The sequence below is a fragment of the Excalfactoria chinensis genome, chromosome 14, assembly GCF_039878825.1.
Source record: "Excalfactoria chinensis isolate bCotChi1 chromosome 14, bCotChi1.hap2, whole genome shotgun sequence".
Classification (NCBI taxonomy): domain Eukaryota; kingdom Metazoa; phylum Chordata; class Aves; order Galliformes; family Phasianidae; genus Excalfactoria; species Excalfactoria chinensis.
Window position 1 is genome coordinate 5,097,017 of NC_092838.1, and position 72,089 is coordinate 5,169,105.

The 72,089-nt window shown below is 41.7% G+C and overlaps 1 long non-coding RNA gene across 1 annotated transcript; it reads left to right on the top strand.

Annotated features, from left to right (window-relative positions):
* Window positions 1-4,408: 4,408 nt before the first annotated feature.
* LOC140258933 (uncharacterized) lies at window positions 4,409-34,971 on the top strand. The gene is made up of 3 exons (XR_011905323.1): window positions 4,409-4,535; window positions 9,732-9,786; window positions 34,870-34,971. It is a non-coding gene; the product is annotated as an uncharacterized lncRNA (long non-coding RNA).
* The last annotated feature ends 37,118 nt before the right edge of the window (window positions 34,972-72,089 follow it).

Here is a 72,089-nt window from a genome sequence, read left to right on the forward strand (position 1 = left end):
GTGTCAAAAGCAATAGGAGCATATACGGAAAGATAAAGAACCAAGCCCAAGGGCTCCTAACGCCCTGAGCAAGGTGGGTGCTCACAGCACATTTTTTGCTGTGTTTTACCACTGTAAACCTTATCTCAACATCTTCCCAAAGCACAGGGCAGGACTTGGTTGTTGGTGTTAGCAGGGAAAATAGTACCTTCACGAGCACAGAGAGGGTTCTGGTAAACTTGCCTGCCTATCAGTATTGTATACACTCTAATTCCAAAAGATTTTATCTGCAAGAAGAATGCATTGCCTGGCATGGAAGACAATCAGCACAGATTCCCATGAGCAGCAGTGACATACATGCCATGACAGCACTGTCATAAAGCTCAGGGGGTGGGTGATGCAGTGAGCTCTGCCTCTCATCAGTGTTCTGTAGCTTCTAGTTTTAAACAGTTACTGAAAGAGGGATTATTATGTGGAATTCTGCAATTACTGTCCTGGATAGGTACAGATTAAATAACAAAGAGCTCTTTTTTAATTAAGACCTTAGGCCACAAGCCAGTTTTTCTTCTTCCGAGTGGTATTAAATCAGCAGGTAGCTCAGATGCTGGGTGTTCGCTGTTTGGGCTGCTTCATCACTTTAAGCTACTGGTGTAAGAAGATGAACAGTCAAACACTCATATTCCCACATGTGGACCAGTCTTAAAGCACCATTAAGGTATGCAGTGAGGCTGTTTATAGCATTTGCTGCCCCAATAAGTTTGGAAGTATCACTCCAAGATATTCCCTGGGATAATGGGACCCAGAATAATCAATCCCAACATGCTAAAGGTGCTAAAAGCTACATTTCTGTCTGAGGATTTATATTCTACACAGGTTTTTTGTTGGCTTTCACTAGAATAAACTCCTCATTCAGGAAACTTTACATGCCTAAATAATTCTGTTGGTTCATTTCAAAAGGGCCTGTTATCTTGATGGGAAATAATGAATTCATTCAGAATTGTGAGGTATCACGTATGTAGTGAGATGCTGAGAGAAGTGGAAAGGGAACATAAGGCTTAACTGTTTCCCCATTTTTTTTTTAAGGTAGTGATAACCTCTACCTGAATGAATGTGTTGTAGCTCAGAAAGGTAGGGCCTATGCACATATACATTACTGTCTTGAACAATTCATACTTTCATGAAACCTTAAGGCAGTAAGCAGAGATTCTGTTGTATGTTATATATGTGTTTTTTTCAGTCAAACTAGGGATTTGTCCAGTGATCTCAGTGCAGTGATATTCAGCAATCTACTTTCATGTTAATTGCTGACAAACACGTGTGTGTGTTCACTTCTGGCAAATCTGCTAGAGCATAACATTCTTAAGAGGAAAGCTCTGTCTAGAACTTACTCATTTGTATAATTAAATAGATTTATAGAGTATGAATGCTTCTTTCCAGATGGTTAGCTTTGCTGTCATTTATTACTAAGTCTGTTCTGTTCATTAATATTATAACATTGGACATTAAACCTGATCTTTTGTGAATAATATTAAAATTAAGCGTGATATTCAAAGTGTATTTTTTCCAGTTCTATTGTAATGTGTCTTTTTAACTTATATTCAAAGGTGGAAGCACATATTTGAAAAGCAATTCTGAAAAGATTTATAAATAGTTATACCGCATATTTGATCGGAAAGGTATATTCTTGTTATGGCTAAATCATTTTAATGATTGACTTATTCAGTGTTATGGATATTACTCAGAAAATTGTACCTATCAGAACTATGAGAAAAAGTACCAAATATTTAGAAAAATGCCTAATTACAGCCCTACCAGCTTTGCATTGACACCACTGCACGACAGTCTCAACTTCAATAAAAATATCTCCCTTAAAAACAGAAACTGCAACTATCAAATATTCATTATTCTTCCATTAAAAGAGCTCAAACATGTCTCTGATGAAAACTGTTAAATTGTTTTGTTCGTATGAATAGGAAGAGATTGTTTACTGGCAGCCCTATGGGCAAATTCATACAGAAACTGTTCAAACATCACATCAATATGATTTAATTATGGTTAAGCGTGCCCCAAAGAAGTAAATGAGACAGAGAAACAGCAGCACCAGCACATCTTTGTGTTCAGCTCTGTTAGTTAACACAGAAATATGTGGAAGTTTATGCAAGCTAACAGGTGCATTTTGGGACGTTTGGGCTTTGCAAGATAGGTCTGTCTCATTATAGCACTGATTTCCTTGGCACCACCCATCAGCCCCTCTGTCTTTGTAAACAAATGCACAAATGCTTATTTTTGCTTGTGAACTCCCATGAGAAAATAAACACTTTCAGTTTATTAATGTTCCTGTTGAACATCTAACTCTGTAACCATATGCCTAAGTACCGACCTTTTAGTTTGTGCTTAACCTCATTCAACTCGTGTCTGATTTAAGATCGCACTTCAGTATCTAATTGTCCTCAATTAAATTATACTGCAGCTTATTAAGACACCACCAGGCAGTTGGGCAGTTGGTAGGGGTTTCCTCTCATCAGCAGCATGCATGTGGCAGCAGGCTGTGGAGCTGTGTGTGTAGGTTGCATTTAAGTTGTTAACGGCTGTGGTGTTTGGCGGTTGGCCTGGGTGGTGGTTGCTGCCTTTCCCTGTAGCATTTTTGGAGCTGCAGTCTGGTGGCTTTAAGTTATTGCAATCTGCCCAACAGTCTACTGCATAAAGCTAAATAATAACAAATGTGACGCAAAGAACTCATTAATTATATCTGCTTAGTATTTTGGGGCCCTGTATTTTGAAATCCCCACGTGAAAAGGATTTATGCCCTAAGTGATGCAGCAGAACAGTGATGTCAGGTCTCTCATTCCTAATTTGTAGAGGGGTATTGACTGAGTATCAGCCCCTAATATTTCAACTTGGATGAGACTAGTTCCCTTAAGCCATTGTAGCTTTAGGTATTTACAAGCACATTGGGACACTTGCAGCATCGTAACGCTATTAGCAGTGCCAATATAACACGTCTTTCAATGGTATTAGGACTGGCTGCTTACAGTCAATGACATTTCCATTAAAACACATGCCAGTCCGCACACTAATGCTTGAAGAAGCCTGTGTGTACACAGCAGGCATCGATTTCACATAAAGTCCCTCAGTTCAGATACCCTGATGTTAAAATTGAAACACAAGGAATAGAGCTATAAAACAGGTTCTTTAATGTATTAGTGTACTGTAAGATAGGTGTATTTTCTTCTTAAGTTCTGTTCAGTCAAACAGCTATCTGACTGTGCCGTGACACGTACTGTGTGAGATTCTGCTATGATTCTATCACACAGAGCTGATATCTTAGCCACTGTGGAAGTTATGGCTAAACAGGTGCTTTAAAAAAAGAAGCAAAAAGCTAATTAGAAGTAAATCTGTATGTCTTAGGCATTTAATTCATTAATCAAATAAGCCTAGATGAAAATGAACTACAGCGTCTTTGGAAGAGGATGGTTTGGGAGGAATTCTCTTTGGATATTTTTCTTTCAAAGCATCTTTGGGTTTCCCACAGCATATCTTAGTAGCAACGACCTGCAGTTTTTCTTTTGCCTGAGTCATATCATGCTGTGCACTGGTTGTGTGAGGCACATATATAAGCAGAGTGGCAATAAAATATTTTAATTGGAAGAACAGCAATTAAATTATTATTAAAATAACTATGGCTTTTTTCTGTTCTTAGGTTAATTGTCTCTGCTGTTGCTGCATTCCAGCAGGTGGCCTTCAGAAACTCACCTGCAAGAGAATATTTTCTTGCTTTGCCTCCTTTTTTATGCTCATGTTAAACATGAGTTTAATTTTAGTCGTTGATGGTACATCAGATGGTATTTTCTCTTCATGCAGAATTTTAACAACTTGCTCTGGAAAATGATGCAGTATTCTTGTGCTTCTTTGTTTCTTCCTCCCCAAAATGAGATGCAGTTGTTCTAACAGCCTCTGGCAATTTTGGAGAGGAACATGCAGGTGTAGTTTGCTTTGCACATGTTCCTGCTGCGTGTAGGCGTTGTTTACTGCTTAGCTGAACAAACCTCCTGTGTCCTTCTGGATGTCTTGAGCTGTTTAGCAGTGAAATCAGACATTATGTTGCTAGGACTTCTGTTTCTCACTACCTCTGAACTCAAACAGTTTTTGAAGCATCAGTGCCGGCTATTGCCACCAAAGACTAGAGGAAAATATCTCCTGGTATGATTTCTGCAGTTTTGTTTCCTGCACTGATCAGGATAAGGGACTTTCCTAAATGCTCACATATCTGCTAACAATCACACTCTGTAAGAGAAGGCTGCAGACTCTTTCTGTATGGGAACTGTTGAGTCATGGCCTGAAGCACTGATTGAGCACCTGGGGAAAGGACTGGTCAGCCCTGGGATCACTGGTGGAGGCAGTTCAGTTGTGTGACCGGGAGGGGTGGAGCCTGGCTGCACCTCTCTTAGACCCCATTAAACCCCTTTAACAGGGGAAGTTTCCTGAGGAAGGACCTTTGGTTAGAGATCCCTCTCTTATGGAGTTTTTCCTCTGGGAGCCGAGGTTCTTGGTGACTGGTGAGCATTCATTTCCTGTTTGTCCTTCTTGCCATTCTGCTCCTGCATTGCCTTTCCACCATTCTGATCTTTCTGACTGTAGCATTTTCTTATTTACATCTGACTCAGTTGAGCTGCTTACTTTGCCTTACTGTTTCTTCTTAATTTTTGTATTAACTAATGCCAGTCTTTGAGAAGTTAGAGATGGGTAAACAGTGCCACATTTTAGAGTCAGAGCAATATCCAGCAGTGCAGGTTTGCACATAAATTGAGTACTTTTCCTTCTGTGTTTATTTTATTCACATCAAATGACCAGATCAGGTGCCTACTCTGCTAATTATCTGGAATTTCTCCTCGCTGACCCAGACCTCCACCAGTACCACAGCTTTGATGGGCAATGCAGCTGTTAGGTGTGCTGCCCAAAGCCGGGCTCCTGCAGGACTCACCCTGTGCACCTGGTGCAGCAGCTGTGGCTGTTACTCATATGTGAACTGATTTATTTATTTTAAAGAAAAATAAGTTGTGTCTTTAACAGACACACAGTGCTAAACTAATGGTTGTCTGTCAGTGTCAGTCAGGGAACTGCACTTGTGGAAGGTGGAAGTGAGGAAAAACAAGTAAGCTCCTGCTAGTGCAGTCACAGTGTGTTTGGAGGGATCCCCCCTTGGCCTAGGAGGTTCTGTTGGTGCTGTCTGGAAGGCCTGTTCATTTGTTCTGGGGTGGGGAAGTGCAGTAACACAAGGTAGGATGCAGATAGAGAAAGACTGTGCAGCCCTATTAGTGAGGGAATGGCTTGGTGCCGTGGGACTTTGCAGTTAGATTCTCACTGTGGGCGCACTTAAAGGGACCCACATCTCTGAAAACAGAGTGCAGAGGATACAGGGGATCACATTTGTTAGAATGCTTAGAGAATAAGATCAAGTGCTATTTTCTTTCATCTTTCTGAAGAAGTAGTAGAATTCTGCCCTGAGGTGCTTCTGCCAGAGCTGAGAATGGCGTGAAAGAAATGTCAATGGTGTGGTTTTACTTCTAATTTCCAAGCAGGTCTGCTGTTCTCAGAGGGATCCCAGCCTGCTGGGATGAGGAGCCATTTGGGCTGTATGACCAAGGCCATTTAATTGAGAGCTGGGAAAAAGCCCTCTGTAGTCCTGGAATATTACCCAGAGTAAGAAGTGGCACTTGTTCAGGTCCCTCATTTCCATTAGTGTGTTTATTAGAGCTCATAGCCCGGCTTTTCTGTTCAGCATTTCTCATTGTCACTCTCTGTCACCACTGCTGTTGTTCCTCTACTGCAACATGGCAGCACTGGTTTTCCTGCTTTGGGGCCCATTCTGACCTTTTCAGCCTGCTATACAAAACTCTAGAGGCTTTAATTGAGTCTGAATGGAACTTTAAATCTGGTCCTGCAATGTTTTAAGCAGTCCTATGTATTAAAATTTAGATCAGGAAATGAATATATTTTGCTACTTTGTTTCACCTGTCACTAAGCTTCAGTTTTACTTTCTGCTGTCTTGTTATGGTTGGTTTACCCTTCCAAACAGTTTTTTCAGCTCTTAAAGCTCATTTAAAGTCTGATTGTCCCCTTAAAAGTGTGGTGTTTATGTATGAATGTCATGTTTATACCAGTAATATGAAAATATATTGGTAGGCAAAAGGTTTATGCTTAACCCAAGGGCTACAACTTTATTTCCTTTTTTTGCTTGGTTTTCCAAGCGGGAGCACAGAGACCAGTGGCCAGCTCAGTATCAAGTACTTGCACATGTTAGACCCTATGAGTGGGTGAATTGCCTATGGTAAAAGACTTACTACTTTTGCCCTAGGGAATCTAAGAATCAGGAGAAAGGTACAAGATAGTGAAATCTCTAATAATAATACAAAGGTGCCGCTTTTGAGCATGTGTATCTGGTTGAGGAATAAATTCAATCTCTACTATAATACACTTTATCTATGGGGCTCTATTTGAAAATAAAAGGCAGACAGAGGTTGGCAGATGGGAACTGTAGGTGCAGCAACTTCAGTAGAGAAGGAAAATTTGCAGCCTTTACTGGTTTGTGTAAATGAATATGAGGAGAGCAGTTGTGTGGATGAGGTAACTGCCAAAAAGATATTCCTTATTGAATGTTAATAATCCCTTCCTGAATCTAATAGGAATTTGAGAAATTTGCAATTATAAAGTTGGCTATAAGACATAAAAATTGGATGAGATTTGGGAATGGAAGTGTTTGATATAGAAATATCTATCTGGAAAGCAGAACAAAAGATGTTTTTTCACGAGTCCTTTTTGTCCTTAAAACAGCGAGAAGTCTGCTACTTGTGTGCACAAAGGAAGCTGAGAGGTTCACAGACACTTGAGCTTGAATTCATATTTAGAAATAGCTTTCTGCTTTTTCTTCGTGTGCTTGTCTGTCCAGCTATAATTATCCATCCTCCTTTTTCTCCATTTACATGCTTTATAATGTTTAGCAGCTATTTCAAGTAGCAGCTTATTCCTGTGTGACAAGATTTAATTAAACTTCCAGTGAAATAATTAGTGAGGGTATTTCAAAAGGCTGTTTAAAATCAATGCAGCACTGAGGTCCAAATAGAGTTAACACTGTCATCAGAGATCAAAGCCACCAAAGAACGTGACTGAAAATTAAACCCCCAGCAGCAGTCAAATAAAGAAGCACACTGAAGCGGTTGTGATTTTCTGCCTCTTGGGTCCTATCTACAAATTGATTTGACGTGGAAAATTTCCCTCAGGAAGCTTAAAAAATGGTAAATTTCCATTAGTTACATAGCAAAGAATGTTCTTTCTATAATTTATAACCCATTAGGAAATGCTTTGGGAGGTGTTTGCCTCCCGTTATCTGCGTTTTCTGCTTTGCCAGCAGACCAGCTGGAGGTTGGTTTGGGGGCTGTTTGCTGCCTTCTGGAGCTTCAGGCCCAGAAAGGGGTGGGTGTGGAGGTAGGTCTTCAGAGGAGCGGGGAAGAGCGAAGTGCTAAAAGCAAGGAGTTTCACATTTTCTCCCCTGCCTCCAGCCTGGAGGGCATGTTCTTAGTTATCTCAGATCTCAACATTAATCTTTTTACCCATTGTGGATGAGTTATTTGCATTGAGAACAAAATCCTAGTGCTGTCCAGGGACCACACTTAGCTAAGTGCAATCAGTGGTTGGATCTAGCAGGAGTTAGATCAAGGTGCCTTGTTCAGCGATGCAGGCTGCAGTGCAGTTATTTCTCCAGCACTCTTTAGGCATCATGGTGTGCAGGTGCCTTTTGCTTTATGACAGTGCCTAAGCCACAAGCTTAGCAAGACTTCAGAGTGGCATTTTGTATGTGCACTGGGACTTCTTAGAGATGCAGTTTTGACTGGAAAGCAGGAATTTGGTGAAGGATGAGAGCAGCTCAGCCTCGGTGAATGAGGGGTGGTGGAGCTGTGGTGTGTGAGGGAGTGCTTCCCTGCAGGTGAGGAAACTCAGCTGCCTGTGGGCTGCTGCCCTGTGCAGCCTGTGGCTGTGTGTTCTGCTCATATGCAGGGGGCAGGCTGGGACATTTGTTGGTTTCTGTTGTATTTATAGCTGGGCTCTGTTGATTTAAATTGCCTGAAGCTAAGGACTGCATATCTGGGTAGAACTCTGGTGAAAATATCAAGAGCTACTTTGCAGGGAGCAGATTTAATGGGTATGTGCTATGGGTTGCATGTTTGTCATCTCTTTTGAGCTGTGCTGTGCTTAGTTCGAACTGTGAAGATGTGAATAATTTATTCAGAAAGTTATGCTAACTGTGTATGGCACAGGATCCCTGGAGATGAGTAAATAATTAATATATACATTTCTTTTGCAGCTCTGTCCTTGTTTGAGTCACTCAAGTCTTGCTGAATATGCTGAGCAGTCAAATGTACTTTTCTATGCCCTGTATCAGGGTCCCTTCAGTGTTTCTATGCCAAGGACTAGTAAATCCTTTAAAGCCTCTTTAAGAATTTCACCTAAATAATTAAAATCAAGAACAACGGAGTCTGTTTGTAGGTAGGTTTGAATGAAGTAAATTGAAACCAAGCTTTTAGGAGTAGCAGAAAGAGCTTGTACTAAGCAGGGTCAAGTCCAGTCTGGGTAGGTGAGGTAGGAAGTTGCAGACTAATAACCTGCGTGTCCCCAGGGGCTGAGCAACTCCAGGGCCAGTCAGTGCTGAAAAGCAGATAACAATCTGTTGTTGTTTGAAGCACGGATTCAACAGCCAGATCTTATGATTGAGAATGAAGCTATAATATGGACCAATATTACCACTCCCTGTGGAGTTGATTGCATTTGCCTGCTGCCTGAAAGAATCCAGTGTGGTCTTGTACTCTCTTCAGTGTGTTTGTATTGAGCATGAGATTTCTGGGCGTCATTCTCTGGGTTTCTTCTATTTCCCTTTTTTTTTTTTTTTTTTTTATAAGGTTTGTTTAAAAAGCCAAGAAAATGTTATGTTTACAGTCTCAAATACCACAGTGCCTTTTTGCATCCTTTGAAATACTTCTGAGAAAGAGAAAAGCCATTTTGTAATGAAGGAAAGTAGGTAGGAAGCTTGAACCTCTTAAATTACCATTTGCTGTGCAGTCCATTGATTACTCTTTAAGGTTTCTTTAATATATCTATGAGGATAAGCATTGAATGCAGTAAGAAGCATAGATATTTAAGTAAGATAGAAACAGTGATTGCTTGCTTTTGAAGGTGAAAACTATAAGACTTAGTAGCTTTAAATACTTGGACTCACTCAAATTCATAAATGTTGCCTTCAGATAGGAGAGACAGAGAGACCGGTGTGTGTGTGTGTGAACTTATGTCTCACAAAAGTGAGACATGTATTAAAAATAAGGATTCTGAGTATCGGAACTATTCCCACTTAAAATGATGTGTGGCTGCAATAAGCTGTTATTTCAAATATGTGGTTGATCTTTAACGTTGGTTTTCTTATAATCTTACACTAAGAATTAATTATTTTATGGTCTGATTTATCTGCAGTCCCATCACTGGGATGGAATGTAGCTAATGGAAATTTTGTGGCATAGTTCACTATTTTCAAAGTGAATATTCAAGAAATTATGATAGTTTGATTTCCAAATAGTCAAGAATTACTCACAGACAACAAGGATGTGGTCTTCTTACTTAATGCCCTATAATGTGTGGTGGCTACTGTACAGTTGAAGGTTTTTTTCCCCACTATTTTGTAATTCTTATTCTTATTTTTCTTCTTCTAGGACTGCTGCTGAATTATTTAGATGTGGAATGGGTCTTCTGGCAGCAAGAATTATGGTAAGGACTTGAGATTTACATGGTAGTGAGGGTGACATCTGCTTACGTGATGGAGGGAAGGGATTTAAAGAAATTGTTTTGTCTCTTACCTGTAATTTGGTAAACATTGTGGGAGAACATTGCATTCACCTCAGCAATCATGCTGAACTGGTATAAAGATACCCACAGTGTAGCAGCTCTTTCATTAAGATTTATGCGTATAACAAGAGCATTTTTGTAAATGCCCTTTGGGTAATTAAATGAGTGTCTTTGTTGTACAGCAGGCTTTGAATAATAATGACATCCTGGGAGGTAATCATCACCCCCAGCAATCACAGTCATAATCTTCAGAGAATGGAAATACAGTAAACCAGCAACCAGTGCTGCTGTTTGTGAATGAGCGAGGTGCTCGGCATTTTGCTGGATGAATACCCAAATATTTACAGTGAACACGGCTCCTTAGTGATGCAGGTTGAGGAGTCAAGGAGCTGTGAGGTTGGTGGACAGTGATTGCATGCAGTGCCTGGAGCACACTCAGGTGTCCTTGGCAGTGCTCATCTGCAGTTGCTCTATGTAGTGCTCCCTTGTAATGAGTACTTTTAGTTAAGGAGTATTCTTAGGGAAGTTACAGCTGTATGTGGAAGGGCTTGTGGTGAAGTGCACGCAGTGGTCTGAACTGAGTTAACTGCAGAATGCAGTACTGGAACACCATAGTTGTGCCTGCAAATTTCTGAGTTAGGTGGCTCTTTTATATAGACAGGGTCCAAAAGGTGTTGTGTACATTTAAATATAGCTGATGCATGTAGTGAAGGAATGGGAAGTTTAGGAACAATACTAATGTGCAGGACAAAAATACAGTTTTCTGGAGCTTCTTATATCCACTGAAATGCTTTTTCCCAGATGCTTTCTTCTCTAACAGTTGTTCTTAGTCATATCTGTCATCGGGGGGTTTGGAACATTTAAGCTAGGTTTCTGGTTGATTTCTTTATGCTGTTAGAAGTATACCTGTCTGGAACCGCAAGCCTGATTATTGTTATTATTTGCTGAAGTAGAGTCTCTGTGACATGAAACAGAGGCAGCAGAAGATGCAAGAGCTTGGTAGTAGTGCTCCAGGGTGTGTGCAGTAGATGAGAGGAAAATCTGACCAGGAGCACACAGACAGATCAGGTCACTGAAGTCAGAATAAGAACTCGTTGGTGCAGTTCAGCTTGAAGAGCTTTTGACTGAACAGGCTTGTTGTTACGTTTGCAATTCACATCCACTTTGCAAACCATTAAGGTATGGGACTGACTGTAGGATGCCTGAAGGGAATGGGATGCAAAACAGAATGGCCTCTGACCATAACATGTCAATATCTGAGATGTTTGCACAAATTGCCTGGGTTGAATATGCTATACAGCTTTGTTTAAGTAGTCTGTGGCTGGTGAAAAGAGTCTGTGCATGTTAGAGGTGAGTGGGTTAAGTTCTAAAAGAAGGAAGGCTGAGATAAAGATGCTTCTGCATGTTTTCTTCTCCTTTCAAGAAGTTAGCCATAGGGAAAATGTACATCTTGGTGGATAAGTTAAAGATGACTTGAGGCGGCTGTCAGTCACTTGATGCTCCTAGAACAGCTGCTACTAAATAACTTGCTTGCTTCTTTTACCTCTTTACTTGCTCTTGATAGCTGCTCTTCAAAGATTTCTACTAAGCCTGTTTTGCCATTGAGAGCGATGACTGCGGAAGTGAAGGTCAAAGCTGATGGCAAGTGCTGTTTCAGAAAGGGAAATTTAGTGGGTTTTTTTTTTTTGTTTTTGTTTTTGTTTTTAATTAGTAAAATGTGCACTGATATGACTAATGGTCCAAAGAGATGCAATGAGGTGATTGTTAGCACTCCTTGCCTATCTTTCAGCAAATATAAACATTCCTTTTTTTTCCCCATCTCCAGCAGACCTTGCAGTATTTCAAGAGGGGAACTATGTGTGTGGGTGAAAAGCAAAGCTATTCAATATTTGGTAGCCTAGACAGTGAATATCTGTAGGCAAAGGAAACCTCACAACTTCTCCCCTGCAAAAAAAAAACAACAACAAAAAACAAAAAACAACACGAAACAAACAAAGGCCAAGCCATTTTAAAAATGACAGATATTAGTGAATCAAAAGTACAATGTGAGTCTTTGATTTGTTTGAAAGGGCTTTGGTTAGGTTCATAATTCTGGGGTATCATTGCCAATCTCTCTGTCAGTTAGTCTTCTGCCCTGTTAGAACATAAAGTCCATCCCAATGGAAAATTCTGTGAGGAGGTTTTACTTTTGTACCACATGAAGATGGGAACAAGCACAAGGAAGCCAGTATCACCCCAGGTCCAGTGGCATAGGGCATCTGGAGAAGGCTGACATCTAGAAAATATTACTTGGAGAGATGGGGTATCGAGCTAACTGTTATATTACGAGGAAATAGAGGGGTTTCTGAGGGACTGTATGGGATAGGAGTCTTTAGATAGAGCCAGAGTTGTGTAAAAGTGGGAGAGCATGTTCTGTCACAGACATGGGGAAAGAGGAGTGGGAAAGGAAAGAGAAAGCTTAATTTGTTGGATTTTGCTGAATGGTTTGGATGAAACCCACAGATTGTTCTTCATTTTCATTTCCTAGTTCACCCTTCCACTGCAACAATCCTCTTGGGAGTGTCTGGTTAGAAAGATCTGTTTTCAGGATGTGGTGGAATTAATAAAGTAACAGTTAGGGGAAGTGCCATGCTGGGCACAACCAACATTTGCTTGGTATCCCTGATAAACAAACAGAAAGCTGTGCTTATGCATGAGAAGTGACCTTATGGCTTTTGTGGCTTAAAGAAAATAAAGATAAAAAAGAAATCCTTTTTCCAGGACTCTGGGTAGGACGCAGCCTGGCACCAGTGATTCGAACCCATGGAGCATCACATGAAATAATTGAATAATGGAGCTTTGTTAGAACTTCTTTTGAAGTAAAGTGAAATTTTCTGGTTGTCTCCTTTTTGCTTCCAAGTTCTTCAATTGTTTAAATACCACCTTTAGAACAACAGCGCCATTCACTTTGTAATTTGTCTTTTTATTCCTGATAATAAGCATGTTGACTACAAAAATAGCCATTCTACTTGTGATCATCAAACTCCAGCTGAATTTCAGACAAAGCATTTGGCAGATCTCCAGCTAAAATATTAGACAGCAATTCAAGCGGTGATTAGAGTTTGTTGCTCATACACTTTGTGCTTTTAAATCTCTGTATTGCTTCTGATACTTTAAAAAACAGTAAGCTATTGTTCCCCTAAAACACAATCAGAAGTACCTCTGAACTGAATACTGCCATATATTTGCATGGGAATAAATCTGGAATGCAAGAACTAAATACTGAACAAGAAAGTTAAACAAGCTTGCAGAAACAGAAAGCTGCCCATCCCGGCTGGTTTGCATTGCTCTTGTTTAACTAGAGCTTGGTCGATACACAGCTGTACTCTTGGTTTGCTAGGGGAAAGTCTAGGTTCTTACTTAAATTTATTTAGTTATACCTATGCCTGTAGGTACATTATAAAGGATAAAGTTCCAAGAGACGTATGCATTTTTTCCCATGTCAAAACCTGGTGATTGACAGAATTGATGGAAAAATCTGAACTCATGACCTCATCCAGAGCCTCTTGTGGTCAAGGAGCTCCATTCACATCAATCATTTTTTTCTTATTAAGAAAGTATCTGTCTTGTGGCTGTGGTGGCACTAGTCCTATATTTAAGTTTTACTTCCATGTTGGATGCTTTTCAATTCTTAGAGTCATTAATGTTGGAAAAAACCTCTAAGATCACCAAGTCCAACATTCAACCCATCCCCACCCTGCCCTCCATTCCTGAATTGGAATTTTGGTCTTTTGCTTGTTGAGACAGCCTCGATTCCTATTGTTTTAAAATGCTCTATTCTCCAATCCTGACTTAACCCATCATTCTGCTCATTTTTTTTTTTTTTCCCCAGTGTATTAAGTTAAAACTATACTGTGTCATTTCAAATAAATGACATTCAGCAAAACCTCAAGACTAAAGTTCTGCAGGTTGGGTTCAGGAACCCCAGCTACAAATCCAAAGAGTAGAACTTGGGAGCCAGCACTACAGTACAGTTTTGCCTCCTTCACATTAGAAGACTCTGGGATGCAGTAATTAACTGCAAAAATGTACCTGATTTCTGATTGTAAGTCCATACTTCATTTAAGGGATATTTTAATGCTGCCCATTTGAAGGATTAGCAAGAGGAAGAAAGAAGCATTGTTCCTTTATCTTCAAGCTGCACGCAAAGTGTGGCATCCAAGGACTGCTTTTTGATAAGCTCAGTGCGACTCATCTCCCAACTGAAATATACCTCGTTCTTCCCTTTAAACGTATCTCTGCATTCAGATTACTTACAGCTGCTCCCTTTCTCCCATTCTCAGTCTCCAGCTTTTTTTTTTTTTTTTTTTTTTTTTTTTTTTTTTTTTTTTTTTAAATGCAGAGAAAGTGATTTGCTTCCAAATACGTATCTTTTCATAACATAAATTCATGGAGAGGATGGGCAAAGACGTATATGCTTGGCTGAGCTAATGAGAAAATGACTCAGTCTGTGTGCCTAACATCTCCTTGTATCACATAAAGCGTTTGACAAAGAAGAATGGGTTTTGCTTTAAATACTCAGAGCTGCCACAATAACTGATCATATTTTGTAGATTACAATAGGCTTAAAACAACAATGAACCAGGAGCTATGCAGCCTGTTCTGTGAGGCTATAAATACCAGCTGCAGCTCCGTAACGAATAAGTCCTCACTTTGAGTTTACGTAGAGCACATTTTGGAGAAATGAGAAGTCTTAATTGAAGGAAGAGAGCAGAAATGCCAAGCTGTAACCTTATCACCTCTCCTGAGAGAGCATTTGGGATACAGTTTGGGCAGTTGACTGTTACTGTTTCTTTAATTAAAAAACAAAAAACTTGTAAAGACAGTTTCTGCTGTTCCTGGCTCTTCTCTGTGCCCCCACTCCATCCCCCCACAAACAGGCAATGCATAAGGTAAATGTAAGCAAATTTCTTTTCATATTGTTTTCTCCTCCTTCAGTCTTTCCTTAAATGAAGACGTCTTCTCGTCTGCAGAGAAATGTGACACTGACCTCTGTTATTTAACATTTTAGAGTCCTATAAAATGAGCTGGGGGGAAGAGTCATACCTGGTGGTGTAATAAATAGAAAGCATTTCCTTGGTTAACTGCAACTTAATGAAAGTGGAAAATGTAAGGCTGGAAAATGAGAGGAAGCATCCATATTTTGGGTAATTTCCATGCTGTTTAGTCAGCTTAGCTTTCATTTGGTGGTCTCATTTCTTACACTGTTTACTGCATAAGAAAATTGCTACCCTATGAGCTGAATTTTTAACCTTAAGTTAGATCCTAAACCAGTGCAGTTCTACCAGGCTAAAGACAGAATGAATGTTTAGATAAGTAGAAAGTTGTCTTAGTGTTGTTTTGTTAACCTATTATTGAGTAATTTAAACTGTTTTGAAATCTGTTCTCTACAAAAATTGTAGCCTGCTTACTGTGCTATCTTTACACTGATTTATGAAACCTTCCTGTTTACTGTACTGTGCAGAAGGAATTATTGGCAAAGATTATGTATTTTATATTGGTTTAAAAAAAGGAAAGAAAATCATCTGCTTTAGCTAAGTAAATTAAAGCACTGGTTTTATGCTTTCAGTCCATCTGAACTAACTGAGATTGCATTGAGTACCTGTATGTGCACAGATGCAACAGGTAAAAAGGGTTTACTGCATTCTTTACAAAAATTAGATGTTATTGATCTCCTTTGAGTGTGACTTGTTAAAGATGCTGTTCATTGCCATAGTTTTTCTTCTGTGATGGACTTGCTTCAGCCATCTGTGGGTTCAAGCTTCGTCAACTGAGCAGAATAAATAAGATCTGCTGATGATGAAGCAAATGTTTTGGCACATACAGAACAAGGCAATAACAAACAACTCCATCAGTACTGGGCTTTGGATTTGGTGACATTTAAGATAGCTAGCCAGGTGTCTGAATAGTTATGTTTTGTAGCCTCAGAGGGGACAAGGAAGACCTTTCTGTGGTGACGTTTTCATGTAAAAAGAAAACTAGTAGCCCTATGTGGAAATGAAAGTGCTGCAAGCTTTTTGGTGTTCATTTCAATGGAGATTCTGCTTGGTATTTATATATATCATTCTTAACAAGCCTTGAACATTTTTTATAGTGTATTCAGTGTGCATTAGAAAGTATGTGCGGGTTTTGGCATAGGTAACTATTTTTATATTACTTTAATTTCTTGCACAGGAAAGCTGGTGATGCAGTTAGGGCTTGCAAGTGATTGTCAGGGAAGGGTGAGGGGAGAATTGGATTTGCTGGCCTTGGCATTTGACTCAGAAGTTTACTTTGGAAGCACATAGCTTTCTGCTTGTCATTTTCTACATTCATAGGTCAGAGATGCAGCCAGTCTGACTGTATATATAGAACAGATCCTTTGCCACTAGCAAAGTGAATCCACTTAAGGAGTGGGTTCCTTGCACTGCTGGCATGCCAGGGCTTTCCTGCAGTCCCTGAGCAGTGCCACTGGTTTCAGCTTAGGTCTTCTTTATATGTGAAAGAAAAGAGAGGCTTCTTATTGCTGAATTCCCATTGGGAGATAAGAGGTGTTGCTCACAGCAGCGCTGCTTGGCTCCACACAGAACACATGGGGAGCCCAAAGGTGGCTATGAAGGTTGTGCCTTGGAATGGGAAAGCAGACTGAGGCTGTTCCAAGGATCCATGCTGTTTAGCAACACTTGGAACTGTTGTAAGGAATACCTTGAACAATTTGCAAACAGCATTTTAAGTGCTTTATTGCGGTGGTTATTTCTTGCTCATCCCCAGCTTCCCAAGCTGTGCCAGAGGAGGGAGCAAACTGCCCAATGTGTGCTGCTCAGACACAGATACAGACCTGTGCATTCTGACGTGGCTGTTGCTCCACAGCTTTGTGAACAGAACCCAGTTGTTCTCTTCTCCTGCTGGGAAGCTGGTTTGCATACAGCCGCATGTCTTTTAATAAAATTAACTGAAATTAATTAGCTAGTTCCTCCTTAGCTCTTCTGACAGTGTAATCCCATGTCACAAGAGCGCCATATTCGATTTGGCACCAGCTGCTCACAAGAGAGGCCTGGAGATAAATGAGCATGTAATCTAAATTACCTCTAAGCACTTTAAAGACCAGCCCATCTAGAGTAGTTGAAAGTCATTACTGGTGAGCTGACAATGGTTGGTCATAGAAGACAGGAATGCATAGTTTCCAGGTAACTAGGGAGGGAGCTGACATTTTGTCTGGCCATGTCTGTGTGTTTTCAGCAGGGAGAATACCAGTCCACTAACAACATCTTCTCCACCATCCTGAGGAATGGTTTCAGTTTGTATGTTTGATAACTGAACATTTTGCCATTAAAATATTCAATGATATAAGATAAATGTTACTTGGAGAGCATTTCCTACTTCCCTTGTGGTAACAGTCACGTAGTGGAGCAAGTTGTTTGTTTGCTGGTGCTGAGAAGTAAATCTCACACTTTAGGAGCAGAAGAAATTTTGCGCATCAGTGCCACATCCATCTGTGGCATTAGATGTGAGGATGGAACAAATAAACTCTTCATAAAGGAAAATGCTCCTCAGAAGAAACTGTGCTGAGGTCAGAGGGCCAACTTTTATTTGTAGTTACTATTCATATAGTTATGCTTTATGTTTTATCCTTCATAAATTTCCATTGCACACTACTTGTAAAGAGTAATGAAAGTTGTTAGTCTGGTGATAGTCAACCCTAAATATGAGGTTATTCTTTTTTTATTTTTTTGTTTACTGTGTATCTGCTGGGCTGTGAATCCTTGAGATGTCTCAGTGCAGGAGCTATTGCCACATTTTGTTATGATCAATGGGCTGCTTTGCAGAGCAAGAATTCCATGTTCCTTTCATGGCATTTTGCACTGTGCCTTTGAACATGAAAATATGGTGTATATCAGATGGATAAATATTGCCACTAGAGAAATATATGATGATGAAAAAAATCCTGATTCTGAGCCAGTCATGGAGCTTTGTGCAATTAATGGATGTAACTTTTATGTCTGTGTGTTCTAGCAAAAATCAACTTCTGTTTGGCTCAGCATTCTGCACCAGTTGTGTTATGGCAGTATGTGCCTCTGCTGTGTCGGATGTAAGAAGTGCTGTATTGGTAACTAGGAAAGTGTTCTTCGCTCGTGTGTTTTCAGATGCTCTGTGCCTTCTGAGACAGAGGACAGGTAGTGTTATTTCTTTGGTACCACTGCAGCGTCATGTAAGAGATGCTGTAATGCACATTGTGGCTGCAGTATGTTGGTGTGCATGGAATGGTTCTACTATGTTCCAGATGAATCTTCATGAAATGGACCTGTGTGCCCTGTGGGTGTTTGGCATCACTGCCATGTAGTTCATCTTGTGCTGCTCAAGGCATTGTTTGCTGCAAAGTAGGAATGCGCAGAGGATCATCTGCCAGCTGTAGCTGCTGGGAGGTATAAATCATTAGGTGTTGCACCCAAGCTGCTGGTGTATGACAGCACTAGAGACCCTCTCTGAAGCCTGAGCTTCCCTTTGCCTGGCAGTTGCAACAGCAGAAGGATCTGATTGCTGCTGAGGAGACAAGTGATAAATACAGAGGCTCAAAAAAAAGTGAGCAGAATGGTTTTTACCCTCTGGAGTTGAAGTAGCAGCCTGAGAGGAGACAGTGATGTTGGAAGCCCAGTTTGCTTCCCAGCCAGTGCCCCAAACCTATTGCAGAGCATCCAGCAAGGCTGCATTCTGCTGGTGCCATGGGGTGCAGAAATGCAGCATTGCTTAAGAACTGGCTTCTTCCAGGTGCCGCTTATTTGGTTGTCCTTGAGATCAGCACAGAAATCCATCTGCAGGCTTGCAGAGGAGAGCAGCATTACCATGGCTGTGAGGCTTCTAGTATCATTAGTGCTGCTGTAGGAATACAATTTTCTGCCTCTCTTGTGATGGTTGAAACTCTTTGCGCAGATTTTATGGATGGATGAAATATTGAACACTGTGATTCAATGTCTAGAGCATGATGGGTGAATTACACAGCAGAGCCGCTGAGTAAGGCTCCTTCCTGCTGAGGTCCTTACATCAGCTGGGTCTCTGTAAGAGAGGGAACAATGCCTGAGTAATTAAGTTTTTAAACTTAATATTTCTACGATCTCTAGATCTTTGAATGTTTTCTGTCTATAATGTTTATTAAGCCTGGCTTATTTCTTGTCATTTCAGCCTGCTTCAGTTGTTAAACTAAGTCACACCTTTATACAGATGCAGCTTCTTGCTTCCTTTGAGTTTGTAATGCCTGTACTTGGAGACCCTGATAATTTACTTGCAAAAAATGCCAGTGTTTGTGTTCATAAATCTACAGGATCTCCTTCAAATTATTTTGCCTGCCAGAAGTGCTTTCCTGTTCCATGTTATGGATGAGTAAGCAAAGGCTGAGACAGTGGAGGTGTGAGCTGAGTGCAGTATTCCAGGTTCCAGATGTGAAACCTGAGATTATGCACTTACCTCCTCTCATCCTGGACAAATGTAACTCAGGCTTTGTGTTTTACATCAGTAAAACAATTTCTGACTAAAGCTGAAGAATTTTTCTTCTGAATTAATATTAAAACGAATCTCAACTGTAACAACAGCATTGCCATCTTTAATACAAGCTTATAATTTACCTGATTTTGGAAAGATGTCATCTTTCCCATGTCCTCCAGGACTGTGCATTTCAAGGATTCTAGCTTTGTCGTTAGAAAGTAAAGAAACCTGTGTATGAGATTACAACGTCTTACCTTGCAAGACAGAGTTTGCATCTCTTCTAAAGTTAATTCATTGCTCTTTGCCTTTCTGGGCCATGGGCAGCGAGAGTCTTTGATAACTGTTTGCCATAACCATAAATTAGGAAGTAATTCAGTGAGCTTCTAGTGGAAAGTGAAGGCTTCTGCTTTACACCTGAGGCTTCTGTAATCCCCCAGTGCTACAAATCACCATGACCTTACAGTGCCACAGAAATGCCAAATGTCCAGCAAGGAGGAGAACCAGACTCACTGCTGGGTGGGAAGAGAGCTCTGGCTCTGTCGATATCTCCCTGTTTCAGTTGAGACCTAATTGTTTTGGGAACAGGGACAGCCATAAATAAAAGAGGTTCAGGTTTTCTGTGCAGATAATTGCAATGCTGGAGATTAATTCATTTTTTGGACGTTGTAAACAACCTTCAGGGATTTGAGACTGAATTATTCTCTGAATTTTGGGTGAGAACTTTGTGCTTGCAGCTCAGACTGAGTTCCAAGTAGAAACCCTGTTTTAGCTCCCATTTCTATCCCCCGGAATGGATCTCTTAGTTGCTCTTATCAAATTTTGCCCAGTAATATCAAGGCTTTTATTTTTTAAGCAGTCCCAAAATCAGTCACGTGCTGACCTATCTACCCATATCAGGTACCCACTTAATGCCATTTTTGCACTTGAATATTTTTCCATTTGATCTCTTAGCTAATCATACAAGTCCTTAAGCATGTGTTTTTCTCGTAATGTGGCTTGGTTGCACTGAATTCAGTAGAGCTTGTGATGTGCTGAGTGCTGTAAGTGCTTGTAAATCCTTGCTGGATTTGGTTCTTTAGTGTGATGTATGGAAAATGATTTCCTCAGTAGGTGTTAGAGGAAATCTTTTGGAGACCTTACAGGAAACCTTGGTTCTTCAAAATGACTGTTGTTCTGTGAGTTCATCGTTTGCTTTTTTCCACCCATTTGCCAAGAGTACTGCATCACTGACAACAGGAGGTGCTTTAAGAAGATGGGATTGTTGGATTAATTATATTATAATTAGTTTAGCAATTCCCTTTGAAGAAACAAAATTCTATTACATAGAAATTCAATCAATTCCTTCTGCCTCAGCATGTGCTCGAGAACTTAGGTGTTGTGTCCATCAGTGGTAAGAACTGAATTTATATGGGTAAGCACAGAAGCAATTTTCTGTCTGTTCTGCTCCTCAGCATGTAGCCCCAACAGCGGCTGCCCCATTCCATGATTAGAAACGTTTTTCAAGATTGCTTATTTAAAGGTAAAATTACGTAGTGCTGATTTGGGCTATTTATTATTATACAAATTATTTTTGAAGCCATTGCAGTCCTTAGTCTCTTTCTGTAGATTTTTTTTACAAGGACAAAACACATTTCTGTGTATACATGATAAAGTTTAAAAATCTTTTCTGGGCTAGCTATATTATTTTTAGCCTATCTGGGGGGGAAAAAAATCAGGCCATTTCTAGTGTGTATAGCATTGTTCTGCACTTGGACACTTCTTCATTGAGACACTTCCCAAGATTGGTAGCGATAAAAAACATTTGTCATCCAGTGCATGTTCAGTGACCCTTGTGAAATGAGTTTAGTTTTTAGATAAGGGTTTTCAAAGTTGTGTCGATAGAAAACAAACATTTCTCTCATTGTTTGTATTTTTCCCACTTCTATAAATGCAAAGATGCAATGTAACTGAATTTCGGGGCATACAGGAGATTTATAATTGGGAAAGTTACACAGGTATTTTCTTACTGGGATTTCAGTAAACTTACTGAGATTTCAGCATGGCTCAGAATTTCACTTGGCCACACACAAAGTCATGGCATTTAGTTCAGGTTGATCAAAGCTGTTGTAATTTTTTAGATAAAGTTGGTTTCATCTGGAGGCTTACAAGAAAATGTTTACTTGCGCCAGTCTCAGCTTCGCTGCTACATTTTTAGAGGCTTCTGCTGTAGCTTGCATGCTTGGGTGCTTGATTGCTCCTAGAGTGGATATTGACTTTCTGCTCAGACAGACATGGCAGGCTGATGTGTTTTGTTTAACATTTAAAAGCTACTCAGGCAGCCTGAAGTTTGCATCCACCTTGGGAGGGGAGGGGTAGAACAGAGGAGCAGGATGGGAGGAAAATGGTTTCAGAGGAAAGCAATTGTAAAAAACAGTTCTTGTTCAAAGTCAATACATTCAAATCTGCCTCTGAACAATAGAAAACAGGATTTTGAAAGACTTCTAAATAGCTCCCTGTACTGAGGTCAAAGAAGAAAAATAATCCCATTCATGGTAGAAGACCGATCAATAGGAAATCCATATAGGGCGGTGTTTTTCATCGCGGTTGTGTTTGGCAGTATTGTGCTTGGCCATGGTTAAGAGGCAGAATGTCTCAGTTAGAAGCCTGTATTTTCAGCAGAGTGGGAGATCAGCTTCCCAAAGGCTCTTGGTGTCATTTGGCAAAGCTCTTGTTTTTCCCAGTCTCAGTTGGAGCCTTAGAAGGAGGAACTGCAGTAACCAGCTCAGGTTAGCATGAGTTGCCCTCAATAATTAGCTTGAATAGTAATCAATTCAGTTCTTTAGTGGTTCATCAGAGGAAGGGGAGGGAAAAAAACAAAGTGAGGAAACAACCATTTCAAATGGATTTCAGTAAGAGAACATTCTCATTTTCATTTACAGTTTGTGTTAATTCGGTTCTGTTACTTTATATAAGGCAAGGATTCTGACAAGACCTTCTTATGCTGTGTTGAGGTGTTTCCGTTAAAGATATGTTGAAGAATGTTGCCAAGAAAGCTTTTTAGAAGTTTTCTTTGGGCCTTGTACTGCTCTGGATTCAGCTTCTCCTGGCTTTTCTCTCCCTGTTCCATCAAGTGCCAGATACCCACTTTGGAGGAAAGAAACATCTTCACTGTCATGTTATTCCATTTTGTAGAGTATGCACCGGACTGTGAAAACTGTCATGACTGTCCATGTCTGAAGGTCCTTCGTGGTGTTTAAAATTAAGACAAACTCGCAGGTCTTTGAAAGAGAAAAATGAGTAGCTTGATTTTTCACGTCTTCCTCTTCAAACTGTCCCAGCTTTAATTCTAGGTTATTAAAATTCACTCATAGTGTGAGTACATTAAGTATAGTTAATTCCATTGGAATTTTGATTAAGTGTTTTTAGCCTGCAGATGAAGTTAAATTAAATAATACTGCCATGTGCCAATAACTTTTGTCTTCCAGGATTCTGCCCACAAAGATATTACATTAGAAAGTCAAGGCAGTCACTAGGGTTTAAAACATATCAATTTGGAAGTATTTTAACTTGGAAAGAAGCAGAAAAAATGAGCCTGAAATGAAGCTGTGTCCCAGCCTCATGGAATTAATTCTATTTGAGAAGCTGCATCTGTAGAATTCCTCTAGTGTTACTTCCAAAGGCAGCTACCAGCCTGCCTTTCTGGTTCTTGGCTGCTGGGGTTACTGAATTCCTCACTGGATGAGGTTGTCAGGAGCCTTGCGGATAAAATTCTGAGTTTATTACTGTGATAGAATTTGTATGGATTGCTTACCATCACAGGATTGTTTCTGTTCTTTATATATCCCGTTATGACAATTTATATAAACAGGCAAATAAGAACAGAATAAGAGTTCCCTTATGAAGGGAATTCAAAACTCACAGTGTTAAAACTCTATATTTCAAAGTAGTCCTCTTCCCACATCACTCAATCAGTTTGACTAAGTTGACTTTAAATATGTTGTTTAGCTTTTTTACAACCCTGACAGTGGCACTGGGACTTGAATTTGATCTTTATTTCCCATAACCTTTCTCTGTTACCTTAGACTGACTTTCTGTTGCATTAGTTCTTAATCATTTATTATTTTTGTTATAGCATTAAGAGCCTACATAGCAGGTAAAGTAACTTGTGCGGAAGGTCTTAATGGCTCACTAAGCTGCCTGCTTCACTGAGTTAAGGGAACTCTATATAAAGCAATTTTGAATTCAGCTAGTTTTGGCCATGCTCAGAATTCATTAGCTGTTTAAAAATCTTAGTATTAGATAAATTGATGTGGCTTTGAATGTTGATAAGGCTGCAGGCATAAATGATGTATGTGGAAAACTGCTGGAGTGAAGATGGGCTTAACCTGTTCTGGCTTCTAAGTGTGCTTGCTTGCACAGAGTCTGGATTGACCCCTGAAAGGGAAATGACAATTTACTATCAATACAGAAACCCCAGATATTCTTGCTAATGGGAGACTACTTATGTTCTTCTCTTAGGCAGCATGTTTTGCCCTTAAAGCGCAGCCAGCTGCTTCCACTAACTGAGCACTTGCTTGGAGCAGTACTCTGCTGCTAGTTAGAAAAACACATCAGTCTTTCAGTAGAAATATAAGCTTAGCACTTTAAATGGACACACTTCTCAACTACATCACCTGGATTACATTATGTAATTCTTGTGTCCATCTAGAAGCAATGAAGCAGTTTCATAACTGAAAGTTCTCTTTTGTTTTTCTTAGCTAAACACACGCCACCCTGTCAGGCTGTGTTGCAGTGCATGAAAATAGGTCAAGCTGCCATCAAAGGCACCTGGGCTGTCCCTTGTGAGATGGTAATGGGTTAAATTTAATTGATGGGGCATACTATTCTGAGTGACTGAAGTTGGAAGCTTGTTATGAAAGATGTGCACCTTTATCTGTGCTTTCCTGAGACAGAAACTATAAAACTCTGGGCTACATCCTTTATTCAGACTTACTGTATGTTCCTAATACTATAGAGCTCTAATATCTTGCTGTATGTCACTGTCATCTCAGCTGCTAGACTCTGGATGCGAGAATTCATCTTGGCTGTGTTGCCCTCATATCCTTTGCACAAGGCAAAAATATTTACCAGAGATAGAAAGAGCAGATGCTGAGTAATATATTTGAAAAATGATCTATAAATACAGATCTCGATTGACTGGAAATGAAATACTGTGATAAAAATTCCATTTGTGAAAAGTGTGATTGTGCCAAGGAGTGCATTGCCTACTTTAGGGTTTGATGCAAGTTGTACAGTTGAAGCATTACTTCATTTTTTTCATATTACTAACTGGAACTTCAGGAAAGTATCCTAATGGGTTTTGGGAAAACAGTTATTGTAAAACTATTGCCAGGTTACACAGCTAGACATCATTGTGTGCACTTTACAGCCCTGTACTTTTGATGCCATTCTGGATTAGAAAAGCTTTTAAAAAGGAGGGGAAGGTGCCAAATATGGCAAATTCAAGGAAATAAAAACATAATAGATACGTGTTTGATTTGGGTTACTTCAAGCTCATATCGCTTGTAGTACAGGATCCACTTTTGGAAGTCTTGCTCTTTAGCTGACAGTGAAAGAGCTCATGGCAGCTTTTAGGCTGTTAGAAAATATCACTTAGCTGTTGGGTGTTCCTGTCATTATGCTGAGAAATGGGTATACCTTAGGAAGTATCGTGCTGGGTTTATTATGACTGACACCCATGCCAGCCCTTCAGACAGACTAAGTGTAGGAAAGCTCTAAACATGCCTTCTCTTAAGGACAGCTGAAATATCCAAAGAATACTATGAGTGTGAATAGAGAGATGGTATCAGTGTGATTATTGTCTGTCATTTGGACAGGTTCAGAGGTGCCTAGAAGCAACAGAAAAAATAATCAAGAGGAGACAGAGCAGGAAGGCTTCACACTGTGGTTCTGGGGTGAGCAGATTGTGGGCTCTTGTGGCAGCGTGTGGTGAGGGAGGTAAGGTGAGCTGAAACTGCGGTTGAGGAAAAAGGCTCCTGTGTGCTTGGATGACTGTTGTATTCAGCATGGTACATCAGAGGGCTTAAGCATGCCACAGCATTTTTGTGCTTGTGCTCACTTGCTGTGCAAGCTCAGAACACAATAGATATCCCCAGCTGGGGACTTCTGCTTTCTTCTCGCATTTTTCTGAAAGTCAGATATTGTTCAGTTAAGTGTTACTTGCTTGTCATTTGACACGTGTGCCACCCTGGGATCCTTCTTGAGACTGTTAAGGGTTTGGAGGAGTTAGTGGCAAAGTGTGCAGTGAATTCAGTGAGTGGGACAGGAGCCAAGAGCTCTTAGAGTTCAGACTGGTGCTGTGTATGGTGTGAAGAAGCTTTGTAATTGTACAAAGCCACCTTGAGGAAGGTTAGAGGGTACAAAAACATTGATCTCTGTGGGGGAGGAGCATTTAGGAACCTAAGAGGCGCTTGGGAGACCTCAGTGGAGGTGAGTGTGGAAGGACAGGCAGACCATTGGATTCATAACCTTCATGGTTGACTGAAAGCAGCTCAAGCCTTTGGGTTTTCTGAATTTCTGAGAGAAATTTGGTATTGCTTTAAGTATAATAAATTACAGAGGAAAGCAGAAGTATATTAGAAGAGCACTTCTGTCAAAGTGCTGGGTGTCTTCAGATCCAGACCACTGCGTTACAACCAGTGCCAGCCAGAGGAGCTGCTGCCTGAGAAAGGGGCGATTCATCCAGAGTGACCTTCCAGTCTTCAGCTGTTTCCTAAATGCGCTTTCCTGAGGTGCTGCTATTTAACTGTAGGCATCAGGGCTTGTTCTCCCGCTGGCTCTGCGGCTGTTGCTCATTGAACAGGTTGGAGCAATCGACATGGTTCCTACCGGGCTGCTGCTTCAGAAAGGTCATGTACGCCCCAGCAAAGTCTGTCACTTGCCTTTTAAGAACAGTAGGAATCAAATCTTCTCAGTAACTGTGACCAACAAAGCAACAGGAGGTGTTTTGCAGCTTAATATTCTATTACAGATCAGAACCACTGGGAAAACTTTTGAAGTAACGTAAGAAAGAAACAAAAAAACTAAATAAAAAGCTCTGCAAGGCTAACATCGTTTAGCAACACAGCCTGTCAGTGCACTCACCAAACGTATTTCTTTTTTTCCTGTGTCTGAGAATAAATGAGAAAGCGGTGAGAGCACCAGGTGGTTGTACCAAGCACCCATGAAATGCTTGTGCAAACAATGGCTACAGCCAGGAGCTGGTTGGCATTCAGAGGGGAGGGAGAGAGGGTAAGAGATAAAGGCTTAAGAAAGATGATATTTTAAAGAATTATGTGCATGCTGTGCATAGCTGGGACAAAGGCTGCGGGTCAAACTAAGCATTAATACAGTTCTGTTAAGGAACTGGTTGTTCTGTACTTGTTAGCTCTGTACGTCTTGCCTACTTCATGTCTCATGGAGCTAGGAAATGAAAACTTCATTAGCGGCCGTTATTGTACTGAATGGGGCATTTCTGTACTCTGTGATATCAAGCATTTGCTTTGTGCTTTGGAAATTACTTTTTCTTCTCCTAATGGGAGTGGATGCTTTTAAAATTGCTTGAAGTGAGAACAATACCAGAGATTAGTTTAGCCAAAAGTTGTCAGCCGTGTGCATTGTGTAAAACCACAGGTACCACATGCTGCAGGATGTTGCAGAATACCCAGAAACTGCAATAACCGCATGCTAATTTTGTATCAGTCATAAGTGGGACTCTTCCTCTGTTGAAAAACGTACCTAAAAGAGGCAAAGCGCAACTAAGTGGGGCTTACGTGTGAGTTTTCATTGCGATCTACGAGCAGCTGTGATTCAGTGTAAAAGAATTGGACACATCTAAGCAATCGTTGTGTTATTTTGATTGGCGCAGTGTGATTTTTTTTTAGAAGACAAGATGTCTGATGTTGCTGGGTAACGCAATACACGACCCTGCAGAAATCTGGAGTGGCTGCTGGTGGCTCTTGCTTAATGTGATTGCTGTATTGTAATTTTCATGCCCTAGGGAAAGCGGGGCTTTCACTTAGTTTTGGGGGAAGGATAAAAATGAGTCTCTAAGTAATTACTTTGTGCCTCGGTGTTGCTCTCTTTGAGACACAGGACATTCAGAGGTGAAATAGAAATAACTTCTATTTTCTTGTGGATTCATAAACCAATTAATTTCTTTTTAACTAGCCTTTCTTTTTTAAACACAGAAATCACAATGCCTACCATTTATTATTCACCCTTTTCCACTCATTTTAAGACTTGATCTCTAATAAATTCTTGCAGCTTTAAAAACCATCGGGGAATGTAAATGGCAGCTCGGTACTTGTGGTAAACTGTTGTGTTGGAGTCCTGTAGAGCGACTGAAACTGCATTGCAGGTTGGTCCCATCCAGAGCCCTGTGGCATCCATTAAACACTGACAGACTGTCACCTTGCTGCTACAGCAACCCCAAGCCAGAAGCAGGAGCTGTGAAAATACATGAGCCCTCTCCTGCAGCACCAAAGCCTTTCCATGTGTTTCAGGCAAATGGGAGGTTTTTCCCCTGGATATGAAATGGGCTTTAAGTGCTATAGCAACTGAAATTCAGCTTTGCATCATCCTAATAGCAGTTTTTAAACATTTCTTTACAAGATCAATTCATCTCAAAGAAAGTGACAAGGTTTTGAGCCCAGTTGCTAACAACAGGCAGGCTATGAACACGTTGCTTATTTCTACTTACTGCTCATTTGAATCTGCCTTTCATTGCCTGTTTGACTTTGGTGCTCTCATCTCCTCTGTATTAAAGAGCTTTTTAGCACCTGATATTTTCTCTCTGCAGAGGTTACCGCAGCCCTGTAGCTGCCTGGTTTTTCTTGTGACAGCCTAAATACTGAGCTCCTTAATCTCTGGGTGTCGTGCATAGCAGTGTGCAGTGGCAGTTTGTCACGGAAGGGAATCTTGCACTAAAAATGTAGGTGCCAAGAGAGGAGGGAGGAGTTAATCCCTCTGTAGCCCATTAAGGTGGGCCAGGCATCTCGTGATTTGCATTCATGCAAACAACTTGTCTTGTAAATAATCTTTAATAGAGCAGGGCTCACCGCAGTGTTCACTTGACTGGCAGGCAGCCAACTGCTGTGTTGGCTGACAAACATGAAATAGTGCAGTAAGCAATGCAAGTAGATTACCGCTGTCTGGATTTATGCACATGCATGGAGTGAGTCTTTTCTTTTATTTGTGTGACAACTGGGATGACAGAATTAAACGAGAGAGTTCAGTTCCTTAACAGTTAAGCATTAGCGGTGGATAAATATAGAAATATGCTGCTCGTGTGGGTGTGCCTGGATTGTAGAAGGGATATGCACAATGAGAAAAGAGAGAAGGCAGTGCAGGTGTATCATCTGCTGGCTTACTACTGCCTGATGCGAGGAGATACCTCGTTGCAGTTTCCTTAACAGCAATTTACAAATGTAAATTGATGAGCAGTAGAAGGCTATCTTAGGGCTGAACTGAGAGAATATAGAAAATCTTTCCCTCTTGTTCACTCTTACCTTTCTCTTTGGGTTCCACTCCCTTGTTGGCTTTCCTGTGCTTGTCCTTGTGCTCTCATGTCTTCCAGTACCTTACTGAGGGTTAGGAGGGGAGCTTGCTGCTACTGCAGTGAGGGCTGGTTACTGCATTCAGTGAGGGTTCTCTGGAAATATGCCTTTAAATAAACAGTGGCTGGGCAAGATTGCAGAGAGAGATAAAGTTAAGGCCAAATTAATAACACCAGTAGGCTTTTCATGGAATACTAAATATTTATGTTCATTGTTAGCGCGGGCGTCACATTATGCACCATTTGTCTTAATATAAATATCAAAGTGCCTGGCATGGCATTACTCATGATATATAAGCTGTCAGAGCGTGTCTCTGTAAATCACTCATACTGTTGCAATCTCAGTAATTAATGGATGTTAGGCAAGTAAATAAATAGTTAAAAAGACTTAATCCTGAGTGAGGAACAATCTTATATATTAAGCCAGTCACAGAGTGAGACCCTAACAAAGTTCCCCGGCTCTGTTTGTGTGGTCTTTCACTCGTGCAATCTGTTAATACCATCTTAAAAGCTGCTTTTTGTTTGTTTTAATGAAACATTGTTTCAGTTTAGAATGACCTATCCATCACACAGGCAATGCAGTCTATGTTTCTCCTGGAACTCATGTGACACAAAGTACCAACACAGGGAGATGGGTGCACAGCTCTGCTCTTCACTGGGCTGTGGGCATCTAGTGTGAATGCTCTCCCTTCCCCAGCTAGGATTTCTGTGTGTGTGAAGCTGAAGTCAATTTGACTATAAAAGGTCATCAAACACTGGGATAATCTATTCCATATCTATAATTAGAGCTTAGAAGAGAGGATCTCATAGAAGCACTAACAATCCTGGAGAAGCTAATTAAAACTCAAATATGAATGTAGTAACAATCTCCAGGAGAAAGGAAAAAAAAAATAATCATATTATTGAATTGACAAAAGAAGGTTTTGAACCTCAACTCAAACACTTTGTCTTTTAATTGCACGGCTTTCACTTGAGTCTGATTTGGTTGCAAGTTAAACGAACTACTAGGGGCTTCTGTTAAAAAGCTAGAGGTTTATGGCTTTTTGTGGTTTAAAGAGGAAAAAGCAAGTTATTTCCATTTGCAACACAAAAGCCAGGAAGCCCAAGTATCTGCTCCTTTCCTCAGGTGTGTATCAGGGATGTATTCACAACTTTTACAAAGTTATGTCAGTGCAAACGAGGGAAGAACAAAGCTTTGGTACAGTAAGTCTTCTCATGAACATGCAGCTTGCCCTCAGTGGAAAGTGCTGCAACTTTGTGCTCAGCCCTCCGAATTGCAGGCCAGTCAAGTCTCAGGCCAGTGAAGTATTTAAGCAGATACTTCACTTGACATCTAGAAATCGTGTGGAAGATGCAGGTATTCAGCTCAGATGTGAGCCTGCATTTAGATGGGGCCTGGGATATGTCAGGACTTAATTGTCTTCCAGGGCTTTTTTTATTTTGACAAAAGTAATGGTCAGTACACTCCTAGTTTTCCATTTCTTCATGGCCAGTATTCCCCCTGCCATCTTTCTACAGCTGATGTGTTTGACATTAGGATGTGAAAATCCACAGGAGAACCTAACTTAAAGTGCAGTTTTTTGAAGTATGAGTGGTACTGAATTTTCAGAATGCTTGAAATTCAGGCTGGGTTCTGTTTTGCAGCTATATCCTCCTCTTCAGTTCAGTGAACCAAGGTAAAATCCAGTCAGTCTGTAAACCTTCTGCTTTGAAGCCTTATAGAAGTTTAGGAGTTGCTGCTTGTATTCAGTTCAGTTTATGAGATCTGGAAGAAGCAGGCTGTGTTGGATAGAAACTGAGCAAGATGTACTTGTTGATTCCTCTTCCAGCTTATCTCCAGCTTTGTCTAAAATGAGCAGAAGGGCTACAAAACTGTAAAGAGAATGGTGTGCCTAGGAAATGGGTGAGTTAGGGCTGGGAATATTTCTAAGGCAGACAGACTTGGGGGTGGCTGAAGAGGGGGCAGAGCGTAACAGAAAAGTACTGACTTTTTAATTCACTTCCTTGAGCATCCTGCTTCAGCTTAGAACAGCTTAACATGTACATGTCCAAAAGACTCTCAACTGAATTAATATTTTCTCCAGGCCTTCCAATATACCTGCTTCTGCATTAAAATAATCAGATTTGACCTAGTGTGGCACTGAGATTGATGATTTGTCTGGGGTTAATAGCAGAACACTGTTTTGTCATCTTTTCCTTTAGTTTCCTTTATGTGTATATGAGCATCAATGTATCTCCTGTTACTTATCTATAAATTCAGACTTAATTTCTTGCCCCAGAGCCTCTAACCATTCAAATAGGGATTCTAACATTTCCAACAGTGCAGCCTCTGTTACTCCCTGTCAGGCTGGCAGACCCCATGGAGAAAGGTGGTTTATTTAGGTGAGACACTGTAATAATAAGTGTGAATTCAAGGCAGTGAGTGTCTGTGAGGATGAGGAAGCAAGCAGCAGCTCTGGAGGCAAGAGCTCAGGTGGGGCTTTGTGCTGCTGCAGATGGAAACTGCTAGATGCCAATGGGATGGTCCTGCCTGTGAGCTTCTGCTGCATCTCCATCCCGTCACCAGTGTTCATGTAATGCTAGGGTAGACTGGTGGCAAGCAAAGTGATACAGGATGGGGGCTGTTTTCAGGTGAGGGGATAAGAACTTCCTTTGCAGGAGCAGGCACAGCTGACTGTGCTAAGGCACATCTGCCCTTGCCTTTCAGCTGTTCCTTCCTCACTGTCACCTCAGATGAGAGGAGAAGAAGAAGGGATTAGTGATGGGACTTGGTAGGTCAGATTGGCAGTTGGACTTGGTGATACTGAAGGCTTTTTCCAACCCCAGGGATTCTATGGTTCCGTAATGGGCTCTGCCACAGAGGCCAGATTTGATACATATTCAGGTACAGTGCCTGTGACACTGTTAGCTCCACAGAGGTCCCTCACAGCAAACTAGATGTTGCTTTCAAATACTCCAAGGAGTCTGAAGCTAATCATTTTGCTTTGTTTCATTAGCTCAGCCGTAATGTAGCAGAGCTAATGCAGTCATATCCAAGTTAAGGTACCAAGCAGATTTAGCTGCTTATCTGCCATGGAAAGAACCACAATCACTTTTGCGATGAAAATTAAATGTGGAAATAATTCCCTTTTCCTTTTTGGAATATTACTGTGTGATTAAATAGGCTTAAGAACATTAAAGAGTAATGACATGAAGTTGCATGCATCATTATTTTAAAGCAGATTGAATGAAAATATACTATCTGTTCCAGCCTTTGCCTAATCCTCAGTTTAATAGAGATTTGTAAGGGCCATGATGCGCATACATCTTAATAAAGTAGAGTTTTCAATCTTTAAAATGGGAATTTCAGTATCTTTGCTATGAATGAAGTAAGCATAAAAGACACTGAGGATTCTGTTTTCTCAATCACAATCAGGCAAAAGTTTTTCTGTTAAATGACATAGTTAAACCTGGAGACATTAAAACCAGAGTAAAAGCAGAAGATCAAAATCTTTGCTCCCAGCAACAGTTAGTATAAGCAGCTGGTCACAAACAATTGCTTCTGTAGTTACCTCCACTCTTCGGTCTCTCACGACTGCACTGCCTTGGTTTGACCACATTATAGCTGCTTGGGATGGTTTCCCTGCTTTACAAATGGAGAGAAGAGGGAGCACAGGAAGACAAAGGAGTAGGGGTGTCATCTCCCACTCCTAAAGCATGTGTGGTAGCACAGGGAGCTGAGTGTGGATCTGTGAAGCCTGAAGCCAGCACACAGTCAAGCATTGGGCAGCCTACAGTTCCCTGAGAGCACAGGTCTGGGTGTTTGAAGGGGGAGGTTTCTCTTTCAGACATTGCATTTCACATCTATTTTGCTTGAGGAGTAGAACTAGATTATATCAGCAGGAAATTCTCATGTCTGAGTTGCCCTCTTTCAAAACAAGGATTGAAATGGAAGAGAAGGAATTGTCAAGTAGCTGGAGCACATATTTAGAATGAAATATTCATACAAGGAGGAAATGGGCTCTGTGTTTAATAAGAAAGAGAGATTGTACAGTGTGATAGCAATTATGTGCGTTCAAATATTGTGCTTTTCTTCAAATCTAGGTTATAAATCCAAAATGTATAATTAACGATCCCATAAATAATGCATTTCTAATTTTAAAACATGAAATAAACTCCCCTTGCATATTTCTTATGGGATATTCCTTTGAGAGAAATCTTTTGGTACCGAGTCTTATCATAAGAGGCGATTAAAAGGTTGAAATCTATAATAGATTCATTGGAATGCTCCTGTTTGGAAAATGCAAAGTATTCTGTTTTTGGAGATCCCAACTTTCCTTTTATTAAAAAACAAACAAAAAAACTGCAGGGCGAAAGTACTCAAGTACAAAGTTGGCTCTGAAGACCTGTGATGGGCTGCAGTTGTACTTCTTTCTGTCTCAGATCTGGACCCGTTCTGGTTTGACTGCTTCATAAAACAGATTGGTGGGCCCAGAATCGTTTGCAGTAGATCAGGTGCCCATTAATACTGATAAAAGTGATAAAATGAAACAGAGGAAAGTTGCTGAATAACTTCTCAAGAGGTGAAGATTCTCAGTGTACATGTGAAAAGGCAATAAATAGGCAAAGGAGGAAAAGTTCATTGAACTTAGTTTTCTTATATATGTAGCTCCATATTATCCCCAGTTTTATGTACTGAGGGATACATACATAATCCATACACAAAACAGAGCTACAGAACACAGAGAACAATGGCTCAGTAATTAGCACTACAAAGTGGAGGCAGGAGCAAGAAGGATGGAGGGCCAGAGGACTTGGAGGTGACCCTGGCAAAGGAAGCAGAGTCTCTTTCGGCTGTGCTCCCAGCAGGAGAGATCTGTCCATTCCCCTCCAGGATGAGAGCAGTGTGGGCCCTGGAGCTCAGTCTGTGTGTGCTGGCTCGCAGCAGCTTCCATCAGAGCTGAATGTTCCACTTCCTGTAGCCTGGGTGGCTTGGGGGTTTGATGTCTCTAACTGGATTAGCTCTTACTTTTCTTCTCGTGTAGCCCTTAAATTAAGTACTCTTCTTAGGAAGTAAATGGGTCTTCATACTGGTACATTCAGTTAGGTTAGTTTCAGGAGAAGCTGCACGAGGTTGTGCTGTATTCTGCCTTTTGAAGAAGCAGGAATTATGTTACTTTCACTGTGGTAAGAGGGAACTTCATGATGAGCCAGAGTAGCCAGCACAGGTGCTTGAGAGCCAGCCAGCCTGAGAGCACTTCCTTTAAAGCGGTGCAAAGAGGAAACAGTGCAGAGCTGTGCACTTTTCCAGACAGCACCTCATTTTAAAAGGTGAATCTTCAGAAGCTGGATCTTCCTGAGTTAGCAGTGATGTCCTCAAAGTTACAAGGTGAGGACACTGCTGTTCACACCTGAAGCACTCTTCAAGGATTTCACTTGTCTTCACCAAGCATCCGTTTTGGAGAGAAGAGGTATCCAGCTGAAATTATTTGTGGAAGAGAATGTAAACAAGAATGAAATGGCTGAGGTAAAGAGTTTCCTGCTTCTCTCTTATTCCACAAGACAATTCTTTTGTCACAGTAAGCAACTAACAGTGGATCCAATCAATGAGCCTTCTAAGAGAGCAGAAGAATAAACACAAACTATTTGTTGTGTGGTAATGAAAGGAAATGAGTGTTCAGTTTCACGTCAGGAGCCAATTGGAGAATGCTGATCATATTGCTTGGGCATCATGCAAACAGATGCTGAGACAGACAGCGCTACCTTGAGAAGTTTATCCTCTCCTAGGGAGCCAAGGGGATGGAAATATGCTTTAAGAGGTTAGCCATCAAAAAGCTAACATACATACCATGTAATCAGACACCCACTGGCTTATTCATTGATTGTTAGTCATTCACAGTTGACTCACAATGCCAGACAAACTTATTTTCATCATACTCCCTTATTTGTATTCACAGATACTAGACTGGCTTCTCAGAAAGGGAGATAAATGTGAAAGACAATACTGTGCTCCCAGCCAGCGTGCTCTTCAGAAGGCTGTAATGCAGAAATCACGAATGCCCAGTGGCATCACAGCTGCAAACAATCTCCCAGCACATTGCTGTGGAAGCAGCCCTGCCAGCTCGTTCTTTCCATTTACTCTGGAATGTCAACATGTTACAATACCTTGTAACATATGCTGGGGAAGTTAATCTTTGTTTTTGTCCTTAAAATCATTTGCCATATTGATAATGCTGTGACATTTATTTATTTATTTTTTTTTTTCCTACGGTTTCTTTACAGAGTCAAGTAGAAAGGGAATGTCAGTGTCTTTTTCCTTATTTCTCTGTATTCCTTTTTCTATTCTTTATCTGAGTCCATGAGTTACAAGGATGTAAAAGTGAATGAAAAATTGAGAAAACATCTGGTATAAGGATGGGGAGGGTAGAGGGAGGTGAAAGTGATGGTAAAAGAAGAATAACCATTGTTACCCAGGGGGAGTTTCTGTTTGTTTTTGAGGCAGGAGGGTTTTGTTACTCAGCAGATTATTTGACCTTTGTTGTTGCCTATGTCAAAAGAGAATGAAAAGGCAAAAGGCAATGAAAATGTGTAAAATAAATGAATATAGCTACTACACTCATAAGAAAGAGATATAAGCTCTCTTCATATCACTCCCACAGGGAAATGTGGATTATTTTTCAGTCTGGAGGCTTTATTCATAGAATCATAGAATAACCCAGGTAATATTGGTTATTGTTTGTTTTGTTTTCTTTTTCCTCTGGCAAGAGCAGCCATTTTCAGAAGGATATTTGCAGTGGGCTGAGCATTGTGTGCTTCAAAATAGGAGATGGAAAAGGACAACACAGTTTGAGAGGTTGATATTGTGAGAGGTGGTACATCTGCTGGTCATTACTTACATGCGCACTTTTACATTGGTTGTCTCAGAGTAAGGAATATGAAAATATTTGACCATGAATTATGTGTCCCTTTTCACATTTATTTCTGCTGATTAAAGGAACTTGATATAGCTCAGAGTTCAAGTCACCATTGAGGCCTGTAAAGGTGTTCACAGATTGCATTACAGATGAAGGGTGAATCCTCAGAGTTTCCAGGTATTGTGCACAATCATTTCCAGAATGAGGACTGAGAGCTCAGGAAGATATTAGTTGGTTTCTTCAGATATGATAGTGCATGTCATTTCTGTGTAGTCACAAATCCTACCAGCTGAGGTATTTCCCACTGCTTCGCTTCACCAGGTTTGTATGTGACTTCAGCCATTTCAGAAGGCTGTTTCTAAGTGGTGCATGGATGGGCAAGTGAATTATTATGACAACTAGGGTTTGCAAATCATGACAGAATTAATGGATTATTAGGAAAACTGGTGTCTGCTGCTGGAAATGCTGCATTTGGGTCTGCCTTCATGCATAGTTCTGCTGCTTGACTGAGGTGATGGTGTTTGAGATGGTACAGGGAAAGGAGCAGCTGATGCACTGGTAATGTCTGCTGTGTTCCCCACCTTCCTGACTTGGCTGCGTGATTTTGCAGTGAGTCAAAGTTATTCTCTTGACAGGGCTATTTATACACCAGGTGACTCAGCTGCCTTCTGAGGGATGTCAGCTTTCCTGCTTGAGAAGCAAACTTTGTAGTGCCATTCATGTGTCATTTTGTCTTTAAATTATTCATCCAGTGATGTTGTTTCAGTGTTGGAAGTGCTATAAACACCAAAACAGTATTGGGGGGTGGGGGGAAGTGGAAATTGCTTTATGTTAATCATAACTTGAAAAATGGGCTAAATTGATTTGCTGATTGTATTTTCCTTCCTTGTGCCAATAACAAAAGGCCTTCTGCTGCAGGAGAATAAAGAACAGGGAGTCTACATTTCCTGCTGAACCTGAACTTCATTTTACATCTGTTGAGTTTTTGTCTCTGTACAATAATTTCAGTGGTTTCTGTGAAATAGTTCCATATTTGTAATAACAATGAAAAATCAGGATCAACCTTTCCTTTGTTGCCATGCATTATGAAACTCATTTCTTTTGTACAAGGCACAGGTACAGCTTAATAAGATGTTCCTTGGCTTTTTGCAGGGGCTGTTTGCTCGAGTGGGCAGGATTTTTGCTCAGAATAATGCTTGCATTGTTCAGTGCGAACCTGGATCCATAAGTCTTTGTGTTGCCCCGCTTTGCTGCGGGTCTGCTTGGCTGTGTTTGTCTTTCTCACTGTCGATGTGACGTCCTTTTCCTGTGTGTTTTCATTTGTATGCAGTGAGGCTTTCCCGGCTTGTGCTTCTTTTTAATTTTTGTTGTTGGAAGAGTATTCCTCCTCATGTCCTGTGGTCTTTTTTATTCTGAAACAGTAATTGTTTTGCATTTCCTCTAGGCACCGAGCCATTCCAGTGGTGGGAGATAATCTATTTTCTATGCAGTGAGTTATGTGCATGAAAAGGCAGAGTATGTGGCTTTCATTTTAACCTTCACTGCTATTGGTTTTCACCTTCATTGCTATTGGTTTTCACCTTTTTTCAATCTTGTATTTGCACTGTCTTTTTTAAAGCTAGTTTCCACTGATTTTGTGGTGTTGGGTTTGCTTTTGCTGTGATATAGCTGAGTCTTAGCTATTGATAGAAGTTTGCATGCTTGCTCTGAAATTGTTTCCTTAATCCCACTAAATTCATCTTTATGAATTCAGAATCATCTTTATTCATACTGTTCTTTTAATTTAAGCTAGAAAGCCCTTACCAACGCAGCAGCACACTGAAATAAGCATTTAGAATGTTTAAACTAAGTTATTTGGATGGTGTGATGTGCTCATATACCAATGCTCAGAGCCTCTTGGCTGTAATATTTATTGCTAGGAGAAATAAAAGCCCTGAAAAGTCATCCTGGATGCTGAGGAAATGCTGATCTTTGACTACAGGTACTGGTGTGTTTGATCTTTAGATTGATTTTGTGGAGACAGCGCACTCTGAAGGTGGGTTCCTTGGCGAGAAGGAGTGATGGTTGGCTGAGGATGCATCTCCAACTTGCTTCAGGCTTTGGCCCACTGCTGCTCTTTTGCAGATTTCTGTGCTATGTGAATACCAATAATCACCCATTCGATGAAGGTGGAGTTTGTAAGAGAGGACACTGTGCACAGGGAGGTGACCCACAGTTTGTGTGCGTGCAGGGGGTGAGGTTACGCCCCAGACCTCAGTTCCTTTCTCATCCTTTACCTTTGAATTGGGTAAATGCTGCCCAAGTGCGATGAGATTTCCTATGCTGCATGGGACATGCTGAGAAACCTGGTTCTTTCTGTTTGGGATTTGGTGTGCTGATGGCATAGGTATCCCTCAGGGTGACAGTGCAGGTCCTGGTGCATTCAGCCCCTGTGTGTGGCTGGAAGTGACACTGAGGCCAAGAAGATGAGAAGGGATTTCTTACTTGGATCAGTTTGATGTGAGAAAGTCAATTCAGTCCTAATCTTTCACAGGTGGAAAGCCAAAAACATTTGACAAACTGAAAGCTCAGTGTGATTTCAGCTACACAGACACTCATGTCAAATAAGCAATTATACAGGAGTCAGATTTCTCCTGTAAATTTGCATCACAGTAGAGGAACATCAAGTGTAATTATGTTACATATCATTTTAAGGATGAGGCTCATATTCCAGGCTCCATTAGCTTACAGAGTCTTTGTAATGTATCTGTAGAACACAACGTAAGAAGTTAGAGGCAGGATTATCATTGATTTTTAATCACAGCAAGAGAGGTTCAACTGGTGATTCTTGCTGTTGTTTCAGTTCTGTTTCTTTAAACTGCTTGGATGAAATGTTGGTCTGTTGGCTCTGAAGATCAGCTGGTCATTGGCATGTGGTGGGGGAATCTGCAGAGCATTCGTATCAGAAGAATTTGCCAAGAGCTATTAAATGTTCTGTCCTGGGGTTGTGCATTTTGCCACCCTATCCATTAATGCTGGCTGGAGGGAGGCACAACCACGCAATGGAATTACCTGTTCTCTTGTCAATCGGGCTTCTGTTTTCAGCAAGCTTTGGTATCAGATTGCATTCAAAGTTAATATCCTTTTGCAGCAGAAGAAGCTGTTCAGATCTGTGATCTCAGCTTCCACTTGGAAAGCTTTTCATAGTGTTTGCAGGTGGAGATGGCAGCTCTGTGTGCAGACACAGGTTGATCCTGAAGGTAATGGTATTCTACGCATGGGAGATCTGACCTGAGAAGTCTTATTTCTGGAAGAATGTGAAATGCACACAGTGCTGCTCTGAGTCAATAGAATTAATCAATTCTCTCAGTCTCCTTTATTCACTAATGTCTGTTCTTCTGAATTGTTTTCTTTTGCCAACGCATGGAGTTTATCAGCTCAAGAGTGTAGTTTGGGGTTAGAAGTGGGGGTCTGTCTGTGCTCTCATCAGGTCTTCCGCTTTTCAAAACTGAAAGTCTTTGAAGCTATTCTCTTTTAAAGCCCATTTCAATAAATGAATAACACATTATTAATTGCTGAAAAAAAATCAAATGACTTCTGAAATGTGGTTAGAAAATCAGCTCTGAAAGTAGAGACACCTGAGAGGAAAATCTGTAGATTCAGAGTAGAAAGATGACCAGAGTCAGAATTGCAGTTTAATTAGAGACATTCCATGAAAGTAGAATATGGAAGAAACTTCTGCTTAGAGGACCGATATTTCTGTTTACTGTATAGGCAGCCTTGGAGCTGTGGCAGGTGTGCTGGAGAGCCAGGCTGGAGGAAGGACGATTTCACAAGGACACAGTGGGTGGCATGGGAGACAGGATTTGTTTTCCAATCAGAAGATTTGTATTTTGTGTTTGAGGAGTTATGTTGTTCTTGCTTAGGATTTTATGTTCTAATTTAATAGCTTTGAAGATAACACCCCCTGCCTGCCTCTGACATAGTCTCTCCAAGGCGACTACCCTGTACAGGTACCCAGCTGAGCAATGCCCTCTGTGCAGGATCCAAGGCTGTGTCAGTGCCTCCAACTCTATCCCCCATGTGAACACCTCCTTGATAGAAGGAAATGTGTAAAGATGAACATGGCAATTCCCCTGTCCGTATCTCAGACAGATGAGGGGAGAAGAGATTTGCAAAGAGCTGATCTGTGGAGTGCACAAGATAATTATTCAGTATGTATATTAGAGGCTTCTGTGACTCTCTCAGGCCATGTATATCTGAGCAATATATAGATCTTAATTTGGTTGTTCTTTCCTTATGTGTGCCAACTATTCTAATTCTGCACTGAGTTAAAGAAAAACTGATGTCTATATTGTCAAAGTTTCTGCATTCTAAACATGGCGTTGTATCTTGTAACAAGCCCCTGGGTGCTTTTAGTCCCTCCTGAACTGAGTCCACAGCCTTAGCAAGGCTGTGATATTTTCCTAATGCTCTCACTGGCCCTCCATAAGGTGTTGGCCACAGGAGTTCTTCCCCCAAGCACAGCAGCGCGGGGCCCCTTCCAGCACAGTCAGGACAGGCTGGTGCCGGTGTCCATGCACTTTGCCTGTGCATTCTTTGTGTGGAAGAGCAGGTGGTCTCATCAGTGTGACACACTCAGGTTATGCTCTCTGAATGCCATGTTTTGGTGTTTCCAGGTCTGCATGCTCACTGTGAAAGTTCTTGCAGTAAATATGTTGTGTATGTAGCCTGTAGCACTCTTTGTCAGACTGCTGATGGGTTGTTGGTCATACCCCTGTCTATCTGGTCACTGCCAGTAACAAGCATTGAGAAAATGCCCATTCTAAATATCCAAATATACGTATGATTTTGAGAAAATAGGCTTGTTAACTTCTTGGGAGAGATGTAATATTCACACCATCGAACTTGATAGCTCAAGCACTCAGGTGCTCATGTTGGAAGTGAGACTTACAGCCTCTCTCAGTGCAGTATTGCATATCTCTTCTATCCATCTAGGTACCAGAAAGGTGATTGCATTTCATTTCCTTTATAACTTCTCTGTGACAGACTTTGAATAAGCCAGGAAAGTCAATGACAGCTGAATTGAGAATTCAAAAGTCCATTTAAAAGGGATTATAGTAAATGAAACTGTCCTGGTTTTCCTTTACAAGTCTTTGTGGTAGTCACACTTTCATTTTCTATTACCAGTGTGTTCTATAGGGCGAAGCAAAGCCTTGCAAATGTGGTAAGAAATGAGTATGGGAGCATGGAGTGCCAATGATAATTGTGCTGATAACGTGAAACTCTTTTTCATAGTGAAAATTTTTCAGTTCTGGGAAATATACGTAGGCAATAGGACTGTATAACAATACAGCACAATATTGTAGTTTAATATGTTGTAGTTTAAGTCACATCATAAGTAATGGATTTTTTCTTAATTAGAAGATAACTGAGTTTCTTCATGTTTGAGGAATATATGTCTTAGCTTTTATCTCTGTGCTTGGCGCAAGTATGATCTAACATTTGGATGTACCAGATCTCACATCAGACCCTTATATTTTAAAGGAGAGTATCTAAACCAATTAATATTTTATGTGATAGAACTGTTGTTCCCTCCTCATGCATAATCTCTGAGGTCAGAACTACAAGAAAAAACCTTATCTTTGATAAATTTGTCTTTGGAATTTGGATTGACTGAATAAGTGGCTTTTGGTGTTTTAGGCAGTTTGCAGGAGAGGAAAAGGCTGTGCAGCAGAGCTTGTAAAATCTCAGCATTTGCAAGGTAGTGCAGGGACTGAGCTTAAGAATGAAAGAAAAAGAGAAAGGAGGCTTCTCTGTGATGGGAACCACAGACCAAGATCACTGTGACTTCTAAGTTCAGTGCTGCAAGCCTTTATCTAAATTTGCATAAGCAGCTCCTGCAAAGCGTCCGGCATCTCATTTGCTTTCTGTACCCACGCTGTTGAGTTGTTTTTATTATGCATTTAACGACCACTGTACTCCTGTGGCCTTGATTGCTAAAATTTATGTCTATTTACAGTGCCATTATTAGCATCCAAGTACATGTTATTTTGTTGTTTTTAACATCCTAGAATCATATAGCTGAAAGTTTTCAATTAACACACTTGGTTGCACAGTGTGCAGTATTGGATAGGATAATGAAACTCAATCTTTCTGACTTTATTGACCTAATTGTATCATCTGTATCAGTTTATTAGTTTGTTAAAATAATCCTTCCCTCCCAGCCTATTGAAACGATACCCCCTAATGCACAGGATGATTTACCTTTACTTTAGTGTCACCACAGGTGAAATAGTTTTGGGCCTTTTTAACAAACTGTTGGCATTATGGAAATTGTTCTCCTTATTAAGTTCTATTCTTTACAACCCATTAACTTCCAATGACAGCATGTTCAAGGGGACCCTTCCCTGTTATGTGGTACCTCCATAGTCACTTCAAAGCCACACCTGAGGCAATTTTTTCTTCTTCATTTTATAACTCCAGTTCCCTAATCACAGACTACTTTTAATTCAAACCTGTAGCAACTGGACTCTCTCTCCAGCTCTTATCCATCATATAGGTGTAATCATATAGAGAATTTTGGCATTAAAGAAAAGAATTCATATGTTCTTGCAATTGAAAACCAATTATTAAGCTACACACAAGTTGAGGTTACTGTTTCCTTCACCAAAATGTTTTATCCCAGGGTAGGAGGGCTCACAGACACACTGTGTGCAGGGATTTCCCCTTCTGTAGGCGAAGTGCCACCTTTTTGCCCCTTGTACATTTGCATGAGGCACCAACATATTGGTACACATGCTTGAAGTCCTGAAGTGTTGTGTTAGAGATGCTGCTATTGTGCAACATTCTGTAATAGTAGCTCCAGCGCTTCTACAGGCATCTGCAAGTAGGTGTCATCCTCATGGCTGATTTTCTTATTTCTTCCATTACTGCTCTGTTGTTCTCTCTGAACCGTGTCAGAGGCTTTAGGAGCTGTGTTTCCAGAAATCCAGGTCTGCTGGTGACCACAAGTTCCACAGTCATGAGCCACCCCAGCCCTTGGCTCAGCCACCCGCATGCAGTGCCACTGGAGTTGCTTCTCTTGTGCCTCGCATTTGGGTTGGCCCCCAGACAGAGCTCCCAGGTGCGCACGTAGTGCAGGAGGAGACTTCTCACTGATGCTAAACTTCATGCACGTGCCCACGTTTCTGAGCACATTCCGAAGTGTTTGCATCAAGATCTGCTTAGTACTCAGATAGGAATCTTGTTTGCATAATAATTATCTCTACTTGATGTAATTGCTGAAGTTTTGAAAACAGAAATTTCTGTATATTTGTTTTGGTTATTTCACCGTAAGCACAATAATATCAGCCTGCTGTGTTTTAAGTCTGTCTCCCCATGAAATGTGTTCTGATAATGGAAATAAAGTGAGGTCCATTTTTTATGCACATCTCCACCTGCTTGTGCTCTAAAGGTGGGAGCAGCACTTAAATAAGACAAGCTCTGTGGTTACAGGGAGCAGATGGGAAAAAGTCAATATGAGCACTGGTATTGTCCGGTGTGACAAATGATATTTGGAGTTAATGCAGCACACTTGGTGTAAAATGACTTTTTGAAGCAGTTAATAAAAGAGAAATCTGTTTACAGAAATCAATATTTGTACAGAAGCCCTTTGCTGTTTTTTAAAGGTGAAAATTTCAGCTTGGATGCATTGTTTCTGCTGCGCTGGTGTGGCTGTCAGAACCTGAGCAAAACTGAGGCAAATAAAGGCAGTTTGGCCCAGAAGCCTCCTCCCTTCCAGTTTTTAACCTGCATTTCCTGGTTTTGTTCCCCCTCCTTGCATAAGTTGGTGAGAACTTCTGCTGGACTTAGGGGTGTCTTGAGAGGACCCTTGAAGCCGGGGCATCTGGCCCCTCTGAAGGAGCAGCAGCAGCTGCCGCATGGTGATGGCATTCTAAACATCAGCGCCGTGTTTTGGCATTGCTGGCATTTTGGTGTGAGTGGGGGTAAAAATAAAAAGGTTGCTCAGAGTTGCATGGGGTTATCTTGGTTGCTTTGGTGAAGGGCAGGAGAGCACAGCTGTCTTGTCATCTAAGGCTCACATATCATTCTTGATTCTAAGTAACAAATTTTGCAGATTTTGTGTTTTGTTATATATTGGTTTGGGATTTTCTTTTTCTTGATAAGGTTCAAATGCAAAACGTTGAGCTTGCCTGAACAGATCTTCCAGGTTAGGAGCTGAAACCAAGTCTGTTTTGAGAAACTACAAACCATTAATCTTTAGTTTTGCTATGTGCTGAGCAGCATTTAAGAACAATATCTTTGCTCCAGTGGTGGAAGCTGCTAAAGAAGAGGGATTTAGCAGCTGCTGCAGCCCAGGGCTTGTATGAGGGCAGGCTTCTTTCTTCCTCATAGAGCAGGGGTACAAAGCAGGTAAAGTGGTATACTTAGGGTTTCTGTTGAGAGCTCAAAATTCTGGGAATTCAGAAGATTTTGTCAACTTGATTTTTCTTCCACTGATACCTTAAAAAATATATTCTTCATATTTAAGCAATTCTTGACTTTTAAGATTAAAGAATATAACCCTGAAAATGTGTTTGTACTGCTCCCTTCTGCCAGTATGACCTGTGAAATGCTGCCAGGTGTTAGAAGATTCAGCGTCCAGTGGAACAGATGGAAAGCATCCTGTGGATGTCAGCTTGAGCTGACTCCACAGAAGGCTCTGCATTTTCAGACAGAAGTTTTCTCGTTATCTGTATTCTCCCTATCTGTTGTTACCTGCTGCTCCAGCTGCAGGAAATGCTAAGCCCATTCTTATTTGCATAAGTAGATTATCAGAAGGTTTTGGTGCTCTGCTCCTTAGCGTACTGGGAGGGCCAGAGGTCTCGGGCAGAACTTTGGCCCTATGCACAGAGTGAGGTTTTGACCTTCCTTAAAGCCAGGGCTTCACATGTTCACGTATGCCAGACCCTGAATTCATTTATATTCAAAACAGCACAGAAATAAGGGAAATAATACTGTAAAACGAAGTGGGAAGAGAAGACCAGAGAGAAATGCTTTGGGGCTCCTCTTGTCCCCTTAGGCCATGGCAAATGCAGACCTTCAGCATCACTGTGTCTCCTCATTAAAACTGCTGCAGTAGCGCTGGGGGTGTGAAGGCCTGGGGTTGGATCTCATTGCTGGCTTGATGTTTTCTTCTGTTTCTTGAATGCTCTGGTATGGAGCAAAGAGTTGATCAGGATAGAATTAAGTGTTCTGAGGTGTCAAACAGTCGACGTCGTTTGTGAGCCTTGGCTGCCTCTGTTCACCCTCAGTGCTCTCCACAAAAGATGTAAAACCAAATAAAATATGTAATTAATAGGATCTGACTAATTTATTTGCACAATAAAACAGTAATAGCCTAAAGTTAACTGAGCAAAACCAGTCTCACACTAAAGTGCTAAATTAATACCTCCCTGCTGCACAGAATCTATTGCACAAATGTGTTTTCCAAAAGTTTAAAAATAAGGTGTTCGTTGTGAATATGTTGTAAAGATTATTAGAAAGAGCACTTCTGGGGAATTCTGTTTTCCATTATTTTTAGCACAGCATTCAGAATATTTTAAAATAAATTGTATTGGCAACTCTTGAACTGCACCGCATAGCCACAGCTGATTATGAGGACGTTAAGGACCCAGAAGCTCTGATGCCTCTTTTTAGCTGCTAACCAACTGTTGGAAATTGCTCTCCGTAAAGAAAGTATTTTTGACCTCCTTTCTTCTTGTTTGTCCCTAGCTGTCACCACTACATTGCAGCAGCTTTCCTCACTGCTATTGCAGTATTTTGTGCTACAGCAGCTGCATATCTCAGATCTCTCCATGCTCCCCATTGTAGGAGGTCTGCACGGTGCAGCAAGAGAAAGAGCTGCTTGTCTTCCTCATGCTGCAGTGCAGAACATGACTCCTTCAGCAAGCACAGGATGCTGCCTTGGGTGAATTAACCATCAGTGCTCATCACCCAGGTGTGGTTTTCTGTGAGGAAAAGCTGCTCAGAACACATATTAAGAGAGCAGGGAAGCTTGTCTGAGAAGGAAACGGTCCTCAAGAATTAGCTTGTAGCCTTGGTGGGTGGAAAGGCCTCCTTTTTTCTCTTAAACGGAGTGTGACCTTGTGCTGCATCAGATGTGGAAGCTGAGAAGTGAGGCTGACCACCATGAAATAGGGAGATGCCAGAGACTGCACAAGAGCTCTGCACCAGGGCCTCCTTTCTGGTGGAGCGTGTCAATACCTCGTGCTGCCCTAAAAAGTGAGGGAGCCTCAAACAGGAGGTAAAGCAGCTCTGGGACATAAAGGTGACACAAAGCTGTTGGAGGGGATCTGGAGGAAGGGCCACAACGGTGCTCGGAGGGCTGGAGCCGCTTTCCCATGAAGATTTTGTTCTGTCTCGATAAGATAAGGCTCTGGGGAGGCCTCAGCACAGCCTTGCAGTACCTACAAGAAAGATGGGCAAGGAATCTTAATCAGGGATTGTAATTACAGGACAAGTTGTAAAATAACTAGAAGTGAATAGATTTAGATTAGATAAGTATAAGGATGAGGTTGAGGTGGGGAGGCACTGGCAGAGGCTGCTCAGAAAAGCTGTGGCTGCCCCATTTGTGGGAGCACTAAGGGCCAGCCTGGATGGGACCCTGGGCAGCCTGATCTGGTGGGGTTTGGAACCAGATCATCCTGAAGGTCCCCTCTCAAACCCAAACCATTCTGCAATTCTATAAAAATAATGGAATAAGGAAAAACAAAACAAAACAAATGAACAAAAACAAAAAACAAACAAACAAACAAAAACAACAACAACCAAAAATGTAGGCACAGAAATGAGGCGACAGGAAAGTAATACAGATTTTTAAATGTAAATGTACAGCAGAAATTCCGACAGACTATCCCCTTTCTCTGATTCTGCTCTGCTTCTAAGCTAAACACAATTCCTGTCCTGTGCGCACAGATGTCAGCTGTGTGGCCTCTGCAAGCTGAGAAACGAACCTTTGTAGCCTTTTAATATTTTTATTGCCTGGAACATTTGTTTTAGCCACAGCAGTTAAAATCCCTTTAAAATACTGACACATCTGTAGGAAACTGACAGTCCGTAACATCATTTAGGAGAGAGAAACTTTTATGTTGTTTCATAGCTTCTACTTCTCTAATGCATTTTAGTGATGGATGATGTTGCAAAAGATTCCTGCTCAGTTCATGATGCCATGTAATCCACAAACTCTGCAGCTGGAGTGGGACTGTATTCACCCTGAGCAGCGCTGCAGCTCCTCTGCTTTGTTATTCCCAGCCCTGCTGTTTGTTCACTCACACTGACCCTGGTCTGCACAAAAGCCAAGCTACAGGAAATGGGAATTAATGTCTTCCTCTGCATGGTGAATCCTGTTACAAGATGTGCGCATTAAACATGGTTCTGAATTGTACATCTTGGATTTGAATGCAGTAATTCTTGCCTACAGTATTTCTCAAAGCTTTGTGGAAATTGCTTATGTCCTTTTACTTAAAAATTATAAAAGTTTCCACAGTGTGCAAGGTACCTTAATACTCCTTAGAAGTTAAGATATTAATCCAACTTCTAGCAGACATTTCCATGTGTTTTCATGTAATAAGGCAGAAGGAAACCTCTCCTAAAAACTTATAAACATTATGTTGCCTTTTTCAGTTCTCTCCTTGATTTTTGCCCCCAGCATATGTCCAATAAAATATTCAGCAAGAGCTAAACAGCTACTGTTGTGTAGCCACTGCTTATTGCATTAGTTACAATTATCTCTCTTTATATCCACCTGCTGTCATTTGGCTCATGTGACCTCTTGCAGTTGTGCAAATATATGTAGGTCATTCCAAAAGTAATACCTTGTATTTATTTCCACAGATACCACAACAGCTCCAAAGAGCACAATAACACTTGTTGGTAGAGTAAATTCTCAGCTACTGTTTTTCAGTGTTTAGTAACCACCCTTAGCTGATGAATGTGAGCTGCATGATGCTCTCATACAAATCTGCATCAGCGGAGGTGCTCCACTGTCACTGCTGAAATGCACTGCCAGCATCTCACTGTGCTGCAGCCACTGCTTGGTCTCTAGAAATGTTCAGGAAGTGTCCATGAATGTCAATGGCTGCCATTTTTTTTTTTTTCTGCATGGAGGAGTTCAATTCCACCTCTTTGTTTCATCCACACCTCCATGTCAGATGCCATTGTGTCCAAGTGCCCCTCTGCTGCCTTCTGCCACAAGACAACAACATGTAAGGTTGGTGGGAAGATTCAGCCTCTGCTGCCATCCCATGAACATCTGCCTCTGACATCATGGCCTGATAGAATAAAACAGGAGGCATTAGTTTTGGGGCAGCCCTTGTATATGCGTGCACTTGAATGCATGAATAGGATGAATAATGGCTTTAGAGTCTCCAGTACAATCTGCCTCGCTCAAGATAAGGATATGAACAAGTGTTCAATCACAGATTTAAATTGTAAACTCCTTGGAGCAGGGATTGCCTTCTGGTAGGTCTGCATAATGCGTTTTGCACTGGACGACTAAAGCTGGACTCTGTCCTGCTGTGAACAAAAAGCAAAGGTTTATGGACATAAAGCACTTTATCATAAAACCCAGTAAATATGAAGGTGGTACTTTTGAAAACAGCAATTAGTAAAATAATTGCCAGCTGAGGTTAAGTTATAATCTCTGAAGAGGTTGTGAATTAAAGCCAGTTAGGATACGGATGGGTATTAAAAACTACAAAGTGATCCCTCTGGACTTGCAGAGAGAAATCCCCATCTGCTTATGAGCTCTGTGAGGAGCTGCCAGCCCCATGTCTTCTCTTGCAAAGGCACTTGGAGAGCATGGCTTCCCCTGTAAAACATTTCTGTCTTGTACCAAGGAGAATCCTCTCCTGTTGCCACTTGTTTCCTCCATGTGAAGAGGGCATCTCTGTCCCCTTTGTAGCCACTTCAGTGACATTGCTGACTGCCTGCTCAGCCTTTCTCTACCTCTGTCCATTTTCCCTGGTACTTATGGCTACTCAGTGTACCTTTATAAGCAGCACTATGACAAGGACCATACTTCTGAGTGAGAACCAGGTCTTGTCAAATCTTTACAGGGTTAACTCTGAAACTGCACAGTGAGTGGAAAGGCTGCCATTGATCTTTGTGGACTCTGAGTGCTTAGTTGTAGCTAGAAAGCAGAAAATGCCTGGAAAAGCGGGCTTTAAAATACCAACGTATTGGGTGAATTGAGCAGGAAATGGAAGGTGTGACTTGGACCAGACCTCTGCTGAGAGGAGTGGGAACAATGTGTTGTGTGAGCATGCAGTGCGTGGCACCAGCTGAGTTTGAAGCACGGGCAGTGGCTGCACTGCCTCACAACCCCGTGGGAGCAGCAAAGTGCGCTCACAGTAGTTGAAACCTAGACACTTATTTCCCCGATAATGATTTACTGTATTGAAAGGAAGAAGTATAGGAAACTTTTGGATTGCGGCCCACAGGGGGGAAGTGAATGATCGCAGTGGTCGAGCCATTGTTCACCGTGCTGTCATCATCTATTGGAAAGTCTGAGGTTGTAAGCAGCAGCTGTCCAGGGAGACAAATCAGCTGAAAAATTTATGTCTAACAGGCTTCCAGATACTGACCCAGAGAATATAATCAATTACAAAATCAATGTAATACATGGAGCTTGGGATCTCATTCTGGGCACACCAAGTTTTGAAGGATTCTGGCTGTGTTGGAAAGTGTAAATGCTGCAGGAGTTCTCTTCCTGTCTTTATAACGATGATTTTACAGGCCTCAAACAATCCAGATTCATGTCAGCACACCGGCATGCCTCCTCTGCAGGGTACTCATCGCTGGGTTTCGTTGTTCACCTTATATCCTGCTTTTGTCACAAGCTGCAAAGTAGGTTAGAAGGAAATAGAAAGTAGAACTGTGTTTAGTGCATCAAATAATGTGTTTTAAGGTTGGATACAGAATTGGTGTGTACTTAATGGAGTAATCTTAATTGCAGTTAAGTCAAGGCAAAATTCCCATTGACTTCAGAGAGACCCCATGTTCCCTCCAGGCAGTCCCCCTCCATCTCTTCTTTTGGAGTTGTTTTTTTTTTGTCCCCTTTCCTCTTCCCTAGGCTTATGAATACACTATTTTCTTTCCTCAGCAGTGTCAGTATCCAGTGTGTGCGCCATTACCAGTTGTATCCAGCATATTTGCCTCTTCCCAGTTTCCAAATATGCCATACAGGGATGGGGTCTAATTAAAAGTCCCTAGGGTTTGTTGTCTCCAATTGTCACAAGCACTTTTAGAAAAGTTAAGTTTCTCTAAGCAAGCATCTAGTGCAAAATGTCATATTCAGTGAATAAGTGAACTGGGACAATGCTTAAAATCAGAGTGGGTTCAGTTCAGGTGTGGGCCTCAGTTGTTTGCCAAGGAGAGAAGTGTGATGACTCCATGCTTTCAGCTGGGTTGGAATGTGGTCATTTACATTTGAGATGCTCCAACTCTGTACCACAGTGGGAAATGCCTTTCCATTGGTGCTTGCATTTTGCTCCCCAAAGGCACTGATCCAGGGCTGTCATCTTTGTCGCAAGGCACAGGACTGTTCTTTCAGTTCAAGACTTCCTCAAGATGCCCTGCACTGTTTACCTGTGGGGAATGCAGACAAGCAAGGGGATTTGAGATCATCTCTCATGATGGTGTTGTCTGGCAGGAATGGCAGTGCTGGTTGCCAGGGGACCCTGTGTGCTGCTCCTGCCCTGCACTTTCTGAACCTGAGGTCTGCCTGTAACAGAAGGGGGAACAGAAAGGACAAGGAGGGCTGCACAGTACCCATGCAAGTCTGTGGGAAGTCAGTGTGCCCTCTGTGTGCTGCTTCCATTATTTAGTGCTGAGACTGAGATCAAACAGTTTTGATACTCAGCACAAAGCTTCAGGCTGGCAGGCTCAGAGGAATGCATGACAAGGAGTGCGATTTGTAGTTTCCACGTTGGGTGTGTATTCACAGAAGCCAACTCTGTAAACTGAGGAGCATGTATGCTTTTTTCTTCTTTATTTGTTTAGAAAACTCATCTGTGTTGCAGGCAGGAAGCACTGCGTAGAAATACACAGCCTGTATTTAACAACCCTATGAATTCTGCCTTATGGAGATACTGAGCAACGTAAAGAAAATAATAAAAAAAGAACACGGAAAGCATAAAGTTCAACCATGCCACAGTTCTGTGTTTATTACAAGATTTGTGTCCTCATCTTTTTTGGTGTGTCTTTTAATAAAACTTTCATCATTCTGTCCTGTTTTTCCAGTTACATACTTCTTAACCTCGAGCACCATTACACAACCATTTCCAAAAGCAATAAAATGAGATCTGAAGGAATCCATATTATGTCTCTCCCATACAAAAGAAGGTTCCACTCATTCATTGTTGTTCTTATGATAGAGGTAAAAATTCTGTGGTTTTTGCAGTTAGGCACATCCCAATGGAATATCTGCTCTTCCCTGACTTTTTCTAGTCCCTCTGGTTTGTTCTGTTGTTTCTTCTGTAAAGAAACTAGAAATAATCATTTCTTTCTAGTTTAACAAAACTACCCTGGTAGGAGTTCACCTGGGATGTGCTTCCAGAACAAGGCTGATAAAGCCAAGTGATAATTGATACGTTTGACAAATTGAGGGCAATGTGAAGCCTTTGTGTGGCAGGTGGATCTTGCGCCAGGGTGCTGCTTGTTCAGCAGACACCAGAAGAATTCTGCTCCTGCTTTATAGCAGCTTCCAGAAATTTGAGATGACTTCTATTTAACTTAAGATCCATATGTTCATCAGCTCGTGATCAGTGATAAATAGTTCTGAATCATGACTGGTATTTAAAACGTACAACGTTCCTCATACAGTTATTTTGGCCACTGTTATTCCGGGCACACGGAGCAGTTTTGGCTCAAGGTGGACTATGTTAGTCACCACAGCATTTATTGCCAGGGGAAAAAACTCCTTCTGCCTCTCCAGAAGCCAGCCGTGAGTGCCTGCATGTATTTTTACAATATCTGTTTTATAAGAACGGTTTCTCACTTCTACTCATTTGAGAATTGAATTAGCTTCTGCTGCTGCTTCACTGGCTCCACAAAACATTTCCCTGCAATCATTTAACACACTATTAAATCCTGGAGCATGTTGTCTGTACATCTGATAATTTGATTTTGAGTGATGTTTGTGTCATTACTTAGCATTTTAGTCAGCAACAACGTTAGTAATACGTAGAGAAGCTTTTAACAACAACCTCAGAAAGAGATTTTAGAAACCTCAGTGCAAGGCTGCCGATGAGCAGAATGAATTGCTTTCAAAGCCATTATGTTCCTATGGCTTCCTAGGCTCAATTCACGTAAACTTGCTGCTTCTGCATTTTCAGCAGCTTCCTTAATTTCTTCTATTTAATCCAAACTGAGCAAAATTTGATTTCATAAATCTGTTTTCAAACAGTTTGAAACTTTGAAGCTACAAAACATGAAGTACTTCAAGGATTGTGCTTCTCTCTAGATGTCTTCATATTGCACGTTGTTCTTCAAGGGCTATCAAATGCTGGATGAGACCTCACAGACTGTTAATTTTGACAACCTATTAGTTGTCCATTTCTGGATCTTGTTTTCCAGTTCAGCTGGTCAGGCAGTAGGTGGGGGTGCTTGAGTCCTGGGCCTTGAGTTGAATGCTTGAACAAATGCTCTTAGATGTGCTCAGCCCAAGGGATATGGGCAAAAAGTAGCTTGGTACCATATCTACTGTGTCTATCTGGTCTTCAGGGCTAGGATCAGCTCCTTAGCAGGTCATCCAGCCAGTACAGTATTGCTTTGCTTAGCTTTCTTTGGTAATTTGTGGAAGTGGGAAAGGTGATACATTATGATTAGCAGAAAACCTGTTACTTCAATGCTTGTTGGGTTTTGTGTATTTTTAGTTTCTCCCAGAAGTCTTGTCCTAGATAATTCTTCTGTGGCTTGTGAATGCTTTGCTTTGTGAACATTTAATCCAGTGTAGGGCTCAGCAGTAATTAGCCATGTGGATATTTATGGAGACATTCTAACCTGCATTGTTCATGAATATTTCACCATGGTGGAAATTTCACACCCAATAAATCACTAATGAAAATGTCATTTCCCAGCTGCATTTACCTGACGTGCTGTTAATCTTGCTGTACTCATTGGAGGTAGAATTACTGTCAGATTTGCAACAGGAAAGGAATTGATTTTTAATTAGTGACCCCAATAATGTAGGTTAAAAATTATTTTTTAAATGGTGATTTAATGGTCCTCTTCGCATAATGCTATCAGCTTCATTGCCTGTAGTGATGTGTTGTAGACTGCTATTCAAACAGATGCTCTGAAGGACAGCATAACAACTGTCTGCACTGAAGGGATTAGGGAGAGAAGCGTGTTGTGAGAATGTGGATCTGAAAGCAAGGACTGTAGGAGAGACAAAACGAAGCTCATTTTCCTCTGTATTGGCTAAGCAAACAAGGCACAAGTGCATTTGCCTCTGGTTTTCTCCTAAGGTGGTGCTGAACTGGGCCATCTAATCCTTGGTGACATTTCATGATGGCAATTATTACAGGATAGATTGTGGTGTTTTGCAAGATCATGAATTATTTTGCCTGATTTATGACCTGTATCCTTACATTTTCAAATAGTAACTCAGATTGCTGCCAGCATCACACAGTCAGACATCTCTAACTTATGGCATAACAGAATGGCACAGCAAAAACAAGTGTACAGCTTCCCAAAGACTGTCACTGCAGATTCACTGTCTTAAGTGAAGAAGGTTAATGAAATACTAGAATAGGATTATTACTGCTAAAAAATTATCATGAAAAAGGATATGAATCATGCCATATGAGGGAGCTGTAGCCTTCTTTCTTCACAGTCATGCTCTCTAACTGAATTTTATTATCTGGTACATTGCTGACTGCAGATGCTTATAGCAAAAAGCAATATTAAACCCTCTGGTCAGTATCTGCAAAAACTTCAGCTTGTTAGATTCTAAGAAAATATGAATTTCCCAAGATCCAGCTCTGCTTCTGAACTTATAGGAATGTGTACCCCTGTATGGACAGATGCTTCTCAGTGTAAATAGAGCAGTGAGATCCTCTGCAGTGAACCAAGCAACTGGGATCAGGGAATGATAACACCATCGTCTTCTCTCAAAAGAAGCCTTGGGATTTTCACCTGAATTCTGAATATTCCACACTTCAGGCTTGTCTATATGGTGATTCAGCCTATGGCCATAGGCTTCTTGTACACCTTCTTCTGTCACTTGTCCTGCAGGTAGAATAACTCAGACTGTGGGCCAAATTTTGAGTTTTTTTTTATTCAGTCTTGATTGTTATGAGGACAGCTTTGCCATGGTTCAGCTGATACAGCAGACAGCAGACACATCTACAATAAGGCCTCTTATCACCACAAAAATGATTTAAAAAGCATGAGCCAACCAAGTTCCACTGAAATCAAACCAAATTTTTCTATTCACTTTGCTCACTTTTGAATCCAGGCTTCATTCCCAAGGTTAGAAAACTCATGTTTGAAAACATTCTCTTTGATGACTAACAGCTCCATCATGCTGGAGACCATGGAGCTGTGACATGACGAAGCACCACGTTCCCTGACTGCAGGTTTTTTATATCGTGCAGAGGTTTGTAAGGGTGGTGTTACTCACTGCATAGATATAATTCCTCTCTCCAAGGTACTTTATCTGAATCAGCACTCCAAAAGCAACTGTCTCTAGAACTAGTTCATTAGTTCTACTTGCCTTCAGTAGAAACATGGGATATTCTCTTCTTTGAAAAGAGAAAGTTGGTATATTTTTGAGGAACAGGTTAACCATGAGAGTCACTTTTGATTTCTTAAAGTATGAGGGGCTGCTGGTTTAGTTGTCACAGGGGGATGATCTGGAAAGAAGAGCAGCCTTCTCTTCATATCATGTCACTGCTGAATGTGAAAGAGGATTGGTAGGACTACTATAAGACTTTGCATCTTTGAAGACTTATCCACTTGTATTCTGCATTAATGTGCCTTTGCACTGTATTTTGAGGATTGTGAAAGTAGTGTTGATTTTGGACCATGAGTACTTTCTGTGTCTCCGTGCTCATGTACTGAGAGGACAGAAGTTGGTATGAGCCCCCTGTCCACCTGTGCCTTCCTGCTTCCCACAGCTGTCAAGGGCAGCTCCTTGTACCTCTGCTTTTAGGCACAGTTTTTCTTGAATAGTAATTAGTTATTCTGTGTTTCTCCAGTTTGCAAGCAGATTGTTTCCCATGCCCATGTTAGAGCTCTAAGCAGTCTGCCTGTGAATTCAGCAGAACAACCTCATGGGGCAGGGTGAGTTTGCATGAGTGGGTCCCTAAGCTCATATTGTCAAACACTTTGACAAAATGGCAGATGAAATTCATTGTTGATAAATGTGCAGTGATGCACATGGGAGGAAAAAACACACTCGGTGATGGTCTCTGAACTAGCTATTAACTGCAAGATCTCTTTCCTGAGTGGTTTTATAGAACTATCCATTATATTGTCAATTCTGTAGCAGAGCAAAACAAACCAAAAGTCCAGATAAAATGGTAGGAATTACTAGGAAAGGACCAGAGGACAAAGCAGAAAATGTTCAGTTGTTGTAGCTAGATGGACTGATTCTTTATGTCATAGCAAAGAGGTAGTTAGGGGAGGAGTATGGCAGAAATGTGTGACATAATGAGTAGCATGGAGAAGAGGCATGGCACCCTGTTTCACTTAGTGCAAGGTCAAGCCACCTTCAGGTGAGACTGTCACATTAAGATCTGGGACAAACAGAAGGAGGTACTTCTTCACATAACAGTTCAACTGAGCTGTGAAACTCTGCCATTTATATTTGTGGTAATAAAAATATGTATATTAGAATAGCTGGGTAGTCTAATGGGAAGTTGGTCTGTGTGGGCCACTGAATGTCTGTATATCACTTGCAGCTCTTGAAGTCTCTGAGCTGCTAATGAATCAGGAGAGTTAATGAGGAAGTATCACTCACTGGATGGTTGTCTCGGCACTGCTGGCATCTGGACACAGGATCCTGGATCGCTGCTTGATCCCAGAACTTTTGCTTTGTTCTTTGGCTGTTAAGCCTAGATCCTACCTAGGCTCTTGGGTACTGCAGGCACAGATTCCCAACAGGTGTTCCTAGTGGGGAGGTCTCAGCAAGGTCATTCACCCCAATTTAAGGAGACTGCATGGACTGACATCTGTCAGATGCCCTCAGAGCACTGTACAGATACTTACTCTTTAAGTGTGTCTCCTTTTTAACAACTATGAGCACAGGGAATTTGGTAGCTTTGTGTAAGTCAGAGTTTCAGGAAGATCTGAAAGGTTCCAAGATAGGAATATTTAAAAAGACTGTTCCTTTGGGTGCAAGCTGGTTTGCTACTTTGCCTTTCCATGCTGTCAGCTCGCAGGTGTTACTGGTGCAGTGTTACTTGTTCAAGTTGAAAAGTAGTCTCTCTTGTCTTTCATTAATAACATTTCTCAGGAGAAGGGAGGGTATTTAACTCTCAGGACGGAGATTGGAATGGTCATGGAAACCGAAGATTCCGCATTTTCATCACAAAAGACTCTGAAATGACAAATGAGATCTCGTATCCCAGTAGAGGTGCAGTTTAATTTGAAAGATCTTTCCTTCTAAGCTTGAACCTTTCCAAGAAACAAAACCAAACCAAAGAGCAGCCACTTGCTACGGCTCTCATGGGACGGGCTGCTGTCCTGGCTTTGCACTGAACATTTCAGGAGGAAACAAAACAGATACATAACCTAGTTGGAAATGACATTGTTGCCTGAGCCTTGGCTCACAACCTCCAAGTCCCAAAACAGCAAAAAAGAGCACTCAGAAACCTAAAGACTGCTGTTCCAGATGCTGAATTAATCAAACAATCCTTAAAGCCTTCCTGTTAAGGTATGTTTAATATAATTGAATAATGCATAGAAAATAAAGTGGATTCTGATCCTGGCCTTACTTGTGTTTCATGTTACACCCTCTGCCAGATACTTTTTCCCCTCCTGGCAGCTTGCATTCCTCAAGCAGTGTTAATTCCTTCCCATAAGTCTATCTTCAGTGAGCTTTTCAAATGTACAAGCAGATTCCTATCAATGTGTCAAGCACTGTTACCTTTATGCACCCAGTCAGCTTACTGCTGCAAAACATACTTCTTACAGCTTTGAATCCTGATCTTCAGTGATGGCTTTACCAAGTCCTGTTCCCCAGGCTTCTAATGCAGCATGGAGCAGCAGGTGGTGTCCCCACGGCCCCTGAGCATGGCCTGATGAACACCTGTGGGAGACATGGCTCCATTCTACCACCACTCTGCTGAGCATCTCTGCAGAGCAGTTTAGATCTGGGATCTGGACATACGTGATCTTCTCCATTCAGATCCTCTGCTTTGGATGTGTTAAGAGAAGTTTTGGTGTCTATACGTGGGCAGTGTAGTGACTGTGGTGTGTCCATGAGTCATTGTTAGCTTATTCTGTTGCAGTGGAATAGAAATGTAATCAAAACACTGATTATAATGGTTGCACGACTGTCTCATAGTCATGGTTTATAACTGAAGGTTAAGATACGCTCCTTACTCATTCTTCCTCCCCAAAGTGCAAAATCCGTGAAAGAGAACTTGAAAGAGAGAGAGGAAATGGAATGGATGTGGGGAAGGCTGGCAGCAGTAGCTGGGTACTGCCCCAGGCACAGGAGGGCTCCAGGTTCAGGCTTGACCTGAGCATGGTGAAGCCAGATTTGCTTGGGTTGGCTTATGGAGTAAAAGTCATTTCACAGGGAGAGCCTTGCGTTTATCATAACCTAATCTGATGAGTTTTTTCACAAAGACTTCTCTGTGCAGTGCATACTACATGAAGGAAATGCTATAGTCTCTTTGCCCCTTTTCACTTCTTTTTCCCTTCACTTGCCCTCAAATGAAGGAAAAACTCTAATTCTCATGGGGGAGGCAATAAAAGTAAGACCCCACAAGCGCAGAATGGTGGGTAATCAATCAGGGAGCATGGAGATGGGGAGATCACTTAACTCTGATGCAAGAAATACGCATGAATTCAGTAAAGTGGTAGCTGGTTGGAAAGATTTGCTCAGTAGCTGTGCCACTTTTGGAAGACCAGCTCAAGTCTGGCATCTGAAATCACAGGCACAGCTGAGGCTGCCAAGACAAAGCAGAAGTGACTGAGCAATGTACCGCTGAGCTGGGGAGCTCATTTTCTGCACCAGTGTAAGCTGGCAAAAGGTGTGCCTCCACCAGCCACTGTGCACACATTGCTTTTCCAAAGTAGTCAGCATCAGGCTGCACTGATCATTAATTACAGGACTGCGCAAAGTTAATAATACTAATAATTATAGTAATAATACTGTTAATTGCTTGCCTTACAGTAGTATTCAGTAGTACAGTAGAAATCATCTTCCTGGGTGGAATAAAGCATGTAATGAAGAGAGACATGAGTGCTACTATAATAGCAGGTGGCTCTGCACCCTGAATCTGCACTGGTGTGCGGGGCTGGCACCGGGTGCAGAGCCCTCTGCAGCACCACACTGTGCACCCACCCATCAGGAAGATAGAATCATGGAATCACCAAGGTTGGAAGGACACTACCAGCAGTGAGACATGGGCAAGGGCTGGGCGTCTGCAGTGTGATAAGTTGAACAAGACAGCCTGGATTTCCTCAGGGAAAGAAATGAACTTATCACTTTATTTTATGATAATGATGCTGAATTCTGATAAGAACAGGCTGTGCCTTGTTTTTACATCTTTCACCCAACTTCGCTGTAGAAGCTGCTATAAAAATGAATTAAAAGACTTGCTTCAATTGAGTTAGCTCAGTGCAAGCCTTCCTCATTTATAATTCCAGGTGACATGAATCTGGATACAAATTGTGCAAGCATGTAAGCAGGTGCTAGGGATGTTTCATGTACTCAGGATACAGGCCTGCTGAAGCTGCTCTGAGCTGTAGGCTGCCTGTACATGGACCTGCTGAGTTGGCCTCCCAGCAAAGCCACACTGCTGTAAGCAGATGGGGAAGGTTCTCTGTCTACTTCCAAAACAGTGCTCCTCCCTAAGTCCAACTTCCATTCAATTTCCTGTTTAATTAGGAACTATGTGACTGTCACAGACGCCTTTGACCACCTCATCCCTAAATCACTATGTGCAGCAGCTGGTAGAAATGTTATACTTTAAGCCCTTGACCCTTTATCAAGTTTAATTGGAGTGTTAGGTTGTTGCTTGCATTGCTGAGCACTCAGCATTGTAGTAACCCAGTAAAGGCCACCTGCCAACAACACACCTGCTGCTGCGTGCTATTAGGATTAAGCTTTGACTGCCCAAGTGTGCAAGACCCTAATGGCCACATCTGCTCAGTGCCTAAAAAAGCCTGTCAAGGATCTTCCTCTGGGCTGTGCTGGCATTCCAGTCTCCTCTCCACATTTTGCATTACTCCTTGCTTGGTATTCACTTCCTGCTCCATCATGGTGTGCTAGTAACTCAATGCTCTGCTCTTTGGGTTATAAGTACATTCCCCCCCTTTTTTTTTCCATCGTGTCTTGTGCCCTCTTCCATACACAGTCCCACCTTGGCTGCAGAGACCTTTACTAAGACGCTTCTTGCTCCTATGCATGGGATTCCTGCAGTAGCTTCTGCTGCTTTCTTGTGGGAGGAAAAAGCTGCCTCACCTGAGCCTTCTTTTTCTCAAACAGTGACCACTTTTATTCTGTTTGCTTCTATGTCTGATGTATAAAATGCTTCAAAAGTTTAACTGTGGATTAAACCTGCCAAAAACAGAAAGGGAAGGCTGGTTACAGCCATTCTTTTTACTTGATCTTGGTAATCCTGCCCAAGGATAATTTGTCAGAGATACAATTAGGAGAAATGCTGTGCACCTGATCTACATGAATAGAGCAAGACAAAATACACAGTGTTCTGATTTAAATTAATATTGATCCCACTAATGGAATCACAGGTCCAAAATAAATTACATAAATGGAGTTAATCAAGACAAAAAATTTCCAAAGAGTAACCTCGTGTTAATGGAGCTGATTTTGTTGATGTCAAGTAAAGATGTGCAGAGGGATAACAGAACATTTGCCAGGGAAGGCAATGGGCACTGCTGCCTCTTGCCCAGGGCTACTGAGCTAGGAAATTATTTCAGAAGATGTAATGTATAAATTTAAAAATGAATGTTCTTTCCTATTTTACCTATCTCTGGAACTACCCCAGGCTAGCAGTCAGTAGCCCCTCTTCCCCCTGCCTGGGGGACCTGCCCACCTTGCAGGGCTGCTGGCTGCCATGGGAAGGGAGAGCAGTGAGTGGGGAGCCAACAGGTGGGGATGGACGGGAGCTGTCACAAGAGAGTTGCTTCAAAGCTTCTTGGCAACAGACAGAGTAGATAATGTTTTAAAATGCTGCTACTCCTACGCACAGCCATTGCTGTACCAGGCGCTGCTGAACAGACGTTGTTTAGCCTGGAGCTCCGGCTGTTAATACCAAGCTTTCCTGCCATGGGAGGAAGGAAGCAAAGTACAGGCAGGGCACAGTCTGGGCTGCACTGGCACAGAGTCTTCTGCAAAGGACCTCGGAGCATACAGTTTGCTGTCTGCAGGCAGTGGAGAGCCGTGCTGATCAGTGTGGCTAACCTTGTGAGCTGCTTTGCTCCCTGCAGGTCACCTCTTCCCAGCTACAGTGGTAAAAAAATTCAGAATGTGGTGGGAAAGAAGTCTTTAAACAAAGTTTGACACTCACTGAAGTTTCTTCTGGAGCCTTTCAAGCTATGCAGGGAATTTAGTGACATCATTTCCATTCTTTATACTTCAGTTCAATTTTTGTTCTGTACATTTTATTTAAATATATCAAACTGTGTGAAGCACAGCATGGGGAGCATGAATGAAGGGGAGCATGTATGCTTTGGTTTAAAACCAGTGGACCACACTCTTCCCTACTTGCAGCTTGTGCCAGCCTTTTTGACATTATAAAGGTATGTTTCTGCTTTGCCATGTACCCTCCTCTGATAAGGCAGAAGAAGGTGCACATGAGTGAGCATCAAGGTCATCAGGAAAACAAACAAAGCGCTCCCAGTTCTGCCTGTGTTGCATATCCCCCTTGTACCAGACCAGCTCAAAGTGTGCAACTACTGTAGCACTACAAAGCCCTGAACCTCTGAATTTGGGGAAGGACCGATGGCAAAGCTGCCCCTGCAGTGCTACAGGCATCAGCTGGCCAAACTGGGATGGGTCCCACATCCCCCAGTCCCATCTGCAGCTCAGCCACTCTCTCCCCATCAGTTCCTGATTTATAGAAGGCTGCAGAATAGCTTGGCTCAAAGAATGATGTATGAACGTGAGGATTATTGAATACATTGCATGAAAAAATAATCAGTTTCCCAAACTGGTGAATTGACTTAACTGAAAGCTGTGCCTGTAGAACTCCCAGAATATGGAACAGGGTAATTAATTGCTATTAATAATTAATAGTAGGCAGTTAATTCACTGATTGTCATTTTTTACAGAAACAGAGGCTTTTTGTTTGTCTGCTTTTTAGAGCTGTGCTGCATCACCAGGTGTCTGATGTGCTGTGGCAGGCAGGGCCTCTGAGCATCAGGCACCTGGGAAGAGGGTGTGGGGGAATCCCTGGCAGCCAGGGGGGAACAGTGCTTTCATCCCACCTCCACCTTCCCTTCACAAGGAAAAAGCAAATTAACCCAAGTTCAATATGGCAAGTATTTACAATACTGATCATTTGGCCTTTGGAGGGAGGAAGGAATGGTAGAAGCGGAGATTTCTTCAGGCCTGAAATCTTCATGGAGACAGACTTGGCTTGACAATAATTCTCATACTTAGTACTTAGAAGGCTTGACTACAAAATGGCGAGAAAAGATTAATATTCCAAACCAGGGCACTCAGAGTGCTTCTGAATCTTTCCTTAGCCCATAAACAGGACACAGTGGTTCCCCCAAGGACCTGCATACTCAGAACTGAAGTGTCCATAATCCCATTCATATCCCTTTCTCCTTTTGGAGTGTTTTTTTGAACAGGGAATTTTTACTGAAGAGACAGTTGGGCTGCTTTTAATGTTGTGTCTTTATTGTGCAGTCAGACAGCTGACTGATACATGCCTGTGTTTTGTTTATGTGAGGAAGTCCAGGAGACACCACTCTGTTAAGGCTAATGAACATCCCAAATGTCACTTCCTGCCTGGTTTGTGTCAATCACTACATCTGCTCGTTTCTAATAGGAAAACCAGTGTTCACAGGAGAATTTTTAGCTGTACCAAGGATAGGATGCCTGCAGCCTGAGACAGAAATGTTCAGATAACTGAATTTTGCTTGACTGAGCTTCTGGGTCTGACCTAAGCCTTCTTAAGAGCTCAATCTCTATGGGCTCAGAGTCGTGGTAAGCAGCCTACCTAAAGGACACCCCAATCTTTGTTATTACCACCTTCCAGTGGAGCTGAAAGCAGCTGGGGAATAGGTGCTGCTGGGAGGTACAGCTGGGATCTAAGGACTTCTCTATGGTACTGAAAGCCTGGGAGAGGCTGCTGGAGGGGATGGGAGTTTGAAACGGGGAGAAGGAAAAGACAGCAGCCCTCACTTGAAATCTCCAGAAATCATCCCTATGTAAGTCTATATAGAAATATCCGCACCGCCTGTATTACCTTTGAACATAACATATTCATTCTGGTACCAGGAATAATGTTTTATGACCAGCAGTTGTTCTATTTCACTATCTTTGTGCTTCCAAAGGGCAAGTAATGGTTGGTAATTTTTTTTTTTGGAGTACAGTTGCTGGGTAATTCTTATTAAGGCTATTTTTAAAAATGGTAATCAATTAATGAGAATGGTGTTAACTCACTGAACTTTAGAAAAGTAAAAGGGGAGCAGAGAACAAAGAACCAAATCTGCCTCGCTGTCCTTTTCACCGAGTTTCTGTCTTTCACATTGCGGTGCTGAAAGGCCAAAGTGGCACTGGGGAATTGCATTGTTGAAACAGGAAGTCATTCTTCCCTCCTTAATTAAGGAAAACGAACGATTTAAACTCACAGTTGATGGTTAGAGAACCAAAGCCAGACTCATGAACTTTCCAAACGTGCTCAAGTTCCCCAAAGTCTGTGTCAGGGAACTGCCATGGGTTTTGTCTGTAATTGCTCAGATGAACTGCTTGGTCTATTTTTCTTTCCCCTTTGGTGTCCAGCTCTGATGAATGACCCCCAGCAGCAGAACTTCCCTTTGGCTGTTCTGTGAGCAACGTGGCTCTCCTGCAGCACTTTCATAGCCAGCCCTCATTGTCTGTGCTGGGACTGAGATGGCACCCAGGGGGTTCCCCAGCAAGGTTATGTCCAGGTGGATTTAGTGAGGAGCTCAGATTTATGGCTGGCAGCATCTGGAATTTTGTTCTTGGCAATGTCAAAGACAGAGCTGGGCTGGGCAGACCTCTGATGTGTCTAAGGCAGCAGTACCTCTTAGGGCTTTTTCTTGTTTTCATGACATCTTGTGTTTGCAAGAGGGAGATGGACAGAAGGGAAGGGGTGCAGAGCCACTGGCAGCTCCCTGCTCACACCCTGCAGTTGTTCACAAGGTGAGCAACCAGAGATGGCACTGCAAAGATGGGTAAGAGTGTTACCTTAGACACATAAAAACCACACATGTCAGCCATGAAGGTGTCCGTCCTCAAGTTCCTCATCAATTCTTCCTTGTTACATACAGAGGGTTTGCAGCCAGGCGTATAAACGGAATCAAATTGGAAAGCAGTAGCAAATGTATGGTCTTCTAAAGTTTCCAATGAGTTTGAAATGCATTACAGGCTACAGAAAGAGGGATGCAGTAAATCAGTGTGTGACTTTGCTCCCTTCTCTGTACCATAAAACATAATGAGTCTCTGCAGCTACAAAGGAAGGCCCCTTCTCCTTCACTGTGCCCAAAGCAATGCTACAAACTCTACTAGCAGAAGAACAGCTCTGTCAGGTTTGCTGGGCAAGACCTTGGCAGTTATTTAGGGCAGATCTGTGGGAGCGGACATGTGAACAAGCTGTGCACAAGCTCAGGAGCCGAGCTGTGCCTTGGGCTGCTCCACCACCACAGCATCATGGTGACCTGCAAGGGCACAGTGCAGGGAGGCTGCAAGGAGAGCTAATTGACAAGAACAAATATGCATTGGTCTGAAGGTACTGTAAAGGAATTCCATCAATGCTTTTACCAACTCATAAATGGGAATCAAAGATTTGCTCTGCTTAAAATTACTAAGAACCTCCAGGCTGTCTTTCTCTTCCATTTAAAGTTTACATCTTCCCTAAAACAAATAACGCACTCCCCCTGAAAGCCCAAGAAACTCCCATACCTCTGAGGCATCTTGAAGCTCATGTGAATCCTTGAAAAAATGCATCTTCATCAACTCCCCTGACTTGATAAAATTGGAGTTGGATGCAGCAGGTTCAGATTTAATGGCTTGAATTCACCACACCAACTTTTGCTTGAGAACAATCTGGCCTGATAGCAATTGTGTGTTTTGAGTAAAGTTCTCATGCAGTTTGGAGGACTCTTAAATAAACAATAAAAACCTTTGGGTTTGTATATGCATATGTTGCTATTACTCTGCAGCTAAGTTAACAAATAACATTTTTGCCTTAACCACTGAATTTGATGAAAACAGTATTTTGTGCCAAGCAGATTATGATGATTGAGTAATTCAAAAAATATATGAGACATTAAAACACTGTGACATCTCCTTCCCATGCTAATGACTGTAAGAGGGATTCATGGGACCAATAAATAGCTTCCCCTAGGAAAGACTGTAGCAAAAAGGGGAAGCAGTACAAAATATGGCCCACCTGGTAGTTTTATGACCCGATCTGAATGCTGTAATCATTTTAAAGAGATGCTGATTAGTACCAGCAACAGGAGTTTGAATTGGCAGCATCAGTAGCATCAATTTCAGCAACAGCACTGGAGGTCCTTAAGCTCCCATTCTGTGACTTGGATGCAAATGAATCATGCAGTCAGCAGGTGCTGTTCTATCCGTACTAAATATATATAGCTAACAGATGAAGGAGTGCAGAATCTGTGCTTAAAGAAATAATCGAATGCCTCAACTGTCACTGAAATCCCGTGATTTGAAAGGGCGTTTTAGAATACAGACAGAAAGAGCAGAGGAAAGATAGAGCTCCAGCCCTTGGCTGAAGTGAGCGCAGCTCTGCTGCTTCCTCCTGTCTAGGCTGTGGTCACAGAGTGGTGCCTCACTTCTATCAGGTCCTGCAGGTCCTACAGCTGAACCCCCAGCCCAGCCCACTGCATGTGCTTCACCCATCTGCACCCGATGGAGGAAAGGCAGAGTGCTGGAGGTGCCAGTAGATCAGAAATGAAGAAATGCCTTCCTGTAGCCAAACCTGAAAGCCAGCAAGACAGCATGATGCCATCAGCAAGAAGCATCGGTGGTTGTGCTTTGCAAGCTCCATACAGATCCCTTTGTTCAGATTTGTGTGCTTTCATCTTCTCCCTGGATTGGCTCTCAGAGGCACATAAGAACATACATATATATGTCTTTTTTTTTCTGGAGCTGCTGTTTTAAGAAGCTTAGGAGGCCCTTATGTGTGTTCTGGGTGAAGAGTGGCAGTTGCACCAGTCCTCTGATAGCCACTGGTGATAGCTGCTTGTGGTACAATAGTGCTGCATGTTCTTACTGACCTAATAAGGTGTTATTCTCCAAGTAAGGAATTGGAAGTACACAGTCTACAGACAGTGGTGTGTTACTCAGCCAAGGCATAAGATAAACCCTGAAACAGACATTGTTTTTACCTTCCTGCAGATAAAAGACCAGGAGATGTACTCTGAGACTCTTGTTTCCAGTATATGTGTGTTCAAGCCATCCATCAAGAGGTTTTAAAGCATGTGTTCCTCAGTATATCAAAAGTGAGCTGAGTTTGTAAGTGTTGTGCAGGGCTCTCAGAGAAGCTCTCACAGCTGCTGTGAGGGTTGGGGTCCCTGGCACTCAGCAGGCTCAAGCACCTCACACCCAGGCATAGGCAGAGAACAGATGGCCCTCACCTAAATCCCTCCTGGTTTCATTGGCATCAGAGCAACAGAACAGCCGTCTGCCAGCATGCAGGTGTCCCAGCACCCTGAACCACGATGATCAAGGCAGTGTAATAAACGTTTTACCCCTCACAGCCATTTGGGGGCTCCAGCTGCTTTGTATCATAAATCCAACTTCTGCTGTGCTGTTACTCTGAACTTTGCTTTTTGCACTCTTTTCAATGTAACCAGTTCCTGCAGAATGTAATGACAGATTGGACTTACATCAGCAAAACCTCGAGCCATTGATCTCATGGCAGAACGTGTTGGTTCTGTTATTTATGGAGGTTCAGTTCCTATCTCCATTATTTTTTGTTTCTTCATCTCATATAGGAGAACAGTGAGCACAGTGTTCAGTCGCTATTTTTGTTCCTCTGTCTTTTTCTGATTTTCTGTTATTTTGATTTCTTTCTCTTTTTTCTTCTTTCCTTTCTCTCTTTCTTTCTTTTGCTCTTTCTTACTTTCTTTTTCTCTTTTTCTTTTTTTCTTTCTTTCATTTTCCTTTAAGGCATGGTAATTAATGAACTGTTCTAATTTCCTATGAGACAACATTCTTAATTGCTGTAATTCTCACTTATGTCTTTTAGGCATCCCTGCTGGCACTGATTCATTTCAATTTGCATTCCTGAATGCTGTAGCTATAAATGCTCAGTCAATACATGTACCAGCCAGTCTCCTGTCCTTCTCAATGCCTTACAGGCTTTTCGATGTGTTTTGTTTGTTAGTTTGTTTTTTGTTGGGTTTGGGTTTTTTTGGTAGCAAAACGAAGTGGTGACTTACCATTGTAGCAGCATCCTAAAAGCTGCCATGTTCTTGCCTCTATTGCATTTTGCTTTGGGTTGGTTTTTGGCTTTGGGTTGGTGGAAAAAGTAATGGAGTTTTACATGATTTCTTCCAGGATGTGTGCTTACCTTTTTAAAATAGTTTGGAGAATAATAACCTTGAGATTTTTTTTGTCCAAGCAAATGAGTTTTCTGAGGATAGTAAATGTAAAATATGAACTGGACTTGCAAATCTGGAACAAAATAATTTGTGCTGGTGCCATAAGATTCTTTTATGAAGAAATGATGTGAATGAGCTCATATGAAGATGAAGGTCTCCTGCTTGAATGTTTAATGAAGGCAGCATATGCCTTCATTAAAGGCATGCAGTAGTGCCATAGTGCAGAAATGTTTCACCTTCGCTGCCTGTTTGCATCTGTCCCTGTGTGACCCTACCCCAAGCATCAGCCTTTCAGTGTGCACAAGGAGGAAGCCAGCTTCTCCTGCCCTTTGCCTCTCAGCCCCATCCTACATTAGCTTTGGGCTGCACAGCTTTGCATAGATGATTTTCCACTGCCAACCTGCAGCCACCAAAAGAAGCCAGTAGGTAAATAAGTTCTAGTCGCTACTGCCCTAAATAAAATCAAACGAAGCAAAGCAGCTCTGTGTCTTGTTAACAGACCCCTGGGTTGCTTAGTCCCCGTGGTTCCCTGCTTGGTTTTTCATTCTGAAGCAATTATTTCTTTCAGCCACAGGACTTAAAAATGAGATGAAAAATGGTTGGATATATTTTAGAATAAGTGCACCCAAATCGCCCCAAGTGCAATAAAAGCGTCCCCTGTACAGTTCATATTTATAGATCCGGGAAATACAACAAATAATCTGCTATTTTATTTTAGTATTCCTTCAGATACATTCCTGTGGAAAAAGATACATAGTTTGGCAGTGACTGATGGAAGCAGTTGCATGTTCTGTATTGGTGACAGAGAGCTGCAATGGGAAAGATTTCAGGGTTGCAGTACAATGGATTGACCAATTGTCTTCTCACCATTTAAGGTGATTAATCAACTAATTATGATGAGGATTAAAAGCCTAATGCATTAAAATAATATTTATACTGGCAAAATAAACTGCCTTCCTGGATTAGCTTCATTGGAAGTTTTGTCTGGCCTTTTGCCTGTGATTAACCACCTGGGACCATAACACATGTCAGCAGGGCACCAGCATCACAGTGATGCTTTTGGCTCCCACCTCTGCTCCCAGCCATGCTCAGGAGCACTCTTTGCTGGAACAAATGCTAATTACCAACTCCTGGGGGCAGATTAATTAGATGTTTGTGTCATGTTTGTTGGGGTCTTATCTCAGGAATTTGTGCTGGATTAGTGAAGGGGAGCAAAGGAGAAACCTGTTGTGCACTTTTACACTCACTTTCACACTTTGTTCATTCTTATCAGCTCGTCAGTTTGTCAGCAGGGTGGAGAAAAGCCCCCTAATAAGAGTGCTGGGGAATGCAATGCAAGCACCAGTGCAAAGTGCCCAGTCTGTGCGAGAGATCCAGGGAAGAGATGAAAGCTGTTGTGTGAAAAGATAGATAAAAATAATTTAATCATTCCTTAGCAAAAATGACATACGGCCGGCCATTGCATGCAGAGAGGTCTCTTCATTTTCAGTCTGGTTGCAGCATTTCAGCAGCAGCCTTGGGAAATCTGGGGCATTTGTTTGACCACTGATGTGTACAATATATTTGTATTGTATATCAAAAGTGAGTTATCATAGTTATCACGGTAAGTTTTGTGTCCCCAGCTCCAGTGTTCCCAGTGTGTATGGGAGATTGGTAATCGCAGCCTGAACCTCTGATTAATCAGCTGAGGCAAGTATGGGGTTAGCTGTGGGAGCACAGGTGAGAGTGATGGAGCTGTGCTTCCGGAAGGGGCAGAGCTCGACTCCATCCCCTCTGAGACCTCATTTAAGGGCTGACTCCCACTGAGGCAGCATCTCTTGGAGATTGCTCACCAGTGAGGACTGCCCCAGCTTCTTCAGCCAAGGCATCATCACTGGTGAGTTTTCCTTTACTTATTTCTTCTGTGCATTTGCTACCATCTGTATGTTAACAACCAATACACCTGTGCCTTTCAAATCTGTATTCCCACCCAGCAGTTCCCTGAGCACTGGATGTGCTGTGGCGTGTCGTGAGGACTTTCTTGGCAGATTGGTTTTGGAGTATATTAATAATAAATTGGCTCATTCTCCTTGTGTCTTGGTTTAAAAAGAGATAGATGATTTAGAAGTAGAATGAATTAAAATTCAAGATGTATTGCGAGCTTGAACAAGCTGGGCTGGGCTCCAGGCCATTTCACAAAGAGACAAAGGCAGGAGAGCAGGTAGCGGGAACAGCAGGAGCGAGCACAGAGCCTGAGCTGATGGCTGGCAGGTGGCAGGGAAGCAGTGATTCCCCCATGCTGATGGGAGAAGTGATATGAAGAACGCACTGCTGTGCCCATGCTCCATAGAGAGCTGGCTTGTATTTTAAGTTGGTTTTAATCCAGACAGGAGGGAAATGCTTGGAAGAAGTTACCCGTTTTTCTTCTAAAGCTGATGCTACTTCTGTTTGCCATTGTCTCATTTCTGAAAGTCCAAATGTTTCTACCTGCTCTATTGTTTTCAAAATTAAGGACAATATTATTTTTTCCTGATGGCTTTTTCCCTGGGCAGTCTCTGCCGTGGTTCCAAGCACAACAATACAAGGGGAGCCCTTTCTTCCTTTTTGGGGAGGAGGAAAGAAAGTTAAGATAAGGAGAAATAACGAATTTACCACAAATGGTAAAAGAATATAAGGTAATTATAAGAAAGAGAGTTACAATTAATAACTCAAATGGGAGAGAGAGGAAGGCTATGACTGGGCTGCCACCACCTGGGAGAAACTTGACCCCCATCACCCGGTCATGTGGCGGCCCTTGGGAAATGTGGTACATCTCAGTGCATCTTCCTCTTGGAAAAACAGAACTCGCTTGAGGAAGAAAATCTGAGAAACAGCTGTACTGTGTGGGGGCAATGCTGCTGCTTTCCAGATGAGGAGCTCTGGACAAGATCACGGAGAGGCATGGCCTGGCCTCTGAGCACTTGAGGGGCTCTCTGAAAACCGCAAAGTGGTGAGGGCCTCTGGGAGAAGCGAAATCTGAAAGAACACCAACAATCTTGTGTTTCTTTGGATAAAGCAGGAGTTGACAGTGCCCACTGACGGCCTGTGTTGTCTGACCATTTTGAAAGTATTTGGAGTGGTGTGTTGAGGAGTTGTAAATTCGCTTGAGAGTTGCTCTGCTTTTCTTTCTACTTTCACTGCTGGCCAAGCCTTGCTGGTGCTTCTGAGGCTGAACTTGTATGTGCAGAGTGATGCTGGGGCACCTGGGCAAGATGAGAGGCACAGCACTTCAGAGCCTCTGTTTTCCCCTGCGTGGTAATGCAGCGCTGGGCTGCACAGGGAAATATCTTTATTTTCCAAATGTCTTTTCAATAAGGAAAAAAATGACAATTCTTCCTTCTTCTGCTTTTGTAATTAGTTTGCATGTGCTGATATTTTTCCCACAAAGAAAATGATGAGTGGATCTTAAGTTAACACCACTTTGCTTGCAAATGAGTTTAAAGCAGGATAAAAAATGCAATAGAGCTTAAGGCTCTGAGTCATTTATTGAATTCTTTTCCAGATTATTATATAAAAGAAATTTGAGCAATAGGATTTTCAGCTAGCTTCATAAAAATAAGTGAGCATTGTTTGGAAAGTGTGATTAAACCAGGAGGAGATGTAAACAAGGAGAACAACACATTGTATTGTGGCTGGGATTCCATTTTTCTGCAGAAGAGTGGCATACATGAGAAAGCAAATCCTTAATGGATGCTTTTATCCTCTGAAATATCAAGGCTGATATGAGAGATATTATTATGCAGAATTTTCTGTGAGGAAAGGATATGCAAAAGGTAGCCAAACCATGCTGTAATAATTGCTCCTTCAGCACTCTTTTTCATCTATGAAGTTTCAGAGTTGTACTCCTGCCCACTCTTTATGCAAGGTTAAAATGTGCAGGCCTGAGTAAGCTAGACTCTGATACATCAAGCACCCTGAAGGTAATTTGGATGCTGTTGTTTAGATGGTGAATAGAGGCAGCCAGCAGCTGATCCAACCCAAATGTTAAGAGTGGTTATTATTCTAAAGGGCACAAAGAATTAGGACAAATAGCTGGATGATGGTGGTAAATAGCTGATGCGGCGGTTACTGTGAACTTGGGCTGAATCTCTAGGAAGAGTAGCTCAACTTTTCTTCCTTCCCTATATTTTGTATCTACCTCATAAATTCTCCTTCCTGGAACCGTCTGACATAGGAGCATGCTTATTTAAGGTCAGAGCTAGGTTTTTGATGGCTTCCATAATGGTGACTGCCACTCTTAAGAATATATGCTGCAAGAAATATAAATGGACTAGCCTTTGCTGCCTGCTGCTGTATGTCAAAGTTCTTGGCTATAAAAAATAAATATCATTGTGCTCTTCCATTTGCTGCTAACACCATTGAAGCCAGACAATGTGCGGCTGATGAATGAGTCGGTAATGGCCCTGTTTTTAACACCCTGGCTTCTGCCAGACTGCTACTGAAGCCATTTGTTTGAGGTGGAACCACTGCTGCTCGTGTTTCAGCAAGCGCTGAATTGCCCAAAAGCATGGCCAGTCTTTATTGAAATTATATCATAGTTTGCATGAATGTAGCACCAAGGGAACTTGCTGTGCCACTGGAAGAGGGACTGGAGGTTCCCTCACAGTGCCCATGTTCATAGAACCTGCTCCTCCACAGCTGCTTCTCCTGCCTAGATAGACACTTCCCATTAGAATGCACACATGGGAGAAGTTATGCAGGGCTTTCTAGGTTGAACTTGACCATATGAAAAGGAAAGCTAAAGACTTCAGAAGCTTTTGAGAACAACCAAGTGTCTGAGAGAGTGATGTAATGTGTAAGATAAGAGTAGAAATTCCCCGTGGAAAAAAAAAAAGCCAATCTGCTGGCAAGGAAATGTGTTTGTGTTCGTATGGTAGGGCCATTTTTATCAGTGAGGCCTCGAATATTTTCTGGTTTACAAAATCAAATTATTTCTAAATGTTTTTCAGCCTTTACAGAGTGCCAGCAGAGGCAAGCTGAGCCCTTCTGTGCCCTGGGCTGGGGCCTGATAGGCTCTGGGTTAGAGCATGCTGGACTCCTGACTGGGTTTTCCAGCATGGTTCTACAACACTGCCATGGCTTTGGCCATCTTGCCCCTTCATTACTTCTGGTTTGTTTTCACATCCAGCCTCATCTCCTAGAAGAAGGCAAGGATTATAGTGAAGGACAGTGGTGTAATAATTGCATAATCTATGTAATATTTATTTTCATGTGCTGTGAAAAGAGCTTCCTCTCTTAGGAAAACTTACTTG